Genomic DNA, 72,089 nt, shown 5'->3' with positions numbered 1-72,089 from the left:
ACGTTTTAAATGTCATTTTTCTTTAAAAAAGAAAAGTAAATGGAATAGACAGAAAAGCAACAAAATAAACAGACAATAAATCACTTCAAAACACTACATACCAACATATTTCCTGAAAGCCTTTCTTTACCATTTGGGCCTTGTTTGGATAAATTTTAGTGATGGGTAATTAATGTAGGACAATGACAGTGATTTGATGGCAATGACATAGGATGAGAATGACAAAATTTTTTTATGTTTGAATGATTGTATATTAATATATAATGACAGCTATTTTGTTGAATGATAGGATAATATGATTTTATTTTCGCTCAAATTACTAATTTATCCATGTTTTATTATATGTAATAGTAAATGGTATATAATAAGTATGTAACGAAAAAATAAATAAATTATATAAAAATATAATTAAATTTGTATTTAAATAAATAATTATTACACATAATCAAATTAAATTTTTATATTTGATAAAATGAATAATTATTATTTATATTATTACATTAATTTAATTTTAATAAAAATAAAATTATTTATATATTAGAAACAAATTGTTGTAATTATATATTATTATATTAAATCTAAAATTATTTCAAGAAATAGGGTATAACATGAATGAAGCAAGGACCCAATGTTTGTTTAGGAGGGTATAATGAGAATTAAGCATATTTTCTTAGGGTATAATGGAAAAAAAATTATATGTCTGTCACATATCATTGATGGTTTTTAAAATTCATCCCATATTTGCTAGTCGGATACTGTTTGTTACTATCTCATCAAGTTGGAAGCTGAAACAAATAAGATTTTATCATACTCATTGAGTACTATACATTAATTTATACCATTTACCACCAAACAAACAGGACCTTGGTGATAATAAACCCTAGAAAAAAAAAACAAAAGTAATTAGGTCTAGTAGCAATAGGAGATAAGTGAAATGCAAGAAAGAAGAAAGAGATTTGAGTTCAAATAATACTATGTTTAGACTTTTAACCAAGTAATCGACGTGCAAAAGTTCTCATAGTATCAAACTTGTTCAAGCATCCTTAAGTAATCAACGCGCATGAGTTCTCTAAACATTTTTGTTCAAGCATCCTTCTTTCATATAACAACATTCTAAACATTCTGAAGAAAAATCTTAGATGCTTTATCATATTCCTATCGGAAAAGATGTACCAAAGAAGGTCAAACAAACGATTAAGATAAAAAAGATTAAATAAAGAACTAAAAGACTGGTTATGGGCATTAAAAACTGATTAACGAACGATCTCAAGAGCAAAATATTGTTCATATTTCTCTTATAAATTACGATCTCTCCCTTTTAACTAGCCCTCTTTACAACACTCTTCTTACATAGAAACCCTCAAAGAACACCTTTCTTGTTATTTGCTCCAATCAAAGAGGATGAAATCCCCTTTAATCCTAGGCTTTCTTCTTTTTATTTCCCTTACGTAGAAATCCTAAAGCCCGACGAATCCCAAAATCGAATGAAAAAAAAGCTCCCCCCATAAATAACTCTCGATTTTCTTTTAATGTGCTGCCCCGAAACGCCTTCCCTTCTTTCTTTTTCCATGCAACGCAAAAATAGAAGAGATTGTCTCCATCTGTCTGCTTGTAGCGAAATTCTAAAGAACCTCCCCTTGCTGATCATCGGAAACCCATAATAAGGTTCCTTGGAATCGCACCCTTTGGAAATTTGAAACCATGACCTTCTGTTTTTACGGGCCAAAAAAGGCTCTCTTTAGACGGAGAGGATTGCGAACCTGGTTGGGTTGTGTTTTTTGTCAGTTTTAAGGTAATGAATTTTATCGGCTTTAAAAGAAAGGTTTGAGAATGGGTCTGAGTTTAAATTAGGCACTACGGATGGATCTTAACATATTAAAAGAAATTAAAATTGGCTTGGTTGATTTTTTTTTAATATAATTTTAGATAGTTTAAGTAATTATTTATATTAATAATTGTGTTTTGGCATGCTGTTTTCCCTTTCTTTTATTGCTAAGGAACTGTGTTATTGGAATTTTTTAAGTTGGTTTATGCCTTGTAGTAGGAATTTTAAAATTCTCATTTACTTTATTTATTATGGCTTTTTACCAGAGAAAACTTTGTTCAAGGATCTGTTATAAAAAGTTTTTTTTTTTTTCTAAATCCACATAACTGTTGTAAATATGAGAAAGTGAATGATTTAATTGAATTGGCTAGTTATATATGTTTCCTAATTCATGTTGGGCTTTTCTGTGCATCTTAACAGTATTTTGTATGTTAAGTGGGGCTAACACAATCAATTTACTAATAAATAAATAAGTAAGAGTACAATCCAATTCGAATTTACATTCCCATAAGAAAAATAAAATACTAATTATTTGATAAAAGAATTTAGTAATTTTATAATTTTTAAATATTGCGAAGTACTCTCTGAACTATTTTTAGGTGAGGGTGAGAAATTTTTACAATTAAGAAAAAAAAATTTAGAAATTTAGTTTTTTTTTTTTTGTTATGATGAGTAATGAAAGGATTTTTCTTTTTTTTCTCAAATGATATATGAACAATTAATTAAGCAATTATAAACTAAGTCTTTTTCTACTAGATTGAAAAATAGTAATAGAAACTGACTAATAATAAATTTTGATTTGATTTTATCACCCTATAAATTAAAATTCATTTCAATCAATCACGTGCAATGCTTATAATTTTACATTAATAAAAATATATAAAGTTATTTTATGTATATCTAAGAATTTTTATTTCTTTACTAATATTTGTCGCATAATCTAAATAAGATTTTATTCAACTTAATTTTTTATTAAGAAAATTTAAATGATATTTTTCAAACTTTTGAAATATGAAAAGTAGTGATTTGATATTTCAAATGCAAATTAAGGCATAATAATGCCAGACATAGAAATAGATTACGAGTGCATAATATGCAGCGAAACAAATTATTACAAATCTTTTACAAAATATGAGTTCTAATTACACAAATAATTGAGATTAGAAGTGACAACAAAATACAAAATATCAAAATACAAAAAGGGTTACTTCTTTACTATGTGAACGGACTCATCAAAGTGTGAGACAAGTCATGCACGTAAGGTTTGTGGATCCACGGGATTCTTATAGACTTCAAGTGGTAGGTCGGCAATCGGTTCTTCATTTTCTTCCTCATTTGGAGAGGGACATAGAAATGAGTGAGTTCCATATACTCACTAAGAAAAATAATATTTAAGTAATATTATAAGATTTTAAAGGTGAATAATTACGCCATCAACACTTACCATCAGGAGTTACGTCAAGGTCCTTTCTCAATTTATGAAAATAATTTGTTTATTAAAGAAAACATCATATCCATCATATCATTGTCATATCAATCAAATCAATCATACTGATAATAAAGAAAATCAAATAAATCATGATATGCATAAAATTTCGTGTCATGCTTCGTGAAGTCATTCCGACTTCCATCTACTTATGGCAGATATAGATTTTCGACTACCCATGTGGAATGACAAAATCAGATATAACAACAATTTGTGGCTCAATAAACCAACAGTACATTTGCACCTTCCCAAACTATGACACGATTTATGACCACGACCGTACTTCACCAAAGGTGACCCCTACAAAAATATTGCATCACCGCTCTCGTCAGAGGATATTCCGTCATCCATAGGGAGCGATCTTCTCACATCTTTTATACTAAATGGGGGAGAAATAAAAATCTCTCAAAGATAAAAAGGCTAATGAAACACTTGATGCATTATGTTTGTCAATACAGATACATATTTTTCATATCATTTCATGTTTAAACACCTTTTCACATTTCAGTTATTGATCATAAAAATTATATCATTTAAATTACATGCAAATTATCGTATTCACATATATCATGAAACATGCATTATGAAGTAAAATTTACTTTCTTTAGACACTTAAACATAATCATACAAAATTCAACTTCATAATTTTGCTCTACAAATGCTCATTATGATGTTTAAGGTAAATATTAAATTTTTTACCAAATCTTGAAGTTTTCTTAAACCTTTTCTTCATCTTCTCCTCTCTTTCTCTCTCTAGATCACTCCCTCTCTCTCTAAACTCTTAAATGATAGAAGAATGAAATGCAAGTAATGAGGAGATGGTGAAAGGAGGGTCCCTATTTATAGAAAATAGGAACTGTCATATTTGTGCCAAGTGGCTAAATCTGGGGAGGAGAAAGAAAGTTTATGGGAAAAGAATGATGTAATGACTAACAGATGGATGATGCAACGTGACGACAGTGTGAAAAATAGAGGCACGCAACCCAAATGACGGCGACACGTCACCAGAGCGATGGCAGCACGTCGCCAGAAAAATGACGACACACCGCCCAAGACGGTAGCGACTTGGTGCCCAACTGATGGAGCACGCCACCCAAGGCGACGCATACTGCCTGAGGCAGCAGCACACTGCCCCAGCTGACTGTGCGCAAGCGCACCGCACAAGCCTACTGTGCAGATGATAAGCACATAGGGTGCACGGAACCGCGTCAGTCTGTGCGCGATTGGACGCGTGTGGACTACGCAGACACACGCGTGGAGGGGATGTGCATACAGTGCGCACATTCTGTGCTAGCCATGCGTATGCACACGTGCATGACATGTGATGCCTGCACAGGCGGTCCTTTCCTGCAGGCATTTTCTTGTGGGATTTCTGCCTTTTCTCTGTCTTTTTTCCTAAAAATTTATTTTTAAATAAAAAATAACAAAAATAAAATTCCTATGACAAAATAATAAAAAATATAAATTTTAAAAATAAATTAAAAATATGAATTTAATTTATGAAATATGATATTTAATTAAAATCAAAACTACAAAATAATTTAAAGAGTTTAAGCAGTCTTAGGACCCGAATAAATAGGGGTTCAAAATTAAAAATTAAGCGTGAACATTTTGCTGGGTGTTACATTGCCCCTACCTTAGAAAATTTGGTCCCTGAAATTTGTCATGAACAAGTCTAGGATCTTCTCTCTCATCTTCTCTCCAACTCTCACGTTACCTCTTCTAGAGTGTTGTGCTGCCACTGCACTTTCACCATGGGGATCCTTTTTTCGTTTAAAACCTTGTCAGTCCAACCAAGGATTTTCGTGGGGATTCTCGTACGTTATATCAGCTTGCACCTGCATCTCTTCATGAGGAATGATATGAGAAGGGTCATGGTGATACCTTTTAAGCATGGAGACATAGAAAACAATCTGTTTACAAGTAAACTCTTGGGGTAAAGTAAGGCAGTACACCTCAGAATCAATATGTTCCAAGGTCCCAAAAGGTCCCACGTAACGGGAGCTCAACTTTCTCCTTTTTCGAACTGTATTTTTCCCTTATATGAGAAAATTTTGAGGAAGACTTGGTCACCAACGACAAATTTTAAGCGTTTCTACAGTTATCTGTGTAACTTTCCTAGTGATTCTGGGCGGTGACCAAGTTCCTACAAATGATAGCAACCTTCTCAATATTCTCCTAGATGAAATCAGATCCCAAACGATGCTGATTTCTAACTTCGCTCTAGTAGGTAGGAGAACGGCAGGGCCTACCGCACAGGACTTCATACAGAGTCATGCCAATACTGGAATTATAACTGTTATTATAACCAAATTCACATAGGAGAAGATACTCATACCAGTTATCGCCAAAGTCGATAACACAAGCATGCAACATGTCTTCCAATGTCTAAATAGTGCGTTTATACTGACAATCAGTCTATGGATAATAAGTAGTGTTGAAGTACAATCCAGACTCAAGCATTTCTTGTCCTAAAAGTGAGAGGTGAATCGAGGATCTCGGTCGGACATAATGGATGAGGGAATGTCATAGAGTTGAACAATTTCATCAACGTACAACTGGACTAATCTACTGGTGGAGTCAGTGGTTCTGATGGGTAAGAAGTGGGCAATCTTGGTTAATCTATCAATGATGACCCATATGACAATACGACCAGAACAAGTCCTAGGCAGACCGGTGATAAAGTCCATGGTTACGTGCTCTTATTTCCATTCCAAAATCGGGGGCCTTGTAATAAACCACCGAGTCTCTAGTGTTTTGCCTTAACTCGTTGAAAAGTAAGGGATCAGGAGACATAATTGACAATGTCCTTCTTCATTCTGGTCCACCAATATTGACACTTCAGGTCCCGATACATCTTGGTACTCCCAGGGTGGATCGACAATTTGGATACTTATTCTTTATTGTCACCCGATTGAGTTCTCTGTAATCTATGCATAGTATGAGGAAGCTGTCCTTTTTCTTCATGAAAAACACCGGGGCACCCCAAGGGGAATGACTAAGCGGATGAATTTTTGACCAAGAAGTTCAAAAAGCTAGTTTTCTAATTTTGCAAGCTCAATACGACTCATATGATAGGCAAGTTTTGAGATTTGTTGTGTTTTAGGAAACTGATGGATAAAAAACCCTATCTCCCATAAGGGAGGTAGACCAAGTAGTTCTTCTGAAAAGACTTCTAGAAAGTCGCAAACAATAGGAATGGGTACACAGCAAGATCAACATCCATAATCCTATTTATTCAATAATTAAAAAATAACAAAAGTAAATTTTTATTTCATTTTTGGGGATCGCAAGAATACAACTTTACTTTCACAGCTAATAATTACCCTATATTTCTAAAACAATGTTGAACCCTAAGAGATCTAAAAGTATTAGATCTACTAATAATTCTACTTTTGAAGTTTTTATTTTACAATTTTTATACATACAGTGAGCTTTTAATAATCTCCTAGAGGGAGTTTCTACAGCTAGTACTTCTCCTAAAGGTTTAGGCCTAATATCTAATTTACAAGCAAATGCACAAGAGATAAAAGAGTGGCTAGCACCTGTATCGATCAAAGCTCTGGTAGAAGCGTCATGGATCGAAAACATATCATGAATAAGGACATGAGTGGGGAAGGCACCGAGTTCATCAAGGTGATACACACGACCCTGGGTTACAGATCCGGACATGATCTTCAACCGTTGAGGGTAGTCTTTCATAAGGTGTTAAGTGCTTTTGTACCTATAGCAGGCGTGATTAAAACACCGACAGGGTAGATCACCATGCGAGTGACTACAATGCTAGCATGGCTGGGAAGGTCGGGCAGATTGTCCAACAGATGGAGGTAGAATAAGGGGAGGGGCAACTTGGGGTCATTTATTAGGGTGACTACTTACTGGGTTGTGCAGTCTTCTTCTCAGTTGTTGGAGTTGATGTTGTTGTTATTGGGTACAAACTTGGGCAATGCATTTGTGTCAGGCCGAGATAAGGTCTTCAGCCAACTAGGCATGTTCTAGCACCTCAGCATACGAGCTGGATCTCAGTATCGCAACTCGGTCATAGATATCGGCACAAAGGCCTTTCAATAACTTCCTAACTTTATGACTTTCGAGAGTGACCATTAGTGGGACAAACCTAGACAGTTTGACGAATAAGGTTGCATATTGGGCAATCGTTAAATTTCCCTGACGGCTGAAATTCCTCCCCATTCTACTCTCAAACATATACTAAAAAGAAGTTATCAAAGAATGCGTTCATGAAAACTTCTAAAGTGGGAGGGATAGATAAGACTTTCTTTCTGAGTCGCCATCAGTGTTCGGCTTCACCAGTTAACATAAAGGCTACTAGGGGGACTTTCTGTTCATCGGTTAGGTCTAAGATAGAGAAAAGTTTCTCTACCTGCGTGATTCAGACTTTAACTACTAAGGGGTCAGAGCCACCTTCAAAGTGAGGTGGGTTAAGCTTCCTAAACTCCACTACGTTGTGAGAGATAGACCTTTCAGCTCACCGATATTCTGAAGTAGGATGTTGGCAATGGTTGGCTTGGTTTTGTCCTACGGCTATGGTCAGTCCCTGGATATCTTAGAAGAGTTTGGTAAACTCGACCTTGGTCGGATGATCCGAGGCCTTAGGTCTTTCAGTACATTTTACGAAAGGTCTCCCTCGTATCATTTCTATAAAAGAAAAGGAAGACACGAGTTGGTGGTATAGTTTTCGGAAAAATGAGTCATTTTCCTAAATATCCTAAAAGGTTTTCTATCTACAGCCTCAGTTATAAGGGATTTGGTCCATATAACTGCTATGATACCATCTGTGACATCCCAAATACAAATTAAGGCATAAGGGTATCAGATACAAAAATAGACTACGAGTGCGTAGTAGTTAATAGTATGCAACAGAGCAAATTATTACAAATTCCTTACAAAATATATGAGTTCTAATTACACATATAACTGATGCCAGATGTGGCAACAAAATATAAAATATCAAAATACAAAAAGAGTCACTTCTTTCAATATGTGAATGGACTCATCAAAAAGCGGGACAAGTCATGCACTCAAGGTTTATGGATGTACGGAATCCTCATAAACTTCAAGGGGTAGGTCAGCGATCAGTTCCTCACTATCTTTGTAAAGGCCCGGAACTTAAAAGGAAATAAAATCATAAATTGAATGCGGAAATAAAATAATAGAATTAGGGTTTACGTTCCTTACCTAATAGTTCAAAATACCCAATAGGGTTGCGGAAATGTCCCTTCTAAAAGAACAAGCGAAAATTAAAAAAATAAATGAAAAGTAAACAGCTGAGCATCCTAAGACGATCTTCACTAGCTTTTGAAGGGAGTCTGGGTGGTGAACTATTCACAACCCCCTTATTGATCGGGATCTAGATCTTGTTCCTCTTGATCTGAAATAGTTAATGAAAGGGTGAGCTACACTAGCCCAGTAAGAATATCACACTACTCACCGATACAGAAATTGAATGTTGGTAAAAATTATAAAAATAACCAATGGAGCTCTTAATTTAAGTAAATTCATTTATCATAAGTAAAACCATTTATTACAAACTTACCGTTGCGAGATTTTCAAAACTGACCTATAGAGACAATAACTCAAACAACATCATAATCTCATATTCAAATGAATAAGAATAAAAATTTTTCTTTTTTATTTGCTTACTAATATCTCTGGAGGTCTATAGGGATGTCCCACTACGCGTGAACCAATATCAAACTTTGTCAAATAACCAGCCATCCCCATACCCCGTCCGGTATGAGCACCAAAAATATCATCCATCAATACTCCGTCCGGTATGAGGGTGAATTGGGCCGTCTCCATACCCCGTCCGATATGAGTGCCAAAATACCATTTCTCAATACCCTATCCGATATAAGGGTAAATCGGGACGTCCCCATACTCTATCTGGCATGAGAACCATAAATACCATTCCTCGATACCTCGTCCGGCATGAGGCAACATTCACAATAGGATTCCCTATGTATCCGGTCCGTCCACCATCTCTCAGGATATCCAGTAAGACAATCATTTCATTAATACACTTAACCAAGTAATTTTCCATTGATATTTTTTATTTTTAATTTCACAAATTAACTGTAATCATGTAAGACAAGCAATAGATGCATCAAGGAAGCACAACCGAATCATTTAACCATTTCAGTATATTATCATGCATTTAAAGCTGTAAAATCAATCATCAATTAAACAAGACAAATAATAAATAACTAACATGTTTCAGCTCCATCAGTAACCTATAATTCCCAAAAAATTTTAAATTACACAAAATACCGTCTTATTGATAATTAAATTTCAATTTCATAACAGAGAACAAGGTGATGGATTCTTACCCGAATCGGTGTCCGAAATACCAAACTTTTTATTACGCCTACTGGCGGTCTCCTGATTTTTTGAATTTTCCTGCAGAGATTAAAACGCACTTCATGTACATAAAAATACTCTAAAAATCCAAAATCGGTGTTAAAATCCTTTTTCGGCAAATTTCGGGGTTCCGACACGGCAGCACTGCCAAGCTACAACGACGAAACTGCCGCCCACAATAGTGATTTGCCTTAGCCTGGCCATTTTCGATCAGTTTTGGTCAGTTTCAACCGGTTTTATACCCATCCCTGCGAGAAAATACATTAAGGAGACTCGGTTGGCCGAAAAAAATCAAAAAACAGAAACCTACCGACGGTAGAATTTTTCGGTGTGGTGGCTCTGCTGGCTCACCTTCGCGACTGGACATTTTTCTTCGGTCAACCAATAGAAAACATAACGATGATCACCACGGTAGAAAAATCGCACAAAACAGGAAATGGGAAGGGGCTCATCAGAGGCGGTTACAGATTTTGCACGCAGTTTTCGGCTCACCCGCCGTTTATTTTGCTCTGATATGGCCACACGGGTGCTTGGAATCGAATTCTGAGTGGGTGGGAGAAATCTTACATTTTTTTGCGGTCGGAGGTGGCTCCGGCGCGGCGGCAGGTGGCGGTCGGCTCCCTTCTCTAGTGGCTGGTTCTTCTTCTCTAGCGAGAGGCTGGCGGCTAGGGTTCGAGTTCTGTGTGATGTGAAATATTTATACCCATCTCACGTTAATCTGGACCGTTCATCGCATTTAATCTCGACCGTTCGACACACCTAAAGAGAAAATAAATATGGACTGTTCATCGCATTTGATCGTGACCATCCGATCACGCCTGAGGAGGGAATGGATTAGAACCATCCACACGCGTGGGAAGACTTCTAGGCTGTCAGATCACGATCTGCGCGAATCGTCATTGTGGCCTCCTGCGTGGCACCGAGTCAGTGTGCCTTGCAAGCGCCGCGCTCTGGTTCGTCGAGGCTGCTGATTGGGCTATCCTACGTAGTAAAATTTTTTAAAATTGCGTTATGACCTCTAGTTTTTATTTTTCTTTCAAAACCACTCTCCAAACCCAAATTTTCACTCATTTTTTCTAAAATTATTTTCAATTTCATCCCTAATCTATTTTTTTCATAATTCCACATTAAATTAAAATTTATTAATTTCAAAAAATAGATTTTTATATATTTTAGAATGTAAAAATTAATTCTAGACCAAATTCCAAACCTATGTATTACAATCTTTCATATCTAAAGGGGGCATAGAAAGGAATAAGTTTTATATACTCAGTAAAGAAAACAGTATTTAAGTAACATCATGAGATTTTAAAGGTGAATAATTACGTCATCAAAATTTATCATCAAGAGTCACATCAAGGTCCTTTATCAATTTATGAAAATAATTTATTTATTAAAGAAAACGTCATATTCATCATGTCATATTCATCATGTCATATTCATATCAATCAAATCAATCATGCTGATAATAGAGAAAATCAAATAAATCATTATATACACAGATTTTCTTGTTATGCTTCATGAAGTCATTCCGACTTTTATCTACTGATAGTATATACGGATTTCTGACTATCCATATGGAATGACCAGATAAGATATAACAACAATTTGCGGTTTGCTAAATCGACAGTACATTTGCGGCTTACCAAACCATGACACAATCTATGACCATGGCCATGTCAACTACGGTGGTCCTATTAGATAGTCTATAGCTACGGCCATACTTCGCCAAAGGTGATCTTACAGAAATATCGTGTCATCACTCTCTTCAGAGGGTACATCGTCATCTACAGGGAGCAGTCATCTCACGTCTTTTCAGATCAAATAGGGGAGAAACAAAAACCCCTCTGAGATACAAAGCCTAATGAAATATTTGATGCATTATGCATATCAATACATATATATATTTTATACCATTTCGTGCTTAAACACCTTTTAATATTTCAGTAATTGATCATAAGAATTATATCATTTAAATCACATGCAAATTATCAGGTTCACATACGATCATGAAACATGCATTATCAAATAAAATTTACTTTTTTTTAGACATTTAAACATAATCATGCAAATCATAAATTCAACTTCATAATTTTACTATAGAAATGTTCTTTATGATGTTTAAGGTAAATACTAAATTTCTTACCGAAACCTCAAAGTTTTCCTACACTTTTTATTCTTCTTTTCATCTCCTTCTCTCTCTAGATCACTCATACTCTCTTTAAGCTCTTGGAGAATGGAAGAATGAAATGGAAGTGATGAGGAATTGGTGAAGGGAGGGTTCCTATTTATAAAAAATGGGAATCGTCAGATTTGCATCAAGTGAAAAAATCTGGTGAGAAGAGAGAAAGTCAATGGAAAAGGTGTGATGTGATGATTAATGAATGTGATCGACAAACGGATAACGCAACGTGATGGTGGTGCGAAAAATGGAGGCACGCCACCCAAACGACGGCGGCACATTGCCCAAGACAACGGTGGCTCGCCGCCCAACTGGTCGTGCACGTTGCCCCAGCTGGCTGCGCGCTGTAGGCCTAGCTTGCAGGTGCGCCGGTGTAGCTTGTCGTGCGCGTAGGACCTACAAAATGCAAGGCGCTGCATGCAGGCCCATACACGTAGGCCTACTGCGCGGATGACGCGCATGGAGCTGCGCCAGTCTGTTCGCTATGGGATGCACGCAGACTGCGCCCGTCTACTCGCACAAATTGGCCTCGCGCTTCGCACGAATGGGACGTGCGCATAGTGTGCACATCCTGTGCTGGCCACGTGCACGCACGCACGTGCAGCGTGCAATGCCCGCATGTAACACCCATTAATTTTGTCATTTATTATTATTATTTTTAATTAATTTTTGAATTTATTTTATTTAGTTTATTTTAACATTTTTGAATTTTAATTCATTTATTTAATTTAATTTAATTTAATTTAATAAGAATAAAAATAATAATAATGATAAAATTGGGTAAAAATATTATTTGAATTTAATTGAAATTGATTTTGGAAAAAAGGGGTGAAAATTAGGATTCTGGTGGTATTTTTGAAAAGAAAATTGAAAACCGGGGGTTAAAACGCAATTTAGAAAAATTATGCCCCGTCAGCAGCCATGTCAGCGGCCCAGTCAGCAGCCCTGGCCAACCAGGACCTGCCGCGTGGCAAGACCACGTCGACCCGGGAACGGGCCACGTGAGCGATTCGCGTGCGCGCGATCGGACTGCCCAGATGCGTCCCCGCGCGCACGGACGGCCCAGATTAAGCGTGCGCACGGACGGCCCAGATTTAATCAAAATGGACGGCTGTGATCAAAAGGCAAAAGGGTATAAATAGAACCCCCACACCTGACCACAAAAACCCTAGCCGTCTGCCCTCGCCGGAGAAGACGAACCAGACGCCGGAGGAACCGGCTGCCGCCACGAGTTTTTTGACCGCCGATCGAGGTAAATTTCATACCTCCAGCTCGTTTTTCCACGCTGAGTTCCCCTGTGGCCAAATCAGAGCCAAAATCCCGGCTAAACGGCCGAAACCCAGCGGCGCCGCCGCGCCCCTCCTCAGTTTTTGCCTCCGATGAGGCCCTTCCCGGCCTCTGTTTGATACAATTTTTATATCATTGTGATCATCATTCTTTTCTCTACATGTTGATCGGAGCCAAATCACCAAAACACGAACCTCGCCGAAGAGCCGCCGCACCCGATAGCACCGCCGCCGGTAAGCTTCAGTTTTTTGTAATTTTTTGGCCCCCCGATGGCCCTAGGGTTGTTTTATCGCAGGGACCGATGCAAGTGTGGCCGAATTCGGCCGAAAACGGCCAACCCGAGGCGAATCACCGCCGCAAGCGGCGGCGCCGTCGCCGAAGCACGGCGGAGCCGCCGTGCCGGAATTACGATATTGGCCGAAAGGGACCCAGGGTCTAATTTGGGATTTTTTGGGACACGTGCAGGTACCAGTAGTGCGTTTCAGTTCCCCGGGAAGAATTCAGAAAAAATTAGGGACAGCCTGTAGGCGCACTGTAGAGCCGTATTCGGACCCCGAAATAAGTAAGGACCCCTCACCCTATTTTCTATCACGGTATTAAAGCTAAATAAATAATTAAACGGTATTTTGAGACTTTATAGATGTATAATTGATTGAGGTCGCTAATGGAGACCGAGTCTGGTGTATTTGTCGGTCAGTTGTTGTTTGTTCTATTTTACAGTTTTAAATGCAGTATGATGTCTGATGTTCTCATTTCATAGTTTCGTGTGCATAAATCACTGTTTTATTGATGATGGGTTGAATGACTGAGAACCCGATGTTGTATGTTGGCTTGTTTGGCATGAATTATTGGTTACCTGTTTGTGTGTGATTTGATGATGCTGACTGAGGAAAAAGGGGAATGAAAGATTATGTAAATTGATAATTGTATAATATGGTCAGCCTGACTAGATATCCTGGGAGATGGTGGACGGACCGAGTCCGTAGGAAACCCTACTGGGATTGTGGTCTCTCATACCGGACGGGGTATGGAGACCTTATGTGTTTTGGCACCCATATCAGACGGGGTATGGGGACGGCCCATTTCACCCTCATACCGGACAGGGTATTGAGGTTTATAGTTTTGGTGCCCATACCGGACAGAGTTTGGGGACAGCCCTGGAATCTGATTACAAGTGTTAAAGGTTCACGGGTAGCGGGACCCCTATGGATCCCCATGGATACTAGTAGGCTGGTAAATAAGGAGAAATATGTTGTGTCATAATTGAGATGCAAAAGGCGTGATAAGTATTATGTTATACAGTTCCTATGATTTCATGATGATGATAATGTTATTACTTTCGTATATTGTTTTATGAATTTTACCGAGGTAAGTGGATAGCGAGGATTTTATTATTGATAAAAGAATTTGTTGTAAACTATGCTCCATTGGTCTTTTGTGTTTTCTACCCACCTTTACCTCCGTGACGGTGAGATAGTGTGATGTCTTTACTGGGCTGGTGTAGCTCATTCCTTATTTAATCATTTCAGATCAGGAAGATATTGTTCCCGAGCCCGTTCCGCAGGAAGACGGCGAAGGGGACGCCTGAAGACTCCGTAGTCATATTTATAGCTTTTATTTTCAAGTTTCTCTTTTAGTTAGTTTGTTCTTTTATACTTTGAGCACGTTTTTGGTTTTAGTGTAAATGATGTTTAATCAAAATTTTTATTTCGCTTCCGCATTTGACCTTTTTAATAAACATGTTTCATTTCAAATTTCTGGGGCCGTTACACCGCACGTGCAGGTCCTCTCCCGCGGGCGTTTTCCTGTGGGATTTTTACCTTTTCTCCGTCTTTTTCTCTTGAAAATTTATGTTAAATAACAAAAATAAAATTTCTATGATAAAATAATAAAAAAATATAAATTTTGAGAATAAATTAAAATTACAAATTTAATTTACAAAATATGATATTTAGTTAAAATTAAAACAACAAAATAATTTAAAGAGTTTAAGCAGCCTTAGGGCCCTAATAAATAAAGGTTCACAATTATAAATTAAGCGCAAAGGGTTTGCGGAGTGTTACAAGTGATCTAACTATTTTAATAGAAGGTAAAAAAAATTCATTAATTAAATACATATTGGATTACTCTTATATCTAAAAATAATAATATATGCAGTAATAAATTTGTTTTTCTCAAATTTTTAGATCAAGTAATGAAGTAATACATATGATCTTTTGATTAAAGTTTAAAATAAGTTAATACATTTATAAAACCTATAAAAATTACTTATAACAGTCATTCATATTTCAGTATTTTTTAACTAATATTTGGAATGAATTAATGACATTTATAAAATCTGTGGAAATTATTTATAATAATTAATTCATATTTCAGCATTTATTTATTACATGATTTAGAGATAACATAAAATATATTATTGAGTTCATTAATTTTTTCAAAAAGCAGAAATTTAGAATAATATTGAGTTCTCAATAGAGTTTAGAGTAAAAAGTGTGACTCTCACCCAACTTTCTTTCTCCCACAAACTAAAGTCATACACTTCTCCCTAAACCAAATAACTTTTCAAGTTTCAACGAAATGCAAAATAATTTCCTCTCGTATTTCTTGTAATTTATTTCTCTATGGCTGCTCTATCATGGAGGCAACACATGGATATTTTGCTTTCTTAAATATAGCACTTTATGTATAATAGGGGTTAATTAGATTGAAGGGCATTAAAGGAAAATGTATTTTTGTTTTGTAATTAATTATGACTTTTTTTTTTATTCTTAAAACTTGTATATATGAGCATGTTATTATTCATTGAGAACGCAACTCAAATTTTCATAACATAGTATCATAGCAAAATCCAATACTCTTTTATAAATTATATTCCATCTTTATTGTCAAAAAAAAAAAAAAAAACTAAAAAGAGCAAGTCTTTATAATCAACCATTACAACAGTCATCCCTGACCTTCATAGTTAGAAAGAAGCCAGTCCATCACCACCAAAACCCACATGCTAGTAAAGTGCAGTCACCAACAGCCGTGCAACTAGTAAGATGCTCCCATACCCCAACCACATCCGGCTCCAACCACACTCTTGTCATACAGTTATATTTATCCAACTGCGATTTGATTATAGCCGCCACAGCCTAGCCATGCCACAGTCATTACCTAGCCGGTAAAAATTTTTTTTTTTTTATTCAATTGGTCTTTATTGCATTAAAACCTAAATTTTATTGGAAGTTACATTTGAGTTATTCATACAAATTTTTATATAGAAAATTCTATACAAGTTAATAGATAATTCTAACTAATCTATACTATCTATCATTTTAATTGAAAAATAAAATTACTTAAATTGATCACAACTTATTCGAATAATTTTAAAAAAAAAATAGAAAATCAGTTACACAGATTGAACCAAAATCGAAAAATCTAATTTTTGATGCATGATGAAGATGATTTGATGATAATGACTTAGCTCTAAAACTCAATAAGATCATAGATAAGCAAGACTTTATGTTTTTACCCAATGCAAAAAAAAAAAAAGAAATTCAGTCAAAGAAACCTACTCCAAAGGTAAAGGATGTTATCATAATATATTATCTTACTTTAAAAACTTAGTTAGTAAAACAAATAAATAAATCAGTCATATAGTATCTTCACTTATTAAAACCTAGTGGCAAAAGTTTGATCAATATCATTACTTTACTATGAAAATTAGTAAATATGTTTCTATCCTAAAAAGAAGGTAAAGAAAGAAAAAGTATATCAATTCATGATAAGACTTAAATAAAGAATACAATCAGGTAAGAATTCAAATCTTGAGAAAAGAATATATATCATTTCTAAATGAGACAATATCACTAGTTAGTGCTAAAGAAAGCAGGAGAGAAGTATGCTACAATCTCGCAATACTGGCAACTCAAAAATAACAAGTAAAGACTCCAAACTACATCAAGAAAGTAAGAATCGAGTAACAATGAGAACTCATAAAACAATAACTATAATTTATGGTGTACCTTCTCTATGAAGGCTCAATACACCATGGGAAGTCCACTACCTTAAGCAAAGAATGAGGTACAAGAATTCTCTGCAGAAACCTTATAGACAGGTTCATATAGTTATGTCTAAGAAGCAAAAAATTCCACTACTATAAGTGAATTCAAGGTTGAAATTGAACGGCTAAGAAATATGTTTGAGAACCTGAAGAAACCCATAAGTAAAAGTTTATTAGCACACTCTTGTTTCTCATTCACATAGTTTTAATATTTCATATTCTTATTTAAGAAATCAAAAATTATAGACTCAAAGGTTATTGATCATATGATCAATTCTGCTAAGCACTTTTAAACATATTTCTCATTCCCAAGTTATATATTTCATCACCACTTTGTGAAAAATTATTAAATATGAATATGTTAAATACATGTGAATCAATTAAAGTGAAATACTATCTCTCTCAAAAAAATATATTTTTTACCACCACATAAAGAAAATATTTTGTTGTGGATGAATGACTTAATTATAACGGAGCTCAGTGTCCAAGCATATCGCCTACCTTGTTGTATAACTCAAGTATTCAAGAAATCCTCCTAATAATAGAGTTAGCAATAGTAGCAACAACATAACGCATGCACCTAATGAGGATCTAGGAGTTGATGGGATGATAAGTGTGATAGGTCATGAGCTAGCAAAAGTGTCTGGGGTGAACATCTAGTATGTCGAGATGAACCCATTTACCCTCTGAGATAGCATATTTGTGTTTGGATGTGTATAGATATGGTGGGAAAGGAGGTTATTGGGTGAAGTGTATAAAGATAGTTGGGGGAATGGGTATAATGAGAATGGAATGAAGGGGAGAAAATTATTTGTTCAATGGGTGTGGAACCTACAGAAAAGAAGATGCTTTAGTCCAATGCTTTGGACTATAAATACGGTGTTTTTGATTTCTAATTCCTTCCACTACTTTCTCTGCTTGAGATATGGAAAAAGGCATGCATGGGAGATTATGAAAGCCATCCACATACTATGCCTTTTGTGTAGAGTTAATTCCTTGGCTTGTCTATTTATACCTACTTTTGTGCATGAAACAATCAAACCAAAAGAGCTAAATTATATTCTGCTCAAATTTAATCCTCCTACTAGTTTCTCCACTTAAATTAAAACATTATTACAAAAATAACTTTCTATTTTATTATTATAAAAATATCTTTACATTAACATTTCAATAGCTTTATACTATATATTTTGACTGTATGCATCATTTGATAACAAGTAAAAAGATATTTTTGTAATAAAAAAAGAAGAGTATATTTGATAAATTATACTTGTACAAAAGAGAATTACATAAAATTACAATTCGTACTGCACCCAACCTAACTTAACAAAAATGCTTGCAAGCTTCTCTCAAAATCAGCTGTGAATCAGTGACACAAGATTGAACCTATTTGAACCCATGCATGTAACAAAATTAACATGCCCACATCGCTAAAACTGTACAATACTCATTACCAGGGCCTGATGTTCGAGTTCCCATGCAAAATTCAATCTCTACAAACTTGAAGCCAGAAATTTCTCTTACTGCAGTCACAAAATTTAAGAACTTCTACTTGCCCAATTTTTGTTCCAACATTGAGGGAGTTGGGTACGTAATCATAACACATCGGAGCATCGGATACATGGGAAGTCAATAAGCTTGGTTGCAAGGCTCAGAGGTTCTGGAGTGAGAGTAGCTGTCAAGTAGTCCCATAAATGAAACGTCAAAGATTCACTCAAAATCTTTTTGAACAAAGCCTCTTGTTGCTCCTCTTCAATCTCTGTTGCCGGTGTTGTAAAATATCTGTTTGATATTCAAATAAATTATGGTGTAAAGAATGAATATCTATATAAGTATTTGAGTATAGCCTTGCCTCTCTGCTTATTAATTTGAGAAACAAAGATTAAGGTTTTGTTTTCATTTTTCAGATATTGTATTCATTTTCAACTAGACATGTTTTGGTTGACAAGATGCATAGGAATTTAGGAAATTAATACTTAACGCAGTTTTTTACAACTAAACAAACCTTAAGAATTTCAAGACAAAATGACCAGCCAAAAAACATAAACAAATGCCAATTATGTAATCCTTAGTTTTTGCCTAAGAAGAAATAGGGCAACTTTTTCCAATTCAACTAAATGCAAATACATAGCCCCACTAAGCAAACCAGTCAATTGAAGCAAGATAGAGAGCAAATCATGTTTACAGCAGTGCTGGGTGAAATTACGGGAAACTTTCACAAGAATCACAAAGATTATTCGAACTGTTGTCACAGAATTTTTCTTATTAGAATAGGTGTTGTTAACTCCACTTCACTCTTATCCACATATGTAATTTTTTTATTCAATATTAAGAGCTCTAGGCAAGTAATAGCATGCAAAACACCACTGCAAACTCACACTCACTGAACCATATAGCCTTGGAAACTGGAGGCTCAAATACAACCAAAGGCTATACAACTCACACTAAGGAAGTGATATTTGAGATCAAGCATGGTCTACTTGCAGTCATAAAATATTTTTCAGTTTATCCAAAACCACAAAAAAAACTAAAGATTATGTTAAATACCAGGGTTAAAAAAATGAATGGGGAAAGATTTAGAAGCCACCCAAATCTGGAATCATACATGGAAAAAGAAACTGAGGATCACCGAATCCCCAAAAGAACAAAACATAACCAATATCTAGCCTCCAAAGTTCTATCGGGTCTATTTGGCTTGGTTTAAATTGCTAAAAGTACTATGAAAATAGCTTTTTAAGTAAAAACAGATTTAAAGTGAAAACAGTATGATATTTGTTAAAATTTGCTATAAAGAAGTACTTCAAATATAAAATGTTATGTTATGATTAATTAATTATGTTATAAATGCTCCAATAATAAAAAATACATAGCAATAAAAAATTTAAGTTATTTTAATTTTTTATTTAATTTATTTATTTTTAGTATTAATACTAATTTAAGTCAATATCATTTGATTCTAAAAAGCTATTTAAATAATTTTTAAAAATACAACATTGAAAAAACTCTTACCATACTTTTATATTAAAATATTAAATTAATAAATTGGTAAAACATAAATTCAATGAAGATACTTACTGAAAATATTAGTCACCTCCTCAATACAAGTCATAACTCAAGAATATCCATTTTCATTATATGATTTTAATTTTACCAAAAGTCAAAGACAAATTCTACTTTTACCTAAAAATGCTTCTGTTTTCCTGTTTCTCTTTTTTCGTGTATTTGGCGGGCTTCTGCACTTTTGTAGCCAAAGCAGAAGAAGAAGCCCAACCAGACAGACATTCTATCTCCTATAACTTCTCAAATGGACATACAGTGATAAAACAGAATTACATATAAATCAAGCCAAACCACAGTTGACAAATTATTGATCTTGAAGTCCACTCAAAAACTCATAAAAGCTAATATTAGATCTTTTCAATGAACTAAACACCCCCCAAGCCCCCGGCAAGAAAGAAAAACAAATAAAATTAGGTTAAGCACTGGTGGTGCGTTGTTCAACTTCAATCAAAAGCTACATCTACAACAAAGGAACCCGCTATAAATTCATTACAACAAAGAACTGTTTCCCCTCTGAACGTTTGACAATACCAATAATATATTGCTATTATTCATACAATTCTAAGGTAATAAATTGCTAGATTTATCAGTTCAAAGCATACCATGACGAGGCCATTAGAGACTATTCAGCTAAGTTTTTAACTTCTGCTTTCACTGTGAAAAAAGCAAAATTTTAATCAAACGCCTAAAGTAGAAGCTTTTAGTTAAAAATAAACTTATCCTTGCATTTTAATAAATGTTATTGAAAGCTAAAAATAGATATTCGTGAGATATTAGAGACCAAATAGGCGAATATTTTTCATAAAGGTGTAATAGTAATTCGCTATTGATAGTTTGAAATTTTATAATCAAATATTTAAATATTTGTAAATTCAAAATCAAATAATTATGAACAATAATTTATATTTACATTAAATAAAAAATTAATTTAATTTAAATTAATTTAAAATTTTAAAAACAATTTAAAATATGAGAAGTGTTAGAAAATTTTATAATAAATTTAACTATTTGTAAGATATTATTTTATTGTTATGCCCCCTTTGATCATTTTAGCATCTATTACTTTATATCATGATTAATCATTTCGGAAAAAACATTTCACAGTAACAAATCTTTCGATGACAAATTTTACCCTTCTCTATACAACTTTGATCTCAGAATTACATTTCCTAAAAGCTATTTCCAAAATAGTTTCAATCACAATAGAACAAGTACAAGCACCACCAAGACCAAACAAGGATTAAAAGACTCAAGAATAACACCTTCTTGCAGACAGGTCTTCAGTCAATCAAGAGCTGCAGATCAGATTTTAAAAAGTATATTTTGTATTCAATCTGGTAACCTGAATAAATTAAACTGGCAGCCTTCCATGTCTTAGCTTGCAAAAACTATAAGGAAATAACCTAATAAGCATGATTGCACCAAATGTAAAAGATCAGCATGCATAAGAAGGAATGGAACAGATATAAAAGATTAGCAGCAATAATACCTCACAACATCCCGTGGACTAATAGGGAAGAAAATGAAAGATGGCTGAACATTCAACTGAGACTGTTTGGTAAGCATGTCTTGTTTGTTGAAAAAGTTTCTGGAAACTCTTGTCAAAAGATCGGCCCCATTCCATCTCAAACGAGTATCATCATACGTCATGTAGTACTCTCTCAAGCACTCTAGTATGAAAGGACTGCACAGACAACATGCAAATCTTGCATCAGCAGATAATTAAAAATGCAAATGATAATTAATTAGCACACTTGACTTTTTAGGTTTGGAATGAACTTATAATATTAAATACCAAATGATACAACATGCAAATCAGTCATAGCAATATTAAATACCAGCATACATCTGACACAGATGAAATAAATAGAAGAAGATCAGATATACACCTTCAAATTTGCCTTGCAAACTTGCAGAAACCAGAACCCTAATCCCTTACAGCCTACCTTCAACCCATCCCAAACAGAAATGCACTTTCAACAAACTATTTTCAAGTGCTCAAATTAACAGTAAAGAATGCTGAAAGGAACATATAGAGTTATGCTGAAGTCAGCAACAAATATAACTAAGGTTCACAGCAACTATGGAAAAATATCTAGCATTAAATATGATAAAAATGCGACCTTGCATTAAGGGGGTAAAGGCATAAATGGTCCAAACATTCTTTTAGAAAAATAAACTTCTTCCTAAATCTTGCCTTCCCTGTCAACTTTATATAACAAGTACGAGAATCATTATTCCAAACCTAAAAAGTCTGAGCAAATGAAGTCACGCCGAGAAGGGGGGAAAATATGTAATGCTAGTAATACCTCTATTCTGGTGATTTTATACAGCCACTGATAATTAGAAAGATAATTCTCAGACAGGAAATATGATAGTTAAGGGAGAAAAACAACAGAGACTTCAACAATGTGTTTTAGGAAAATTCCAATCAGAATATCATTTTCTTCCTATAAAAGAATACCAAGTTAAAAATAATATCACCAAAGTAAAGGGAAATTTGCCGAAATACAGAATTACATGCCATTTGTACCTGTGCCTTCTAAATGCCATCACAGCACCATTCAAAGAATCTCCAGCAAGCTGACCCTCCTTTCCAACAGAATTATTGAGTGATGATAATGACCCCAAGACTATAATATCGGAATCAAGATAAATGCCACCATATCTGTACAAATCAACAAATAAGTGCATATTTGAAATTAGCATATGCTGACAACAAGTGTAATAAATATTACTTTTTCGAAATAACAAACATAATAAATATTACAAAGTAAATTGATAATTTAATAGGTCCAAACATAACATGGAGGAGCAATTTATCGGTTTAAAATCTACACAGTGTAGCTAGAAATACTAGGCACCCCAAGCACGATACAAAATTGGATAAGAATGCTGATTTTTTTGCGTACCTTTTAACTCCCTAACCAAATATACAATATGAAGATTAACACTTTTAAAACACATCCTTTTAGTTTATGTATGAGATTCAAAATCATTTCTTGCTTCCGTACTACCTGCTTTCCTCACCCTGCCTATAGGTAAGCACTGTACATGAATCTAGTGTCAACTATTAAATCATGCCTTACTTCTCTAAAGTTCCTATTAGAGAATTATTGTTGGAATGGAGGATAAAGCTGAAAACTTCTCCTGGGAAACTGAACTGGAAGGAAGAATACAGCAGCATAAACAAACTATAATTAATGGCCAGTTCCACCTCAAGCTAAGAGAAAAATTGAAAAGCTAAAAAATCAACAAGCTTAAAGTTTGATCAAAACCTAATTTGCTTCAAAGCTTGTATTGCTGCATTTTCAAGAAACCAAACTGCTGTCAATAACAGTATTTAGCAATGAAAAATCCTCATTTCCATCTCCTCCAAAACCATTATAATGGTCCATAATTATCTTTTCAACCATGCAACACAAAGCATCTTACCTGACTGCTTCAATAATTTACCAACCAGGCATTAAATTTCACAGTAGAAATTACACTGATGTAAGTTTCCATAAACAAGAGTTTGGACATCAAAGTAATTAACAAGCTCGTAGCTTTCACAATCGGTAATAGTTCTTATATACTATTACTTATAGTGTAGGATTTCTAAGCCATTGCAATTTTTTATGGACTCTCGCAGCTACCACTGATTAATATTTATATTCACAAATCTCTCAGAAGTCAGAAGATAACCTCACCAATAAGTTGATGCCATGGTATGAGAATAGCAGGTTAAAAAAGGGGAACTTGAGAAATTCACCAGATTGACCTTTCAATTTCTTCCTTAACCAAAATGCATTCTTCCGATATAACAATTTGTATCACAGAAAAATTAAATAAAGGGTAAAATAACTTCCCCAAGACTACAGATTCACAAGCCTAACATTAAAAAACCAATAATTAAGCAGCAAGCTTACTTGTAGAGAGCAGCAAGTCGGACTAGCTCACTATAGTGAGTAGCATAAAACTTTGCCTTTCTCCATTCAAACCAGACAGAAGCAAATATATGGGCAGGTGTATCCTTAAGCAATTCATCAAGATTGGGCATTGCAACAGCAACTTTGTAACTGTGGAACACAAGCAGTTTTGGTCAATAACAAACTCAGGTAAATGAAAAAATAAACTGATTACAAAACATACTTTGAGCGCTTACCCATCTTTCACAAAACTATCTTTGAAGAAATCAAGCTCCATTGTCTCTGAGAACACTACAACACAAGCACCTCGATGATGGCCAAGCAGACTCTCTAGTCCCCTCTGGTGTCTAACACTATACATCCATGGTGGCGAATTCCACACCATAAAAACTCTCATTTTGCACTTCCCTTTCCTGAAAAACACATCCATAAAATCTGAAAATGACAGCATAGGATCCAAACCAGGAAAGTAACCCCATCTCTTTCCATCTGCATATATATGACCGGAGAACTCATTCCAACTCTCATGAGCTTTAGAATTCACATTTTTCAACCCTCCCATTTCTCCTTTTTCAGCAATAGAAGAATCTTTCCTCATATCATCTTTTCTGCTAAGGCCATTGTTTGCTCTTTTGTTATTCAAGCCAACACCCACATCATTATCTAAAGTTTTGCGCTCGGGTCTCTTGAACCCATCACTTCTAGCCTCCACATTGCCCTCAGTCACCCTTTTCTCAATCCTTGTTCTCCCCACCTTAATGCCAGCGTCATTTTCTCGCAAACTGGCTTCTCGGTTTATCCCGGAAACACTCAAAGGCTTCTTTGCCATGAAGGGGACTCTTTTGAACTCGTTCAGCAGCCATTTTTGCACCGCTCTATCACCTCTTGTCAAGCCAGTAATGCCGATCCCATCTGGGTCCTGCAGCAAAGGATTATTCATCGGATTCAGCACCTCCAAATTGGACTTAAACATCCGATCCCTCCTCAGGAAATCGCCCTTTCTATCAAACCAATCTCCCCACCCTTGTCTCAACGGCGACACCTTCTTCCCAATTTTAAGCAACAGAGCGTCCTCGATCCCGGAAACATCGCTCATCTTCCCCCGAACCTCTTCATCCACAGGAATATCATCGGAACCAAACGCCGTCTTGCTCTTATAGTCGAAATCCTCGCCACCCAATCCTACATTAAACCCTGCATAATCATAATCCCATTCCTCAATCGATCGCTTGCTAAAAGTCCGCCTGATTACCCCATTGAAGTGATCAAAATAATACCCAGAAGAGGGAAACTTGCCGCCCCGATCACTTTCTGTCTCTTGCTCCTGATCGACTTCTTGATTCTCTTCCTCTTCATTAAAGGCAGAATTGACGGCGGCATCGTTTTGATCCTCTTCGGGGGTGTCATCATGCTCATCGATCTTGTCGTCCTTAGATGAAGAATTGGATGAGTCTTCTTCGGAGTCGGAGACAAGGGAGTTATGAAAAAGAAGTGCGTCGTCGCCTTGGGAATCGGAGCTTGTCCGGAGATGGTGGTGAGAGTGAGAGTGAGAATGAGAGGAGAAGAGAGAGAGACGCGTGTAGAGGAGAGAGACGGAGACGAGGAGGAGAAGAGCGGAGAAAAGAGCGCACGCCTGTGCCCCGTAATTGGGGCGTCTCCGAGACCTTAGCATGTCTTTTGCTGCTGATGGCAACCCTATCAGTGTTTGTTTAGAGTACAAGCATGCTGTACAGAGATAAACGGGAAAGGTAGAAGATGAAGAATAGAGCAACTTTGAAAATGAAGGAAAGAATAATGTCATCCAGATTCTGAATTTAAGACCAGAGGATCATGCTGTGATCTGATTCGTCATTGTTGTTTACCACGACGGTGTTCACATCGTCACTGTTTTTCAATTTTTCTTTGTCCAAGCTTATAGAGAAAATAACCGAACGAATTTTGAAGAAGCAATTTAAGAGAAAATAACCAAAAAATAAATAAATAAGCTTATAGAGAAATTAGGTGGTGATGGATAAAGAAATAAGAAGGAAATAAACAAGGGATTTTTTATTTTAAAACAATTTTTTTGTTTGAAGCAATAATTTGAAATCAAAATCAATTAATTGATTTAATTAAATTATTCGTTGCCAATTTAATACAATTGATAAAATACAAGTGATTTTTTAATAATGTCCGTACAAAATTTTGCTATTGATTAAAAAATTTTATTTTTTACAGAATAAACTAATATTTTGTATGAAAATATGAATAAAAAACATGTCATTTATCTATTAATAATATACTTTGAAGTAAAATGAAAATAATTAGATAATACTTACTCTTATTAATTAAAATATTCTTATAAATTATAATTTAAATTTTTAATAAAAATTCATATATTTTATTAATTAAATAAATACTTAAAAAATTAATGATAATACAACTCTCATAAAAATAATAAAAGTATTTATTAGCAAGCACGGTAGATATAAATTGCTCAATACAAATCGAAGAAAATGAATCAAAGATAAATAATTTGGTTTAATTGGGTTGTTGACCATTTAAAAAATAATTTTGAATTGGAGAATCAAACCAAAATACAGTTGCATATATAATTAAAAAATAATATAAATATATATATATTAAATTATCAAGTAACTAAAAATATACAATATCCTACTATTATTATTATTGTTATTATTAGTTCATCTATTAATATATTATAAATTAATAAATATATTTAAAAGAATGAGTATTCATTATTTTGTTTTATTTTGCTAAATTGAATGTAGAACTTGTTTATTTTATAAAAAAATTATAGTTTTAAGATATATAGTTTTGAATGTAAGTTAATAATATACAATGAAATTTATGTAATTTGAATTAGAAATTCAATTTAAACAAAATCAACCTGAATTAATTTGGTTTAATTCAGTATCTTAAAAATTAAATTTAATGATTTAGTTCCAGTATAGCCTATAAACTAAACTAATCTGATGAATTTACACTTCCAACTAAAACATTGATATCGAAATTACGGGATGGCTAAATTGTAATATCGCGCTCTTTGGGGCCCTTTTTAAAAATAAAAGTCCAAGCTAGATATTTTAATTATCTTTTCGCTCGTTTTATTATCCTCACTGGGAAGTGCATTATCCTTTGAATAGCTAGATAAATCTTTATACGTCCTCTGTATAGCATACTGTTCAATTAATATTCAACTCGAAGCTCCTTCTATGTCCATTCATGTAAGTTTCAGTTTTTCTCTTCTTTTCATTAATGCAACAAATGCTGCTTCTCATTTCTCTCGTATGCTATTTCTATTTCTCATTTATTTTGGGCGGGACTTTTTGCTCTGTTTTGGGAGATGATTTTGATAGAATTTCATTAACTTCGTAGAATTTCGTTTCTGTCATTACGCAGTAGTGAGTAATGGACAGGAAAGCAGAAAGAGGTTTTGGAAGTTATTTTAAGCTTCATTTCATACATTGAGGACAACGTGTTTGATTATTGGTATTGGAAATGAACTGATGTGTTTTGGATAAATAACGAAGTGGAAATTTTAGTACGGCATGCTTATATGTGTAATGATTAATTTCGGTTCATTTCGGATTGGGCTTTCTGTAGGTTGATTGTTGGAAACACTACTCTGAACTATATGTTTATAGAACCAAGAAGTTGTAAAGAAAGTTTCAGGTGGAGATCAGCCAAAGAGTCGAGCGGTGCCCTTGTTGAGACCTGTAAAAGAGAGGGCTTTTTCATTGACAAACGTGGCAAATTGAGAAGCTTTAATCGCAAAAAACTCTCCAGAAAAAGATGTATGTGGCTCATGATCTCATGCTTCTGTTTTATGTAGTTTACGTATCACACTATGTTCTGATAATGGTCTTCATTTTAGGTGGTTCTTTAAGAGGACAAGGATGGAAATATGGATCTGGATTTGTTGATGGAATTTTCCCTGTTTTGAGCCCTACTGCTCAGCAGATTCTTAATTTTGTGCGGAACCACGTGGATCCCAGTAGAATTGAGGCTGCTCTCAATAGTCTTCCTCTCACACATGCCTCATGGGATGATATTATTAATGTGGCTGTTCAACTTCGTCTAAATAAAAAATGGGATCCGATTATACTGGTGAGAAACAATTTTTTCTAATTTGTTTCCTTCCTTTCTAATGTTGTTTTTGTTTTCAGAAGGTAATATATACTGTGAACTAGTGATGGAATCCATGTGAATCATAAATTTTTCTGAAATTCTTTATTTCAGAACTGGGATAGAGAGGCCAAATGTCTGTCTTATTTCATTGAGGTTAAATTCTACAATTATTTAAGTCATAGACTTTGAGTTGTTGATACTTGTATTAGTAATCAGCTACTTGGTCTTGGTAATCTTAGATACCACCAAAGGGAAAGTGATCCTATCATCTAAGGTACAAAATCTGTAGCAGATTGAAAGCAAGCAAGTTCCAACTGATTTTAATTGCAGAACAATAGTTAAAAAGGAATTCTTGCAGTTGATTTGACAAGCTACTGATTCTTCAGATGAACTTATTCATAAAGATTAAGAAAGCAGCAGCTTTTTAGTGGCTGCATGGCAACCTCTTCTTCTCGAACCCTGATTTTAACAATCCCTTAAAAAGTTTCAACTGCATGTGTGCACTGGTTTCTTGCTCCGTTTTCTTGAATTCACAATCTGTGAATTAAATATAGGATAAATAGTTATTTTTATTGCAATGAGACTGGACATTAGCGGCTGTCTAACTTCTCAAAGTACTTTCAAGACAAAATGGTATCTAGTTAATAATACAAGTAAAATGCTAGAGATTCTTAAGGAAGAGGATTAGATGACTCTGATAGAGTCTGCAATACTTGGGATAGTTTTTTATAAGAAGCATTTGCTTTAGTGAATGAATCTGTTTCTACAGTTGACCACTGCCTATATGTGCATATGAATTTGAATCTGTTTACAGTTAAATTTGTTTTCTAATTTATATTGATTTGACAGTGTTTGATTTTCCTGCTATTTCCTTGAGTGTAACACTATAATTGCATACAGATATGTGAGTGGATATTGGACAGGAGCTCCTTTCAGCCTGATGTCATCTGCTTCAATTTGCTTATAGACGCTTATGGGCAGAAATGTCTGTGCAAGAAAGCAGAATCAACATATTTACAACTTCTTGAAGCCCGATGTGTGCCTACAGAAGATACTTATGCCCTTCTGCTAAAGGCCTATTGCACATCTGGGTCCATAGAGAAGGCTGAAGCTGTCTTTGCTGAGATGCGAAAGTATGGACTTCCGCCAAGTATGTTTATGACCACCTTTTTACATATTCCTTGTGTTTCAAGAGGGAAAGTTTTCTTGTCGGGTAGAATTTCACGAATGACTATCACATTTTTCTTTCTGTCTATAGAGTATTAGAATTAAGGACTAGGTTCCCAATGGCGGTGAGGATAGAATTTCAAAGACCTTATAAATTTTCTTTCTAATTAATAATGTATTTTATATACTAATCAGTTGACATATACCTTTTTTGATAAACAAAATGTTGCTTAATAACTAGATTGTTCTTAGCTCCATATTTTACCCTACTTTCCAATTTATTTGGACTAGCATAAGGTAATTGGGAATTCATCAGGAGCTCTGGTCTTTCACTGGCAAGGTTATAACGATCTCGAAAATTCAAAAGAAAATATATAATAACTTAAATGTGGAAGCGAAATAAAAGGTTAAGATTTACATTTTTTATACAATAATTTAAAAGTATTAAACAGCATTATGGAATTAATTTTTTAAAAGAAACACGAGAAATAAAGAAACAAATGAAAAATATAAAATATTTAGTATCTGCTCGCAATCTTCTTGCGGATTGGACTTTGGAACCTGGTTCTCTTGATCTGAAATGATTAAATAAATGATGAGTTACACTAACCCAATAAGAATATCACACTATATCACCGGCACAGAAACAAAAATTGATATAAAATCGAAAACCACTAATATAGCATTAAATTTAGTAAATTCATTTATCAATCATAAAATCATTTCTCGTTCACTTATTATAGTAGAATTTATGAAAACAACCTATAAAAACAATAATACCATACAGATTATAATTTTATGAACAATCAGCAACATAAAACATATTATAAATCCATATCCATTAACAATAAACCAAACCATAACTGTTTCTCTTTCACCAGCCTACTAGTATTCATGAGGTTTTATAGGGATGTCCCGCCACACGTGAACCTTTTCCTTTAACAATCTCAATTACAGGGCCGTCCCCATACCCCGCCTGGTATGAGTGTCAAATCATTAAACTTCAATACCCCATTCGGTATGAGGGTGAAGCGGGCCGTCCCCATACCCCTTCCGGTATGAGCGCCAAATTATTCAGTTTACATACTCCATCCGGTATGAGACAACGTTCACAGTAGGGTTCCCTATGTACCCGGTCCGTCCATCATCTCCTAGGATATCTGGTAAGGCTGTTGTTTCATCTGTTTATTTAATCACACCACTTTTCCATTTTCCTTTAGTCTCCATTTCCAAATCAAACATAATTACATAAGCAAATAAACATGTATCAGGTAATGCAATCATGTCTCAAATCCCAAATTAAACAGTAGTCACGTAAGGTATCAACTCATGCATTTAAACCATAAAATAAATCGATAAGACACTATCATACTTTTAGACTGTAAAATACATCAATAGAGATTAACAGAGAATAATTTCCAATTCGGACTCCATTAGCAATTAGTAATTAATTATGCATGTTTACTAAAATTGCACAAAATACCACATTATTATTTATTTAAACTTCAATTCTATGATAGGGAATAGGGTGAGGGATCTTTATTCGATTTGACACCGAAAAGCTAAACGGTTTACTGTGCTTACAGGCGGTCCCTGGATTCCTTGAATTTTTCTCCGGGAATTGAAACACGCTTATAGTACCTACAAATGTTTCAAATAAATCCAATCAGTCTCAGGGCTCACTCGGCCAATTTCGTAAATCTGGCACAGCAGCTCCGCCGTGCTCTAGCGACGGTGCCCACCGCCCACGACGGTGCCCACCGCCCACGACGGCGGTCCGCCTCAGGTTGGTTGTTTTCGGCCGAATTCAGCCGATTTTGCATCAATCCCTGCGAGAAAACACATTTAGGGGCCTCGGTTGGCCACAAAAACACAAAAATCCGAAATTCATCGACGGCGGGGCGCTCCGGTGCGTCGGCTCCTCCGGCTCACATTGCGATTGGGTATTTTGCTGCGGTCAACCTGTAGATAAAAGAACGATGATCAAAAGGGTGGAAAAATTACAGCGAACGGGAATCGGGAAGGGCCTCATCGGAAGCATTTTGTGAAATGCCCCGCGGCGGCGCTGCTAGGCTTCGCCGGTGTTTTCCGACCAATTGGCAGATTCTTTCACTCCGATTTAGCCATGGGTGAGCTTAAAATTGAATTTCGTGCAAAAAGGAAAGTTTTTACCTTTTTTGAAGGTCGGAAAGGGTTCCAGTGTGGTGGCAAGTGGCGGTGGTCGGCTCTCCGACGGCTAATTTGTCTTTTCCAGCGAGGGGTTTTGGCGGCTAGGGTTAGGGTTTGGTGCGGATTGGGGTTATTTATATCCATCCACTTTGATCTAGGCCGTCCATCACATTTGATCTGTACTGTCCGATCGCGATTAAATAGAGAGTGAATCTGGGTCGTTCATCGCGATCCAATCTGGGCAGTCTATTGTGATTCACTCTGATCCGTCTGATCACGTTTGAATTTGGCCGTTCGATCACGTTTGGGAGGGAGCACATCCAGGCCGTTCATGCGCGCGGGAACGGACCTCAGCCGTTCAATCACGGGCACGCGGATCGCCCGTGTGGCCCCCCGCGTGGCCTCCTGCGTCAACGTCTCTGCCACTTGGCGCGTCCTGATTGGTCAGGGCTGCTAACCCGGCGTCTGACGTGGTGAAACTTCCCAAAATTGCATTTTGGCTCTTGTTTTTCGATTTTTCTTTCAAAAATATTCCCAAAACCCAAATTTTCACCATTTTTTCCCAAAATTGTTTTCAATTTAATCATCCATCAATTTTACTCTATTTTTCATTAAATTAAAATTAAAAAAAAACTACAAAAATTGTATCTACAATTAAATTCAATATTTTGATAAATTTTGGTGTTACAAAAAGATTGCGAGTAAATACTAGATATTTTTTATTTTCTATTTGTTTCCTTATTTCTCGTGTTTCTTTCAAAAAATTAATTTCGTAATATTGTTTAGTACTTTTAAGTTATTGTGTAAGGAATTTAAAGTTTAATCTTTTATTTCACTTCCGCACTTAAGTTATTATATATTTCTTTTTGCATTTCCGGGATCGTTACAGTTGGTATCAGAGTCGCGTTTCTCATACTCATTCCTTATACAATAATCCTTAGGAAAACACCAAAATAATGAATTATCATTCAATCATTCCTTGTGAAATGTATTTACAGAGAGATGAGAAGAGGAAAACCCCCACTAAACCGAGCAACTCGGGATGGTTCGCTTAGGTAAGATGTTGACCGAATATTTAAGATGCTGGAGAGACTCATTGCTGCCCGGCAAGGACGAGAGGAGAGGAGGGAGCTACCTGACCCTCCCCTGCTGCCACAGGTTGAGCCAGCCCTGCAGCGAGAGGATCCCAAGCCACCCCGGTACGACCCTGCTCCTCCACAGTACCACCCGGCACAACCACAGTATAATTCGGTACCACAGCCACAGTACCACCTGGCACTGCCACAGTACAATCTGGTGCTCTCACCGTATCAGCAAGTACCACCGCAGGGCCCCCCAATCTATCCTCAGCATGGCCCAGTCCCTCTTCTACGGGACTCAGTTCCTCCCATGATTGACCCAGACTAAATAAAGAGGTACAAGAGACTAAAGCCATCTACTTTTACAGGGAGATTCTCTTTTAAAGATGGCGAGTACTGGTTAGTAGAGACAGAGAAGGCCTTCAAGACCCTGGGAGTGACTCTCGAATAGAAAGTCATCCTTGCTACCTACATGCTAGTGGGAGAAGCAAACCGCTGGTAGGAGTTCAAACAGACCACATTGCCTGTTCCAGTTACTTGGGAACAGTTCCTACCAGCCTTTCATGCAGAGTACCTTCTAGAGCACCTCCGACATCTGAAGGAAATGGAGTTTGTACAGTTAGTCCAGGGGAACATGATTGTGTCAGAATATGCCCGCAAGTTCCTGGAGTTGGGCCGATACTCCCCTGAGACGTTGTTGGATAAAGGCAGGAAGGTTAGGAGGTTCGAGTGGGGTCTCTGCCCAGAGATCAGACAGCATTTGTTTGTGCTGGAGCTCAGGACTTAATCGGCCGTTCTGGCCAAGGCACAGCTAGTGGAGAAAAGCTTCCGCACCCTCTCTCAGACAGCAGGAAACCTCAAACCCTTAGCTCCATCCTGCAAACCAACACTTACTGCGCCTATTCAACAGAACAAGAGGCCCAGGCCGATGATCCAGACTTCCCCTCAAGCTCCAGTGGCAGGACGCGGTAAGATTTGTTAGCATTATGGTAGGAATCATGGGGACCGACCCTGCTACCGCCTCAATAACACCTGTGGCATATGTGGTAGTGTCCAACATTATGCGGGAGAGTGTCCAAAAAATCAGAATCAGGGTAGACCTCCTATCCAGGACAGAGCTTACAATCTCACCCAGCATGATGCAGAAGATAACCCGAACGTGGTACAGGGCTTGTGTCGTAGATATAGCAGATAGGAAATTGAGTGTGGACCTGATAGAATTAGACACGAGGAATTTTGATGTAATTTTAGGAATGAATTGGCTAGCAGCGTATCACACCACCGTAGATTGTTTTAGTAAGAAAGTTGTATTCAATCCTGCTAATGAGGAGTCATTTACAAATTAATAAAATAATTTAGCATTTATTCCTTCATAGCAAATTTTCTTATTCGTCGAGTACTTTAACCTTGTTGTTTTCTCTAACTAGGAAATCCAAGAAATATATTTGTATTCAAGAGATTCCGGTAGTCCGAGACTTTACAAATGTGTTTTCGGATGAACTACCCGGACTGCCAGTGGACAGGGAAGTCGAATTCACCATAAACCTCCAACTAGGCACCCAGCCTATTTCGGTTGCTCCTTACCGCATGAGCCGTGTTGAGATGGAGGAACTAAGGAAACAGATCACTGAATTGCAGAACAATGGTTTTATCCAACATAGTGTGTCCTCTTGGGGTGCCGGAGTTACCTTTGCCAAAAAGGGAGATAGGATGTTGATGTTATGTATTGATTATAGAGGGTTGAACAGAGTCACAATCAAGAACAAGTATCCCGTTCCCAGGATTGATGATCTCTTCGATCAGTTGCAGGGTGCACGGGTATTCTCCAAAATAGACCTGCGTTCAGGTTACCATCAGGTGAAAATCAGAACAGAAGACATCCTCAAGACAGCCTTTCGAATCAGGTACGGACACTATGAGTTCTTGGTCATGCCATTTGAACTAACCAACGCCCCAGTCATCTTCATTAACTTGATGAACAGGGTCTTCAGACAATTCTTGGATCAGTTTGTTATTGTGTTCATCGATGACATACTGTTTATTCAAAAAGTAAAGAGGAACATGCTCACCATTTAGCTCAAGTTTTGCAGGTTCTCAGAGACAAAAAACTGTATGCAAAGTTGAATAAGTGTGGATTTTAGCTTGAGCAGACCACCTTCTTAAGATACATCATATCAAAAGATGGAGTGTCAGTGAACCCTTAAAAGGTTGAAGCAGTACTCGGTTAGAAAAAATTGACATCAATTAAGGAGATTCGTAGCTTTCTGGGGATGGCGGGTTATTACCGCAGGTTTGTGGAAAGGTTTTTTAGTCTAGCTACTCTCCTGACTCGGCTCACAAAGAAAAATGTCAAGTTTGAGTGAAATGAGGACTGTGAAAGAAGTTTTTCAAAGCTAAAGAAACGGCTGACTATTGCACCTGTGTTGGTTTTGCCGAGTGGATCGGGGGATATACAGTTTACGGTAATGCCTCTTATTTAGACTTGGGTTGTGTTTTAATGCAGCATGAGAATGTCATAGCCCATGGGTCCAGACAGTTGAAAAGTCATGAGAAATACTATCCCACCCATGACTTAGAGCTTGCCACAATTATACACGCCTTGAAGATTTGACGTCATTATTTGTATGGAGAGACCTTTTAGATCTACACTGATCACAAGAGTTTAAAACACATATTCACTCAAAAAGATCTCAACATGCGTCAGAGAAGGTAGATAGAACTTCTTAAGGATTATGATTGCAATATCTTGTATCACCCGGGAAATGGTAACTTAGTAGCCGATACACTCAGCAGAAAAAGTGCAGGTACATTAGCCTATTTGATGGTTTCAGAATGCAGGCAGATTAGGATCACACAACAAGTACGGCTTTAGGACTTGAGGAGAGTCACATGTTTGGGTCACCTGACTGTTCAGCCTGTATTAATCCAGAGAATAAGGGAAGCTCAGTCCGCCAATTCCACTCTAATAGCCCTCAAGAGAGATGCAGAACAGAGAGTTAGCTCAGAATTTCGAATATCCGCCGGTGGGTTGCTCAGATTTCAAGACAGGGTATGTGTTCCAGATGACAGTGAGTTAAAGAGGAATATCATGACAAAGGCTCATATCTCAAAGTTTGTCATGCATCCCGAAGTACTAAAATGTACCAAAATATGCAATTCCGATTTTGGTGGAACAGGATGAAAAGAGATATAGCTGACTTTATTTCTAAGTATTAGGTATGTCAGCAGGTCAAGGCAGAGCATCAACGCTCAGGCAAGCTATTTCAGCCATTATCGATCCCGGAATGGAAGTGGGAACATATCACCGTATACTTCGTGACAGGATTACCTAAGACACGCTCAAGACATGATGTCATCTGGGTAATTGTTGATCGGCTTACCAAGTTTTTCCACTTCTTGGCCATCAGAATGATAGATCCCTTGAACAAGTTAGTAAGAATGTATATCCGAGAAATAATCAGATTACATGGAGTGCCACTGATAGTAGTGTCCGATAGGGACCCCAGATTCACTTCTCGGTTTTGGAATAGCTTTCAGCAAGTCATGGGAACGAAGTTGTCTCTTAGTACTGTATTCTACCCTCAGATTGATGGACAGTCAGAGAGAACAATCCGTACACTTGAGGATATGCTTCGAACTTATAACCTTGACTCTGGGGGCCATTGGGATGACCATATACTCCTAATAGAGTTCACCTACAACAACAGTTATCAAACGAGTATTTGCATGGCTCCGTATGAGGTATTATATGGGTGCCCATGCAAATCACCGATTTGTTGGAAAAAAATAGGTGATAGAAAACTGTTTAGTCCATATCTGGTAGAGGAGACTACATCCAAAATAGTTAAGATTAGGAAAAACATTCAGACGGCTCAGAGCAAGCAGAAGAGTTATGTAAACATCCGGAGAAGAGATTTGGAATTTGAGAAAGGCGATCGGGTGTTCCTTAAGATCACTCATTTCAAGAGAATCAGTAGGTTCGGCAGGAGGGAGAAACTGAACCCCCCGATTTATTGGACCATTTGAAATCTTAGATAGAATTAGTACCGCCGCTTATAGACTAACACTGCCTCCAGAACTTTTCAAGGTCCACAATGTGTTTCATGTATCCATGGTCCGCAAGTACAACCCGGACCCCCCTCATATCTTGGTCCACGAGTCTTTCCCACTCCAAAAGGATTTATCCTACGAGGAAGTACCGGTCGGCATTGTGGATTGAAATAGTAGATTATTCCGCAACCGGAAAATTTATTTTGTAAAGGTCATATGGCAGAATCACACAATGAGAGAGGTTACATGGGAGTTAGAATCAGACTTCAGAGTCCAATATCCCCAACTGTTTGATTGAGAGGGAAAGACAAATTTGAGAGACCAAATTTCTTTAAGGATGGGAGAGTTGTAACACCCAAATTTATTCAAATATTGAATTAAATTGTAAATAAAATTTTTGTAACTTTTTTAATTTTAATTTAATGAAAAAATTAAGTAAAATTTATGGAAGATTAAATTGAAAACAATTTTGGGAAAAATGGATGAAAATTTTGGTTCTGGGGTATTTTAAAAGAAAAATCAGAAAACAGTGGCTAAAATGCAATTTTGAAAAGTTTCGCCACGTCAGACGTCGGGTCAGCAGCTCTGACCAACCAGGACGCGCCAAGTGGCAAAGATACTGACGCGAGAGGCCACGCGGGGGGGCTATGTGGGCGATCTGCATGCCCGCGATCGAACAGCTGAGGTTCGTTCTCGCGCGCACGGACGACCTGGATGCGCTCCCTCCCAAACGCAATCGAACGGCCAGATTCAAACGCGATTGGACGGTTCAGAGTGAATCGCGATGGAGGCCTAGATTGGATCGTGATGAATGGCCTAAATTCACTCCCTATTTAATCGCGATCAGACGGTATAGATCAAACGCGATGAACGACCCAAAACAAAAGCGGATGGATATAAATAATCTCAATTCGCACCCAACCCTAATTCTAGCCGCCAGAACCCCTTGCCGGAGAAGACAACTCAACCACCGGGGAGCAGATCGTCGCCACCCACCGCCGCACCGGAACTCTTTCCGACCGCTAAAAGGGTAAAAATTTTTCATTTTGCACAAAATTCAATTTTAAGCTCATCCATGGTCAAATCGGAGTGAAAGGACTGGCCAAAAAATACCGACAAAGCCCGCCGCCGCCGTCGCTGTGGAGAATTTCACAAAACGCCTCCGATGAGACCCTTTCCAATTCCTGTTCGGTGTAATTTTTTCACCATTGTGATCACCATTCTTTTCTCTACAAGTTGACCGCAGCAAAACACCCAACTGCAACTTGAGCCGGAGGAGCTGCCGCACCGGAGGGCCTCGTCGTCGGTGAGTTTTCGGGTTTTTGTGTTTTTTTTGCCAACCGAGACCCGTAAGTATGTTTTCTCGCAGGGATTGATGCAAAATCGGCTGAATTTGGCCGAAAACAGCTAATGTGAGGGGACCGCCGCCGTGGGCAGCGGCGCCGTCATCTGAGCACGGCGGAGCCACCGTGTCGAATTTTCGAAATTGACCGAATGGGCCTTGGGACTGATTTTGGGTTTATTTGGAATATTTGTAGGTACTATAAGTGCGTTTCAGTTCCCGGAGAAAAATTCAGGGAACTTAGGGACTGGAAGCGCAGTAAACCATATACCTTTTCGGCGTCAAATCAAGTAAGGATCTCTCACCTTATTCCCTATTATAGAATTGAAGTTTAAATAAAAAATAATGTGGTATTTTGTGCGATTTTAGTAAACATGCATAATTAATTACTGATTGCTAATGGAGCCCGAACCGCAAATTGTTCTCTGTTAATTTTTGTTGATGTATTTTATAGTCTAAAAGTATGATAGTGTCTTATCGATTTATTTTATGATTTAAATACATGAATTGCTGTCTTACGTGACTACTGTTTGATTTGGAATTTGAGACATGATTGCATTATTTGATACATGTTTATTTGCTTATGTAATTATGTTTGATTTGAAAATGGAGATTAGAGGAAAACGAAAAAGTGGTGTGATTAAATAAACAGATGGAACGGCAGCCTTATCAGATATCCTGGGAGATGGTGGACGGATCGGATACATAGGGAACCATACCGTGAACGTTGTCTCATACCTGATGGGGTATGAAGACTAAATAATTTGGCGTTCATACCGGACAGGGTATGGGGACGGCCCGCTTCACCCTTATACCGGACGGGGTATTGAGGTTTAATGATTTGACCCTCATATTGGACGGGGTATGGGGACCGCCATGTAATTAAGATTGTTAAAGAAAATGGTTCACGTGTAACGAAGACATCCCTATGAACCCCCATCGATACTAGTAGGCTGGTGAAAAGAAAAATAATTATAGTTTGATTTATTGTTAATGGATATAGATTTATAATATGTTATATGTTGATGATTGTTCATAAAATTATGATCTATATGGTATTATTATTTTTATAGGTTGTTTTTATAAATTCCACTATGGTAAGTGAACGAAAAATGATTTTATGATTGATAAATGAATTTACTAAATTTAATGCTCAATTAGTGGTTTTCAATTTTATATCAACCTTTCTTTCTATGCCGATAATATAGTGTGATATTTTTACTGGGTTAGTGTAACTCATTCTTTATTAACCATTTCAGATCAAAAGAACTAGGTTTCAGAGCGCAATCCGCAAGAAGATTGCGAGTATATGCTAAATATTTTCAATTTTCCATTTGTTTCCTTATTTCTCGTATTTCTTTCAAAAAATTAATTTCGTAATGTTGTTTATTACTTTTAATTTATTGTGTAAGAAATGTAAATTTTAATATTTTATTTCGTTTTCGCACTTGAATTATTATGTATTTCCTTTTAGATTTTCGGGGTCATTACAAGGGCAGTCCTAAAGGGGGATATATATGCATATTTCTTCAAATTTTTGGGATAGGTCAACTGTGATGTCTGGTGTATGCATTGGCACAACAACAAACCTTTTGTATACTCTTATTTTTTTCTCATTTGTAGTTCTCCTCATTTCATGCATAACTTCATTGGTGCCAGAGCGTTTTGCATTCAGACATTACCCAATGACATCCTTGATGTTTACTTGTACCTTCAACAAATTCTCTTGAATTGTTATGCTTCCATATAGAACATTAAATTAATATTTTTTTCAGATGCAACTGTATATAATGCTTACATTAATGGGCTAATGAAGGGAGGAAACCCTGAAGATGCTGTAAATATCTTCCAGAGGATGAAGAGAGATCACTGTGAAGCAACAGCTGAGACTTATACTTTGATGATTAACTTATATGGGAAGGTGAAATCTTGTATGCCTAATATATATTTTTATGCAAATTTTTTGGCTTTTAAGATAATTAGGCATTTTATGCAACTTAGAAAATTAAAATGTATTGAGCATTACAGCTATTTGGAGCTTAACATTAAATTTTAGTATTTAAAACTCAGTGGTGACTGTCCTAAGGAATAGTAACGTTTCACTCTTAGAGGGTAGCAGTAATAATCAGAACTTTAAGCAGGTGACAGATATTTTGATTGAAGTGGGGAGTTGTTGGGCGGATAATGGATATTATCCAAGAGGTGAAGCAAGTTGTAGCCAATTGAATTGGAAACAAGTTGTAGATGATTGAAGCAAAGAGGAAATAAGAAGACTATAGAGTGTCAATGATTAATTAAATATTGTTAATGAGGGGGGAGATTTTACTTATACTCGATCATATATCCTTGATTTCTGGATTCATTTCCATGTTGGATCTTCTGGAATTCCCCTCGAAAATATCCTGTGATCAGTAGGTCCAATCATTCTCTTCTATATACTGCGAAATCATATTTAACTTCATAGTTTCTTTTTCCTTGTGATTTTCTGCTGATAAAAATTATTTTCTTTCTGATTATTGTGTACATTTTGTACCAAGCAGGCTAGTAAATCTTACATGGCTTTAAAGTTGTTTAATGAAATGAGAAGTCAAAAATGTAAACCAAATATCTGTACGTACACTGCTCTAGTGAATGCATTTGCTAGAGAAGGACTTTGTGAGAAAGCTGAAGAAATTTTTGAGCAGCTTCAAGAAGCTGGGCATGAGCCTGATGTATACACTTACAATGCACTCATGGAGGCTTACAGGTTAATCAACTTTCCGGTTCTTTTGTTTTCTGATTGATACGCACATGCATTTATACGAGGAAGGTTTATAATCGGATTCAGGCAATTAACTCTCTATTTCTAACAGTCGTGCAGGTTATCCCTTTGGGGCATCAGAAATATTCTCACTCATGCAGCACATGGGGTGTGAACCAGATAGAGCATCATATAATATAATGGTAGATGCATATGGTAGAGCTGGCCTTCATGAGGGTAATTGTTTCTGCTGGAGAACTCATTTTGTTTGGTTCTGATTAATACATAAAAATGCAATGAACTATAACATATTAAGGTATGGTGTTTGGCTTTGAATTTGATATAGATGTTGCGTTTTTGTTTCTATGCATTTCAGAGGCAGAAGCTGTGTTTGAAGAGATGAAGAGGTTAGGTATAGCTCCAACAATGAAATCCCACATGCTACTTTTGTCTGCCTACTCAAAAACTGGGAATGTATCAAAATGTGAAGACATTGTGAAGAAAATGAACGAATCTGGGTTAAAACCAGATACATTTGTTCTTAATAGCATGCTGAACCTGTATGGGCGGTTAGGCCAGTTTGACAAGATGGAGGAGGTTTTGGTTGCCATGGAAAAGGGCCCATATGTAGCAGACATAAGCACATACAACATCTTGATCAATGTGTATGGGCGGGCAGGATTTTGGGAAAGAATGGAAGAGTTATTCACTTCCCTTGCCGCCAAAAATTTGAAAGCTGATGTGGTAACATGGACATCTCGTCTTGGTGCTTATTCCAGAAAGAAGCTATACAACAAGTGCTTAGAGATCTTTGAAGAAATGATTGATGCTGGTTGTTACCCGGATGGAGGAACGGCCAAAGTATTGCTCTCTGCGTGTTCTAGTGAAGATCAATTACAGCAGGTTACCACTGTAATCAGAACAATGCACAAAGACATGGGGATTCTAGATCTCCTGTAAATAAATGAATATTTTTTCTTGTTCTTTCAATTATGTATATGACAATAAGTCCTGCAAAATGATTGCTAGCATTATATATGACAAGTTGGTTGGGTTTTTGTCTTAGTCTGCCATCTACTATCTGGTCTGCACAAGACTTTTTTGGCTGGAGCAAGAGACAGATTTAGATGTAAATTTTATGATTCCTGTTTTGTATTTGGTTTAACATTAGATTTAAAAGTATATACATAGATTCAAGAGCAAACATAGTAAGAATTAGAGCACATATCTTTTTGCTTTGGTTATTTTAATAAAGTTTATTGTTTCTTCTCCCCTACTGAATGCACTGGTATGCTGATTCATGTCAAGCTTTGGTTACTTTGCTATGGCTTCTTATTTGTTCTTGCTATTGCATAAATCTATTAAATGTTGCAACTGTTTGATTTTGTTTGTTTTTTATTTTGATTTTTTTTAAATCTTTTTTTCAAATCGGACTTGGGTTTAATAATTTGAATCCAAGTTCAAAACTAAAGTTATATTCAAGCTTTTGGTTTTATTCAAACTTGATAATTTTCAAACAAACTAAGCTCAAATATTCGTATATTTGACTTGGTTTAGTTTGTTTAGAATAAAATTATATTTTAATTATTTTATAAATTTAATATTTAATAATTGTATTTGGTGTAATTAACTATTTATTTTTATTTTCATAAATTAAAATATAAACTAAGTTCTCATTTCTTTTTCTGAGAACTGAAGTAAAGAACAAATTTAAAATAAACATAATTTTACTAAAATAATATGAAATTTTAAGTATTGCAATTGGTCAGTTGCAATTTCCTGTTAATTTTTAATGAAAAATATTCTGCCAAAACAATATATTATGGAGAAAAGAAAAAGAAAACTAAAAAAAGAAAGAGAAAATGACAAATTATTCTTGTTTTGTTTTCTTAGAGTAAGACCATGGTCTTCTATCTTGTATATAAATAATTGTATTTATCAAACCAAAATCATCACGTGACGTGGCCCAGCCCAGACTCTCACCAACTTTCTTGCTGGGTTCTGTATTTCTAATTTGTTGGCACGTGACCCACCACCATACATCTCAATTCCACGTTATTTTCGATTATAGTTCAATATTTTATTTTGTTTTATTTGATAATGAAGATTTTTAATGTTATTTACTTTTAAATTTCTAGAGGGAGACATGTCTTTATATTTAAAAATTTTACTTTCTATATGGTTGGTGTTGAACTCAAGACCCATTGACATTTTTACTCAGCACATGAAATATATATTATATTTCTAGCTATTATATAATTATTTATAAACTAATCTGTCAATAGATAATTACTAATTATATTCTATGTGCTGGGGAAAGATGTCAGTCGGTCTTGAATTGAATTGATCTGGACCAAAGCAAAAGTTAAATTAAAAAAAAAGTCCTACAGATCGTTTTATTTCGTTTCGCATAATGGATTAAATTATTATTATATTTTTAAAATATATTTAATTAAAAAATTAAAATGTTTATTAAAAATAAATAATATGAATTTTTTATGGTTTAATATAAACCGAAAATTGACATAATTTTTTGATCTCTTTACATCTAAATTGAAAATCCGAAATAAATACTCATGAATTGAGAGTCATTACCTGTACATCTATTATAAGACAAATAATAAAAAGTAATGTTAAATTTAAAATTTTAATAAATTATTAGTAAAAATGTTTAAATTAATTTTTTATTTATAGAAAATAATTTCACCTTTTTTTTCAGTATTATTTTCGTTTATAATTTTTAAATATTAAAAAATAAATGAAAGGGAAAAGGGCTTTCACCAACAACCCACCAAACTTGCACTGAGAATTTCGTATACCCATCACTGAAGCAGCCTCCTCCGCCATCTCCTTTTTCTTTTCTGGTCGAACATTGTAACTTCGATCGCGCACATCCAGGCAGTTACAGACTACTGCTGATATTGTTGCAGCAGCCGTTTTCCTCACCAAAAATCAACAAAAGCAAAAATGGCTTCAAGATCGCTGTGGTCGTCAAGGGCTGCTTCATACCTCAGAATCTCTGTGTTCCAAAGAGGGTTTACTTCAGGTAAATCTGTCGCACTTCTGATCGTTGGTATACTTTATTGCTTTTTTTAATCTGTTCTTCTCTTATATACATATTTCGATGTCAGTGTTGATGTGGATTTTCGCAACTATGCCTGATCTATGATTCTTTTGGGCAAACTCCTCATGTTTTTGTTCCTGAGTTCTATTTAATTTTGTCATTTGTTTGATTTAATCTTTGTTTGGTTGTGTTTACTCTCTTTCCCTTCTGCCAGTTTTTTGGTGGATTAGGACTTGGGATATTTTGTTTTGTTACTTTTGTTGTGTTCTCTTCTTTTTTCTTTTTCTTTTTAATAAACGTTGTCTCTCCCTTTCTATCTGGTTTGTATTACTGATGTTGTTGGAGATTCTTGATTCAATTTCTGCTATCTTGGTAGTCATTTTCACCAGACACTTATGTACGGACTGTATATTTTTCTCAAACTAGTAAATTACTTCTATTTCCTTTCAGGTAGAATACTAGGGAAAGTAGTTTTTGTTTTTCCTGCCTTCTATCCTGTTTCTGAAAACCTTTAGGAAGATATTTACTTGCTTATCTCCTGTACTTTAGAACTGGTAAAATTTCTTACCTGCAAAAACTAAACAATGATTATTGGTGGTAGTGATGTTGTCTGATCCTATATCCGTTTTACCTTGCACAGTCTATACTCTATTTTAAAAAGATACTGCATATTTAATGGGAATTTGTGACTGATCAATTACTATAGGCTGTATTAACATGCAAATATAACATGAGGTATCATTATGACATATATTTCAACATAAACAAATCAAATAAATGAATAGAAAAAAGTAAAATCCTTTTTATATTTATTAATTATTTGTAAATTCATAAATTATTTTTTTAATCCGATCAAAATAGAAGAAAGGCGTGAGATGGAATTTTATATTGCTGTGTGAAGGAAGTTAATTATATATTTATTTCAAGGAGAGACTATTTTTTTACAATAATATCCAATTTTCATGTGTTTATTTATTTTTTTTCAATTTACTTACAGTTCTGAAGGATCTGAAGTATGCTGACACTCATGAGTGGGTGAAGGTTGATGGTAATGCTGCTACTATTGGTATCACTGATCATGCACAAGATCATTTAGGCGATGTTGTGTATGTTGAATTACCAGAAGTGGGAACTGCTGTCAAACAAGGTGGCAGTTTTGGTGCCGTAGAGAGTGTCAAGGCTACTAGTGATGTGAATTCTCCAATTTCTGGAAAGGTGGTTGAAGTTAATGAAGAACTGAACGGCTCTCCTGGTCTGGTGAGTTAATTTGTTTGTTGCCCCATTTTTTTTTTTTTTGAAAGTAAAGTGTTTGTTGCCCCATTTCACATGTTACTACCATCTACATTTTGAAATTGCTCATTTTTACTGTAAAAATTGTCGTTGAAGTTTTTGCTTATTAGATCTATTTCCAAAATCACTGTTCTGAACTTGGTAAAGGATGGAAAAGTTTTAGTCTTACAGATGAAGTGCACCCACTTAGTTACATGATTACTTTTTCTTTTCACAGTAACCTGCATCTGATTCTTTTGTTTAAATTTCTGTACAAAGATTCATCGAGACAAAAATCTGCCTTGATCATTTTTCAGTTAGTCCTAAACTGAGGGCTTGTTTGGCTGCTTTTGGCTGCGATTTTTACGTTTCAAAGGCAGCTTCGCAATTAAACGGGTAAAATGTTAAGGTTTTTAATAACAAGCAAATCCAAAATCTGCTTTGATAGGTTTAAAACCAATAACTATAATATGTAGCTTTTAGAAAATTGGTTTAGCTTTTGCTAAAATTTATATTTAAAATCTTGAAATTACCCTCATTCAAAATGTATACTTACATACATACCCCATGTATATCCACAAATCCTTCTTTTGCCATACTTTCTCAAACTACCTGCCCACCTTCTCTGCCTCCCCGCATGTGAATAGCCACCTCCAACTACTAGCCTCCGTGATTTGCAGTCTACGCACCACCAGCAACCTCTGTAAATCATTGATCTTCCCTTACAAGTTGCTGTTATCCCATAAATTTGGCCCTGAGTTCTTGCATGACATCCTCACCACCTACATGGGAGTATGAGTTGACGTAGCTGCTTAATTAGTGTGTCTCGTAATATCTTTTGCTCGCAGTGCAATCAAAGATCCTGCCAATGCCAAAATTGAGCTGCTAGGGTTGGTCTTAGACATCAAAGTCGTCACCGATGATGATAATGACCTGTGAGGATGTAATAAAAACTAAATTTGTTTCTACGAAAATTTTAAGGTGGCAGTTGAGGGGCTGGAAAGAGTGAGAATAGAATAGTTATGCGTAGAGCAATGCATAATTTGCCTAGAGGAGTTGGTAATTGGAATGGAGGTTGTGCATTTGCCTTGCAGTCATATTCTTCATGGGGATTGTATCGTGAGTTGGCTCGAGACAGTCACTTGTGTCCTCTCTTTCGCTACTCAATGCCATCTCTTGATGATCCAAGAACTTGATCTTAATTAGAAAGTACTTTAGGTTATTACGGAATTTTAGGGTTTATAGTGAATTGAGTGATCTGTTTGAGCAAATACTTAAGTGAATTATGGGCAATGAGTTATCATTCATATATGTTAGTATAAATTTTGAAAAATGTGCAATGTAATTGTAAAGTTAAATTGAAATTCTTCTTGATTCTTCTGTTGTTCAAGCAAAGAACCTTCATGTGATACCTTATTCATTCAATTTTTTAAAATTTTTATTGAACTTTCATCAATTTCTAAAAAATACAAAAAATAAAGAGGAGATTTTAAACAACAATTCGAACAAAAATTGTTTTTGCAGAAAATACAACACGATAAAAGATCACAGCGAAAAGCTGAGTGCAAAAGTTGATGAAGGTGAATAAATAAGGCATTAGATTTGGGTGTGGATGTTGTATTGTTATAATCAATGCTGGTAAGTTTTTAAAATATAATTAGTATATTTTTCTTAGTTTTTTATAGTAATAAAAATGTTATACAAATAGATGTTATTATTTTTGTACAATATTATATTTAATTGTATAAATTTTTAAAATGAATAATGTGTATAATTAATAATTTAAATTATATCATATTTATTAATATTAATCTATAAATTAATAATTTGAATTAAATTTTTAATTAATTTTTAAATTATTTCAGTTTCTACAGCTCTTTTAACCAATCATGGAACTTATGTTTTTCTCTTATTCTCTTATGGATTTTTTGGTAATTTCAGTATCAACAATCATTTTCATCAAATATACAGTTTCAGCTGTTTTAAAATGACAATACTTTTTATAGTTATTTTTACCAAACATAAAAAAGTTTTCCATTAAAAGTGTTTTTACTTAACAACTATTTAAAAAACACTTTTAAAACTCACAGCACGAGTTGCAGTTGTCTTCCAAACACCCAGTCATTATCTCTTATCATTGATCTCTGCCAGTAGATTAGAGATTTAACCATACAAATCTTAAACATCTTTATGTCATGCACCTTCTGGTTGAAATACTAGCAAGCTTTTTACTTGAGTTTATTGTTTATCAAAGTCCTTACGGAATTTACTGTCATACTGTATTCAAGTTGGGTTGGTTGTTACTTATCTATCTGCTCCTCCTCTTGTCATATTTCTATCCTCTAGATCATAGCTGGTTTCTTTTCATTTCCTATCTGCTTGGAACTGTAGCGCATATGTAGCCCCTCTTCACTATAAAATGCCAGTTGGGTATGAATTGGTTTAATAGAATTAAATAAAAGAAACTTGTGATATTAAGTCTCTCTTGATCCCAGATACTAGTGATTTTGTTGAAATTCATTGTTTAAAAAAAATTTACTAGCCTCTTTAGTTTCCTGTTCTCTCTTCATTGAAGAAAACTGGTTGGACTTGAATGTGTAGACACTACCACGATCATGTTTTCCCTCACGCAGGATTCATTTGTATGATAATCAGATAACTGAAAAGCTTTTGGTTTATGGTTATGTTTCTTTGCTTGTGGTATATTAGGTCAACTCAAGCCCTTATGACAATGGGTGGGTCATAAAGGTTGAGGTGAGCAACTCGGAGGAATTGAATAAGTTGATGGACTCTGATCAATACACCAAGTTCTGTGAAGAAGAAGACTCCAAGCACTGAGATTGGATTCTGGGGCATGTTGCTCTTTTGCATTACTTATACAGAAAGGTCTGATTTCAGGCTCAGTATGAGAAATGGTCAACAAGGATGATCGAGGAAATGATAATTTTTTTCTTGATGTTTTTATGCAACAAAAAGAAAAAGAAAAAATTCTCATACTCTTTTCTTTTGGCGATAAGTTTGCTTCATAATAATCATTTCAGAACTGCAAGTGATTTATCTAAGTTGAAGATTTGATTTGCAAATTTTATCTTTGGAGTTGATTTGGTAAGTTGCAGCTACAGATTTATTTTTTCTTCACTGTAACTTTCTTCTGGGTGGTGATTTTTTAAGGGAGTTCATAACGCAATCACCCTCTATGCTCGTGCTCATTGTCATGTGCTAATTTCTTAACTGACAACAGAATGGTATATTGATGAAATGATTTTGTCGAATAATGTTGCAGGAAAATTTGATTGGTTAATGTTATCATTGATTTTTTTTTTTTCTTCGAAGCAAGCTATCATAGTTTATTGGACTCTTATATTGCACCTAAATTTGGTCATAAGTAATGAGTTTGACAAGGCCTCCACAATCCATTAAGTGGACTATCACTTCTTGTTTCAGTATGATCTAATTCTTCAACGAGAGAAATTAAGATCAAAAGAAAAGGTAGTTATAGTTAAACTTTTGTATTTTTATATTTTCTACCAAATTGATTTGCTAACTTTTAATATCATCTATTTTCTATTAAAACAGTATTGAATATTTTATTTGTATTGTGATTATGTCAATTTAGTAATATATAAAAGTACTTAAGTCAGTCACTTTATGTAAAATTAAATTTGCAGTCCGTTTATGTATGGATTATAGAATTAGTTATATTGATATCTAATTGTAATATTCTATTTTTTCATATAATTATTTACATTAATATTTAATTTTAATTGTAGTAAAATTTTTAATTAAATAGTTAGTGTAATTTTTAGTTTAAAAATATTTAATTATACAATTAATGCAAATACAATATATTAATAAAGTGTCATTGTTATAAAATAAAGGGAAGCAAATATGATTAGTAGTATTCCATGAATCACTCTTTCATCATCATAAATATATATAATTTTTTTAAAAAATAAAGTACAAACAGTCAAATTATACTATTTAAGAATATAAAAAAATAAAAAATTAAAAAAATCTGAACATATTACATTTTTTATAAATAATCCAAATTTATAGTTGATAAGTGAGATAAAAAGTAAATCTTTATGAAACATCCGAAAGTTTCATTATATTAATGTGTTAAAAACTCATACCTAATGCTACCTATATACTTTTTTTATACGAATGCTTGAACTTTTGCAAATTTAATAGAAGATTAAAAATTTACGAGTTTTTATATGTCTACTTAATGAAATCATTAAGTGATAATTTGGGTATTCTGCTTGTTTTACAATGCACCACATCTTACATTACATGGTATATTCTACTATATTACAATACTTCATTCCTAATTTCTTATTAATAACTCTTCAACTTTTATCTCGTTTTATATATACTGCCTCATTTGTTGGCCAAACATGACAAAACACTGTGACTAGAAAAAAATGTTAAGTTTACCTATATTACAAACAACTCTGCAAGTGAGTGATGGAGAAAAGAAAGAAGGGATGGATGGAGAAAGTGAGTGAGCTCAGCACTTTATGCAATATCAAAGCCTGTGCAATCATTTATGGCCCTAATAAACTATAACTAGAGGTTTGACCTTCCCATCTTGGAGCCAATGCATGTTGGCTGACTTCAAAAGGATGCCCGAGATAAAGAAAACAAGAAAATGGTGAATCAAGAGAGCTTCCTGCATCACAGGATCACCAAAGCAACCGACCAACTAAAAAAACAGCATAAGGACAATTGAGAGAAGAAGATCATGCAGATCTTGTTCTAAAGCCTTATAGAGAAACCTTTTCATTAACTCAGTATCATTGATCTCTACAATCTAGGATGATTCATCATACAACATCTTAAGGAAATCTAAAAAATTGATGGAAACACTAAGCAAATTGCCTCTTCGCTCCTCCATTTGTAGCCCTTTGGGTTAGGGTGACTTACTGAGTGTTTTCATCCTTTTTTCATATTTTCTTGAATTTTAGTTCGATGAGCCAACCCAAATCGTTGAGATCAATGAGATTCAGTTAGTGGAGGGGCTTCCCAATAAGGCTTTGGAACATGTCCTACGTGATCTCCTGCTCCCTATTGTCCTTGCATGACTTTTTTAGTTGGTCGGTTCCTTGGTGATCCTCTGGTATAATAAGCTCTCTTGATTCACCATCTTCTTGCTCTGTTCCATCTTAGGAATCTTTTTAAAGTCGGGTAGCACACGTTGGGCTCTAAGAAGGGAAGGTCAAACCTTTGGTTGTCAGTTGTAGGGGCTATAAATTATTGCACATGCTTTGACTTCATAGAGAATGCTGAGTTCATTCACTTTCTTCATTAGCCCCTTCTTCCTTTTCTTGAAAGTGACTTTTCTAGTAGAGTCGTTAGTGATATAGGCGAGCTTAACATTTTGTACAGTCATGGTGTTTGGTTATGTCTGGCCAAGGAACAAGAAGGTGTATATATAGAATAAGACAATGATTGAAGAGTTATTAGAAAGGGATAGGGAATGGAACATTGAATATACTAATGTAAGGTTAGATTAAAATTTCAAGTGAAGTGCCCAGATAATCTCTAGAAATGTGTTTTTAATAGGAGATATGAAAAAAATCTTGTGATTAAAGGTAATATAATTCATAAAATTTAATTAATGAGTTGTTGCAACACTGTACTTAAATAAAATCATTCAATCTTGACGGTCTCTTTTAATTAAAAGGTAATGCTTCATTATAATGCATGTATATATCTACTATATCTTATATGTGTAAGTGTGTTAAAAAAATAAACTGGACGGGGAGATTGCTAGAATATTTAATTAATTTTCACTGTATGTAGAGGGTTACTTTAAAAAAAGAGAGAAAAAAAAAAGAAATTTAAAATTAATTGTCTTAAGATGGTAAAACATGGCAGTGAAATGGAAGATTGATATTGCCTATAATTAGGTGGTTAGAATTGCACATAATTGGGCCACACATCCTTTGTACTAAGCATCCTGTTTTTATCATATAAAATATTGATATTGTTTTTGGTAAATTTTCAATATATTCTTCCAGTTAATATAGTTTGCATTTCAATCATAAAAACTTGTAGTCTTTGTTTTAGTCCCAACAATATGTGCACTTTTAATTTTTTTTTTCTTTTCTTTTTAGTGCATATATAGCCAAAAGAATATAGAAAATGTTGGGGCTTATGGACATGCAATCACAACATAAAGCTTGCTCCACTTCTCACAATCTATAAGTTGTTTTATGATCACACCTACACATATAAGAACTTATTTTAGCTGTGTAATGTAGTGTTTAGACTATGTAATAGTTGTTTATACCATTTTTTATATGATGTTCTTATTTTATACTTTAAGGTCTCATGTATTTTAGATGATGCTAGTGGTTGGATTGACATATACGCATACCTTATGGTTAGTTTTGCAAATCTACTTGTTATTGATAAAAGTTACCTTACTTTTTAAAAACAATATTAATTCTAAAAAATAAAAATAAAATTTAGACTTTAAATATTTTTAGTGACAATTTATACATTCAGTTAATTGACATGATCTCCTAAAGATAATATATGAGAATACACAATGTGAATCCAAAATCTCTTATAAAGAGAGGAATACTAATCATATTGTTAAGGAATAATTATTATGATTTAATTTTAAAAATATAATAATAAAAATAATATATACGAATACTTTTGTATTGATTTTTGTAATAGCAAACAAATTCTTAAAGAAATCAAAGATATATTTCTTGCCAATTTTATGCAATAATATATAAAAGGTGTTGTCTCTCTTCCAATAAAAAAATAATACTAGTTTGGTACTAACATATATACATTTTTCTTGACACTCCATATTAGCTTTTAAGATAAATATTTTTTTAAATGAATAGAATTTATCAATAGTAATTAACCATTACAAGCACAATGAGAAGTACCGTCAAACAATACATCCGACAACTGTAATGTAGATTGAGAAAAAAAGAAGTAGGCATTGCCATGTCAAAAACCAATTAGAAGGAAACAATCTATCATCCATTATTGATTCCAACCCTTAAGAAAATTATGATATATTATAAACTGCATGCTGTTGTACATATAAGTAACTAAAACCATAAAGATTATATATGTAGTATCCCGATGTTTCTAAGCAGTATTTAATTTATTAAAACTAAAAGAATAAATTAGAAATGAAAAATAAATTAAAAAGAAACTAAAAATATTAAAATATATAAAAATAGAAATAAACCCGATAAAAATATAAAAATAAAGTTTAAGCTCTTTAAAAGAATATAAAATAAATCTTTAGGGACCTAAATGAAAGAAAATTAAAATTTTAGGGCCTTTTTGTAATTAAAAAGGACCAAAATGAATTCGATATTCAAAACAATGGGGCCTAAGTAGAATTTTAAGAAGTCCTGGACACCTCAGCAAGTGAGGTGTCAAGACGGGCCAGGCCATTTGGCTACGCGTGCGGACAGAAGGCAGGGTCTAGGGATGAACGACCCAGATCTTGCTTTGCAGATCCGATGGTTCCCTGAAGCTCATATAAATGCTTCATTTTTCAGCTCCTTGAGAGGGAAGGAGAACCCTAGCCGCAAGGGGAACCCAAGTGGCATCGGAGCCGAGAGAGGGAAGAGAGAGATACGACAGAAGAGAAAGAGGAGGAGCCTTGGCGCGTGAGGAGTGAGCGTCTGTCGGGAAGAGAAGGGTTGCGCAGTGCTGCGCGACTCGTTGGTCGCGAAGGAGGGAAAAAGACCTGTTGGTCGTGCGACGCAATCGAGGTGCTGCCCGCGATGCGGGAAGTGCCAGCCGCGGTATCGAGCTTGTTTTTGCCGGAGGAAGGGCGACGCCCTCTGATCTGAGTGAGCTTTTTTTCTGTTTGAACTTCCGGTAAGATTTATTTACTCTTTTAACCCATATCTATGATTGGGACGCTTAGAACTTAAATCTAGAAGAGATTTATTTCGCTAAAATCAGAATTAGTTTAAGATTTAACCAAATACCTTCGGTTTTAGCAAAATATGAAATTTCCAATGCTGTATGTATGATTTCTGCACTAAATTTGGTCTGTAGTTGAACTTATTAGCATCCTCGTTAAAGTCTAGTAAATTATTAGACCTAGGAGAGTGATGGGTAGCTGAACCAGATGGGAAATTGAAAAAAAAAATTAAGAGAAAAGCTTGCTTGGGTTTTCAGTTACCTTCCTGTAGTAGGCAAAGCCAATTTAAGAAATGGACCCTCGGCCCTCATTGAGGATCACAGTAAAAATAATAATCCTGATCAGTATATAGGCGCACTGATCAGTGTAGCTAAGCATAGAAACTGGTTTTGGAGGTCTGGGAATGGCTTAGAAATTTAAGGGACTGTATAAAACCTAAATGAAATGTACTATGAATATGGATAAAAATCCTGGAAATTGCATAACAGAAAAATTAAGGGATGGGTACTGATCAGTGAATTAGCGTTGAACTCCAAATTTAGGAGAAAGGAAATTCGTAAAGGGGAAGGGAAAACTAACTGATGGGAAATCACAGAAAACAAAAGTAAAGTAAAACATGATTGAATGACAAGAAAATGGTACATGCGGTTAGGGAGGTTGTAGAATAGGACTACAATAGAAGAAATAGATGCTGGGACAGAACTGAACAAATTAGAAATATTAGGAATATTCGGAAATTGAACGGTAAATGCATACTTAGTCAAATAGAGAAGTGAAGGGAGGTGTACACCTCAGTACATAGGAGCTAAACCCAGAAATTAGGAACGTGGAAAAATCTATTAGAGGAAATGCACAGATTGTATTTTAAATTGGGCTAAATAAGAGATATTTAGTGGGCCGTTGATCCAAAGGCCATTAGAAACAGATTACCCATTTGAGGAATGGAAAATAAATGGGTTGGGAAAATGAAGGTTAGGATTAAGGCTAGTTCAAGCAATTAGTTAGTTAATTAAAGAAAAATATTATTAAGTACAGAGATAATTAAATGTATGAATGACAGTGGTACTAATAATAGATAACAAATGTAATACATCAAAATAAAAAGATGGGAATATATTAAAAAATAGCGATTAAGAAGTTAGAATAAAATATTTATGTAATAGTAGAAGGGAGTTTAACTTGGGTTAATGGGTTAAACTTAAAATAATAAATATTATTAAGTAAAGGGATAATTAAATGTATGGATGATAGTGGTTCTAATAATAGATAATAAATGTAATACATCGAAATAAAAAAGACGATAATATATTAAGAAATAGCGAATAAGGAGTTAGAATAAAATATTTACGTAATAGTAGAAGAAAGTTTAACCAGGGTTAATGGGTTAAATTAAGAATGATACCATGGGCTTTAGCCCAAAAGGCTTATAACAGAACCCAAATTGTGCAGGTAAGCATTTTAGTTTTTCTAAGATTTGATTCCGGTAATAGGTACTGATGATTAGTTCTAAATTTTTATAGGTAGAACGGAATTAGGTAATACGGTTGAGGCTAGATCTTTAGATTTAATATGATGTCGCGCCATGGTTGATGTAAGGATTGCAGTACTTGATAACTTTTAAAGATTGTTCTATATGCATCTAGAAGGTGTAATTTGAATGAAAATAGAAAACAATGTGATTTCAAATGAACGTGTGGGGGTGTGTGTGTGTTCATGAGATTTTAAGTAAAATAAAGTGATGTTTTCTTATGTGGTTTCTATTATTGGATGCCCATTGATATATCTAGGTATTATGAAAGGTTAGATCATTATAAAAGGAAGTTATAAAATAAATAGGGAAGATTATGGAGGAAGAGGTTTGGGAATAAAAATATGAAAATTATAAATAATAAATTAGGAACTAATTTGTTATTTATCAGAATAAATTATAAATAATTAATTAAGTAAATAGTTCGGTAAATAATTCTAAAAATAAGAGATAAATAAAAATTAATAAAATTAGAAAAATAAATAAGAAGAGAAAACAAAAATGTAATTAGGTAGGTAGACAAATACAATTAGGAAATCAAAATAGGAAATTAGAATAGAAAATAGATAAGTTAAAAATATAATAATATGGACATAAAATAAATAGATTAAGGTCACCTAGAAGAATCTAGGCTTAGTTGAAAAAGAATGTTTGTTATTTCTATTTATTTTATGTGTGTTATATTTATTTGGTTTATTGATTGATTGAATCAGAAATGTTATTATTATTAAGGGAATTAAGATGGATTGTATTGCAGTGCATGAATTGTAAAAAGAAAAAAATGGTAGAAGGGTTAGGTTGTGATTCGGGGAAAGACCAGTAAGGGTGGAAAGAACAAAAGAAGGGAAATGAGGAGAAATAAAGTAGAGTTAGGCTGACTATGTATGAGATAATTTAGGGGTTGTGTCTAAAAAGGAAGATGAGTCACGAGTCTAATAAAACTTAAATCCACTAAGTAGTTTGATAAAATCCAATTCGCCTAAATTCTTTGGAGGGCCTAATTGCATTGTATTGATTGTTTTGAGATTTGATTAGAATGTGGGTGCTGGTATTTGGGTTTCAAGTTGGAATCGGTGTTCAATGTTTCTGAGATGGAGAACTGAACCATTAGATTCATGTATTGCGATTGGAGAGATTGAGTGATTGCATTCATTATTTGATTAACGTCCCTACTCGTGGCTTTGGTCAATGTCCAGATTGCCTCCTTTGAAATATGTGCGAATGACCATGCATATGGGTTTGGCAATGGGCACTTAATTAAAGATTATAAATAAACGTAAAAGACTTAATAAAGAAGAAGAATCAGAGTTAGTCATTATGTCAGTGTCAGTTCAAGTGTGTGTGTAGAGTTTGCATGTGATTGATAGTATGTGTGTTTGCATTGGGTTTTAGGGATTGGAAGACGGGAATTGGTATGACATTGGGGATTGTACGGTATTGATGGTAGAGTAGAGATTGTAGGATAGGGATTGATTGATGGATTGTTATTGCTTATTGAATAAAATAATTTTCATAAAAGATCACATTGTATTTTGTAAAGAGTCTTTCCTGAAATGCATTAAAAAAGTTTTAAAACATTATTGTGGTATGTTAGTACTGCATTTCGTATTGAGTTGCTTGGAACTCATCCCAATCTAGGTTGTCTTTTTAGGTTAGGGAACTCGGATATGGTCAGCCATTAACAAAGTGAGAAGAGTCTCCTATCTTTGGGTCTAAATTATTTGGTAGGAGTTATTATAAATTTATGTATTTAAAGTTGTGTAGTTTAACTGTCACATGTAATAAAATTTTATATTTAAAATTTTAATTTAAATAATGTTTATTTTTATGTAATTCGCTGCATGTGTACCAATCCAACCTAAGAATCTCCAAATTTCAAAATTTCAAGTAAATTAAAATTTTAAAATAAATTGGAATATAATTTAAAAAGAATTAAAAACAGTTTATTTAGAAAATATTAAAATTCATAAATTAATAAAGATTAAAATATCTAGGTAATTAAAACATTATTCATAAATAAATAAAAATAATTTATTAAGAAAATCAGGAAATTTGAAAATAATTTTTGAAAGAAATAAAAAATTAATTAAATTGAATATTGTAAAGTAAATATTTTAATAATTTAAAAGTAATATTTAAATTTAATATTAAATTAAATAAGAATTTAGAAACTTACGTTAATCGCTATTAGGTGTTGGAACTACTCCAACAATTACGGATTTAAGAATTCGACTAGCTATTTGCTACTTCTGTGTATATATATAGAGGTGCAGAAAAATAAATAAATACTAAAATTTAAATAAAATATAAATTAAATCAATTATATTATATAAATATATTACTGGAGTTCACTAAATCTCAATTAGAAAAAGAGAAAATAAATCAGCCATTCATGGTAAACTTTTTAACATAAATGATTTCTTGGAGAGTAAAAGGAAAGAAGAAAAATGAAGAGAAAAATGAGGAACCATCTGTTGACCTATCCATTGAAGTCTATGAGGATCTCGTAGATCCGCAAGCCTTGAGTGCATGATTGTTCTCGCACTTTGATGAGTCCAATAGCACAATGATATAAGTGACCTTTTTTGTATTTTGATATTTTGTATTGTGTTGCCACTTCTGGCCTCAGTTATATATATGTATAATTGAAACTAATATATCTTGTAAGATATTTGTAATAATTTGCTCTGCTACATACAAATTTTGTCATGTACTCGTAATTTATTTATGTATCTGACGCCCTCATGCCTTAATTGCCATTTAGGATGTTATAAATGATATCAAAGCAGTTACACAGACAAAATCCCTTACAATTGAGGCTGTAGGTAGAAAGACCTTTAAGATATATAGGAAAATAAGTTATTTTTTCCAAATTAGACCACCAACTCGTGTCTTCCTTTCTTTTGTAGGAATGACACGAGGGAGATCTTCCGTAGAATGTACTGAAAGACTCGAGTCCCAGGACCATCAAATCTGGGCCGAGTTTACTGAACTCTTCCAAGCTATCAAAGGATTGACCGCCGTCGTAGGACAAAATCAAGCCAACCCCTGTTAACATCTTGTCTTGGAGTACCGAACAGCTAAGAGGTCCATCTCTCACAACATAGCGGAGTTTAGGTCTAATGGTCACCTCCAAAAGTCATAAAGGTAGGAAGTTTCTAAAAGGCCTTCGTGACGATATCTATGACCAAGTTGCGATGCTGAGACCCAGCTTGTATGTAGAGGTGTTAGAACATGCCTAGTTGGCCGAAGACCTCATCTCGGTCAGGCACTAACGTATTGCTCGAGTTCGTATCTAGTAATAACAACCCCAACAACCTAGAAGAAGATTGCCTGATCTAGTAAGTAACTACCCCATTAAATGAACTCGAGTTGTCCTTCCGCTTGCCCTACCTCCACCTACTGGACAACCTGCCCGACCTTTCCAACTATGTCAGCATTGTGGTCGCTTGCATGGTGATGTACCCTGTCAGCGTATCAATCATGCCTGCTATCGGTGCGGAAGCACCCAACATCTTATAAAGGATTGCCCTCACTGTCGAAAGACATGGCCAGAGCATTATACTAGGGTCGTGTGTACTACATAGATGAACCCGGTGCCCTCCCCACTCCTCTCTTTATCCAAGGTATGCTTTCTGTTCATAATACTTCTGCCAAAGCTTTGATTTATACAGGTGCTATTCACTCTTTTATTTCTTGTGCATTTGCTTGTAAATTTGATATTAGGCCTAAATCTTTTAAAAGATACTAATTGTAGAGACTCATTCTTGGGGATTACTAGAAGTTCACTGTGTATATAAAAACTATAAGATAAAAGCTTTGTAAATAGAAGTATTGATAGACTTAATACTATTAGATTTCTCAAGGTTTGACATTATTATAGGAATGGATTGGTTAGAAAAATATAGAGTAATTATTGATTGTGAAAGTAAAGTTGTATATTGTGATCCCTGAAAAAGAAATAAAAATATATTTTCTATTATTTTCTCCCTAACAATTGAATAAACAGGAATATGGATGTTGATTCTGCTGTGTATTTCATTCCCATTGTTTGCAACTTTTCAGAAGTTTTTCCCGTCAAACTACCTGGTCTACCTCCCCACGAGAGGTAGAATTGTTTATCAAACTGCTACTTGGAATCCAACTAATTTCAAAACTTGCCTATTGCATGAGTCGTGCTGAGCTCGCAGAACTGGAAAACCAACTTTTCGAGCTGCTTGGCCAGAAGTTTATTCGCCTTAATCACTCCCCTTGGGGTGCTTCAGTATTATTTATGAAAAAAAAGGATGACTCTCTTAGACTATGCATGAATTACCGAGAACTCAATTGAGTAACAGTAAAGAGTACGTATCCCGTACGTCGAATCAACAACCTTTTCGACCAATTGCAAAAAGTTATAGTTTTCTCTAAGATCGATCTCAGATAAGGATACTACCACTTGAGAGTCAAGAAAGAAAATATTTTGAAAACTGCCTTTCGGTGTAGGTATAGTCTGTATGAGTTTAAGGTGATATCATTCGGGTTAACCAATGCCCTTGCTGCCTTCATGGATCTTATGAACATGGTTTTTCGGTATACACTGGATCAGTACGTCAATGTGTTCATTGATGACATTTTAGTGTACTCTTAAGTGTCCGGAAGAACGTGCAATCCACCTGTCTGAAGTACTAGGGACACTTCGTAGGAACCAGCTGTTTGTTAAATTTAGCAAATGCTCATTCTAGTTGGATCGAATTTCATTTCTCTGTCATATGATTTTGAGTGAAGGAGTTTCTGTAGATCCAGCTAATGTTGAAATAGTGATCAACTGGAATCCGCCCACAATGTGGCTGAGGTACGTAGTTTCCTTGGCTTGACAAGTTACTATCGGTGATTCATCGACGGATTTTTTAAGATTGCTGCTCTGTTGACTCGGCTCACTCGAAAGGGGTTACCGTTTGTTTGGAATTACGAATGTGGTGAAAGCTTTATGGAATTAAAGCATCGTCTTACCTCTACTTCGGTGTTAATCCTTCCTGACAATACTGGAAGATTTCAGGTCTACTGCAATGCATCTCATATTGGCTTGGGATGTGTTTTGATGAAACATGGTAAAGTGGTCGCTTATGGATCTAGACAGTTGAAATCCCACGACTGGAGCTACCCTACTCACAACCTGGAATTGGCGGTCATTATCTTTACCTTAAAGATATGACGTCATTACCTGTTTGGACAGACCTTTGAGATTTACATTGAACACAAAAGCTTAAAGTACATCTTCTCGCAAAGGCAGTTGAACATGAGACAGAGATGCTGGATAGATATCTTGAAGGAGTACGACTGCAAAATCATCTACCATTCCGATAGAGGAAATGTAGTCACTGATGCACTAAGTCGAAAGGAGTTCGCAGTGTTGGCCCAAACCATAGCCTCTAGTTGGAAGTTAGTAGATGCTATACAGTCGCTCCACCTCAGCTACTATGGCAACGGTACCTATCTTGCTCATTTTCAAGCCTTGCTTGATCTTTTCATAAAGATTTGGGAAGCTTAGTCCACAGACCAGGAATTGAGTAAGTTCCCTGACCAGGAATTGAGTAAGTTCCCTGACCAGGAATTGAGTAAGTTCCCTTCTGACAAGTTTCTTGATTTAGACTCTTAAATGATGGGTTGTTTAGATTTTGGGACTAAATTTGGGTTCCTGTCACTGTCATGACGAATGTTTTTAAGGTTGTTTATGCCTCCAAACTATCCATCAAGCTCGGGAGTACCAAGATGTACCGGGACCTAAAGCACCAATAATGGTGGTCGGGAATGAAAGAAATTGTCGACTACATCTCCCCATGCCTTATTTGGCAGAGGATTGAGGTAAAACACCAAAGACTCGACAGTTTGTTACATGGCCTCTCGATTCCAAAATGGAAGGGGGAGCATGTAACCATGGATTTCGTCACTGGACTACCTAGGACTTATTCTGGTCGTAATGTTATTTGGGTCATCATTGACAGACTAACCAAGACTGTCTATTTCTTACCCATCAGGACCACTGACTCCACCAGCAAATTAGCCTGCCTTTATGTCGATAAAATTGTTCGACTCCATAGTGTTCCCTCATCCATTGTGTCTGATTGAGATCCTCGATTCACCTCCCACTTTTAGGACAACTTTTAAGAAGATCTTAGGTCTCGATTGTTCTTTAGCATTGCTTATCATTCCTAAACTGATGGTTAGTCGGAACGTACAATCCAGACGTTGGAAGACATGTTGCGTGTTTGCGTCATTTACTTTGGCGATAACTGGTATGAGTATCTTCCTCAGTGTGAATTTATATATAATAACAGTTATCATTCCAGCATCGACATGACTCCGTATGAAGCCCTGTACGGTAGGCCTGCCGTTATCTCACTTGTTGGAGCGAAGTTGGAAACCAGTGTCATTTGGGACCAGACTTCGTCTAGAAGACTATTAAGAAGGTTGCGATTATCTATAGGAACTTGGTTGCTGTCCAGAGTCGCCAAAAGAGTTACGTTGGTAATCGTAGGGGACCCCTGGAATTCGCCTTTAGAGACCAAGTCTTCCTTAAGGTTTTTCCCTATAAGAAAAAAATGCGATTTGAAAAAAGAGAAAAGTTGAGCCCCTGTTATGTGGGATCTCTTCGAATCGTGGAGTGTATTGGACCCGTGGCGTACCGTCTTACTCTACCTTGAGAGTTTGCGGGTCTACATGATATTTTCCACATCTCCATGCTCAAAAGGTACCACCCTGACCATTTTCATATCATTCCTCACGATGAGACACAGGTGCAAACCGATATGACCTACGAGGTACTCTCCGTGGAAATTCTTGATTGGATTGATAAACTTTTACGCAACAAGAAGATCCAAGTGGTGAAGGTGTAATGTTAGCACCATACTCCGGAAGAGGCGATGTGGGAGTTGAAAAGCGAGATGAGGGAAACGTTTCCAGATCTATTCGAGACAAATTTGGGGGACCAAATTTTTTAAGGTGGGGGGATGTAACACCCCGCTTACCACCGCACTAAATTGTATTTGGAGAACCCCTAGTTATTCGGGGCCTTAAGGCCTCCTGAATTCATTTAAATTTATTTCACAGCTTTATATCGTAATTTGTAATTTCAATTTTATGCTGATTTTGTTATTTTATTTTGATTTTATTTAATTTTAATTTTTTTATGTTATTATTTTTATTTGATTATTTTATTTTCATTTATTATTATTATTATTATTATTTTAAAATAATTAATTTTTAGAAGGAAACGAAAAAAGGGTGAAAAATCCAGCGAAAAAACACCTGCAGGAGAGGGTCACCCGCGCGGGCACTGCGCATTGTGCGCAATGTCTTTATACGCGGGGTTTGTGGGATCTGGGCGTAAGAGGTGAGGCTGAAGGCCTTTGTATGCGGTGGAGGCGCATGCTGCCGTGGTTGTTGGTGACCGAGTCCGGATTCGTGGGATCCAGAGTTCCTCATGTGTGTGGCGTGCCTCTGCCGCGGGAGGAGATTTCTTGTTGCTAGTTTTAGCGGCTTGGCTGCCAGTTTCGTGCGGCCATGAGGGAGGTTCAACTTAGAGGTCACCGCAATGTCTCCTCTGGCCATCAGCAGTAAGTTTCCATCCTTTTGGTTTTGGATTGATCGGTTTGACCTGTCTGAACCAGCCTTTAATCGATTCTATTTTATGTGCAACCTTTAGATCCAACCCCAAACGTCCCCTATGGTGAATCGCGGTGCATTTCCTTTTAGATTCTAAATCTGGTTCAAGGTAATACTTCAAAATTAGTTTCCAAGTGTCAATTTGTGCAAAATAGATTAGTTTTTTTTAGTTAGTTACAATTAACATAGATAAATTGGTAGATTAATTTGATTTCAAGTTTTAGGAAAATTGTATTTAAAACTTATATAGCTTTCGTAGGCATTTCGGAATTGGAAAAGTGTTATGGAGAATAAATTGAGCCATAGTCTTCCGAATGGAGGTAAACGTATCTAGTAGTTAATCCAAAGCCACACTTGCACGTTTTTTTTTAAACAAAATGCTTTCAAAATCAAAAACTTAAAAGAGTTTGCAGTGAAATTAAGAAGTCAGGAAACAATAATTAATAATTAAATTATGATAAGTGGAAAAATGTTAAAATGGCAATTTCATTCATTATATGTGTTGCGTGACCAATTTTGGCATGTTGTATTGATTGGTTGTAGTAACGATGATGATTATGATGATGAGAATTTCGGATGTTTTTTTGAGTAGATTAAGAAATCAAAGAAATAGTAAAATGTGAGCAAGATGAGATTAAATTGAATAAAATTATAAACAAAAATAACAAATCATAAAATAAAATAAAGCAAGAACTAAAATAAATTAACATTAAATTTATAAATGTCAATATAAAATTTGAACACAAATGAACACAAAATAAACTAACACAAACCAAAATAAATTCATAAACCACAATAAATTAAATAGGTTATTTAAAACATAAACTTTTAAATTAACAACACAAAACAAAGCTAAGTTAATGTGAGATTCATTGAGAATGAAAAGGTAGTAAGCGATGAAATAGAGTATATAATGGCAAAAAGTTATAAAAGAGTGTGTGCAATTAAAAATAGTGTCATAAGTGGTTGAGGATGTGAACAAGCTGATAGGAAATGTAAAGCATAAATAAATATACAAATTAAACTCAAGAAATAAAGCAACTTTACAAACAAGTGAAAAGTAGGAAGAACCTTTCAAACAAAAATCCTTAATATACGTCAGCGGTGGATGAACCCTACCTCAGGTAGATGAAAGTTCTTTTAGACGTGGTTGTGATACATGTTTTATTCTGGGTCACCTGACAACGGACTGTTGTGATCAATTATTGCATGATTTATATATGTGCCTGTCCAACGAGGTAATGGGGAACAAGATCCCAAAATTGTACTTATTTTGTTAGTAACACTGCATTTAGGTATAACAACTGATAGACAGTATTAGAAACTCTCAGAACCACAACTATTATCAAATAAAAGTTTAGGAAAACTTATACTTTAATGTGTGTGTGTTGTGATGAGTTGTGTGTGAATGTGTAGAGATTGGAAGTGGGAAATGTTACTGTGTATTTTGTGATGAGTTGTGTTAAGCTGTGATGAGCTATGTTGAGCTGTGATGAGTTATGTGTGGATGTAATAAGAGGAGAAATTGTGTTGTGGAAACTAGATGGTGAATGAGATTGAGAATGAAAACTTACTGGGCACATTATTTTATTCATTCCATTCAAATTCTATTTTTTTTTATATCAGACCATGGAAGATAGTTTGTAGTGCAAAATTAGAAATTTCATATTCTACTTTACATAAGGTGAGTTGCAGTTTAGTTATTAAAATATAAGAAACAAAAATAGATTATTTTATATATTAGTTAGTTAGAAGCTGAAATAAATCCAACAAAGTGATTAACAATAAATTTATAACTTAATTTAATGCATTTTTTTAGATACACATATACTATTAATATTAATAAAAATATTAATTTTTTTAGATGTTTCGGTTAAATCGGGATTTTTCTTCGAGAAAAATATTATTCCTTAATGCCACTATTTCAAATTTTAAATTCCAAGATTCGAAGAGTGTATCTATATCTATTAAATTCTGTACAAAAATCTCATTTGAAATATAAGCAAATTTAAGTAACTAGCTAGCTTAATCTTTTTCCTAACTAGATTGAATTTTTACATATACTATATATATAATGTTTTTGTCCTTTCTCCATTGTGTACAAAGAAAAAAAAAAGTAAAGAAGAGAAAAGAGCATTATGACAGCTTAAAATTACATTAAACTACATTAAACGTGCAGGAATTTTAACAAATAGCAGTGGGGCCATGTCAAGGTAGGGGAAGAGAGAAATTAAAGAATGAAGAGTAGTACTAGTACATGAGATATAAAATATTAAGGAAAAGATTAATTTAAAGAAAAACATGACGAAAAGAAATCCAAGTACATGTTTGCAACGACATAATGACTGTGACTATGACAATGACAATGATAACTATAGCTATTATGATGACTACAACTATTAAGACGACAATTACGACGACTAAGAAGTTGACAACATATATGTGTGGTGGAATATAATTGTTTGTTTAAAGTACATCTCTAACAACAAACCAAAAAATTCAAAATTAAATATCATAATACTCGATTTATAAGGTAATTAAAGCCACTGGACCATATAAGTCCATTATTCTAGTTGTTCTAATTCATGAATAGCACCATCATCTCCACATATTCCCTATTAGTAGAACCTACATGAGGATATTGTTGTGTTTGTGGGTTCATCCCATCAATTTTACGGCTGCTGCAGCTTTTGTACTGGAGAATCCTCCTTGATCTGAGCGAATGTCTGCTTGGGAACCTTCATCACTCCTCTGTCTGTGGCTCTTTGAGGCTGAGACAAGTTGTAAGGTTTAGGTAGGAGATTGGGGAACTCAACCAAATGGACGGTGGGGATTAGAGTTAGGATGGATAGCTGGGATTGGGAGGAAGTATATATATATAAGATGGTAGTAAATAAAAAAAAGGAAAAAAAATAGAAGAGATAAAGAAAGAAAAATAAAGGGGAAAGGAGAGAGAGATCGGGGGAGAGAAGAAAAGAGATTAAGGAATCGAGAGGGAGATTGAGAGAGGAAGTCGAAGAGAAGCAACTGAGCTAGGAGATGATGGAAGAGGTAAATGAATTCAAAATTTGAACCTTTGTGATGGTAAATCGGTGTGGACTTTATTTGGTTGGTTAAGCATTCCTTTATTGAGTTTGGAAAGAACAGAGAGATAAGGAATGGTGAGGGAAACAAGTGAAATTGAGGTACCGATGCTGGTGTTGGTGGATTTGAGAGATGATGCACTGATATTGGCGACGACTTGGAGTGTATTTGAGGCGCTGATGCTCGTGCTGATGGTAGTGTGTGTGTGTGGCCGAATTAGGGCCGATGTGTGTGTGTATGAGACATATTCACTATTTGTTGGTGGTGTGTGGTTTAAATGCTTGTCGAGTGTGTTTGTGTGGCCAAATTAGGGTCGGTGTGGGTGAGTGTGAGGTGTCTTCTATGCTTGCTGGTGGTGTTGTAGACTGAGTAGCGTTGTTTGCATATGTTGCTGAGATAGGTGTGTGTGTGGCCGAACTAGGGCCAGTTTGTGTGTGTGTGTGAGACTTGTCTCACGAATGATGGTGGTATTGTGGATGAAATGGAACTGTGTATGCTTATTGCGGCTGTGTTGGGAAGGAATGTTGCTATGGGGTGTGTGTGGCCAATTATAGGCTGGTGTGTGTACAAGTTAAATGCAGTTAATGTATTTTTATTGTATTGATGTTGGGGCTGCTGTTGGAAGAGAGTGTTGGGAGTGTGTGAGGGCATGGCTAAGGAAGTGTTGGAAGAGTGTGTTAGGAGTGTGTTAGGAGAGTACATGATGTACTATGTTGATGGTGAACATGGTAGTGCTATTGTTTTGGTTGTTGTGATACGTGTGGATGGATGGATGAGTCAAAATATGTGACCGGGGAGGGTAGTCGTTATTCGGTAGGTGTATAGACGAGCATGTTGAAAGGTTGCGGTAAGGTTGGATAAGGAGACAGGGTGATTGGAGAATTGACTAAGGGGTAGGCGAAATAGTTTGGTGAGGCCTCAAGGGTACAATAGAGGGGGAAGGATAGGAGGAGAATGATTAGGTAAGCATAGGTGGGATACCGGGTTAGAGGTTTATATGTATTTCCATACTTTATTTGAACTCTGAATTTATTTTACTGCGCTATGTTCTCACTATATGTCATTGCAGATGCAGTAGAACGGGAAGTGGAGCTAAAAACTCAGGCAGTGAGATAATACCTGGAGGAAGCGAATTAACAGTATAGTTGTCATACGTTGAGTTACACTAGATGTTCACTCATTTTAATTCTCTATAGTAGTTAGGAATTCTTTCCTTTTGTTCCATTTACTACTTTGGAATAGTGATTTGTAAATTGAAACACTAAAATTGTTTTAGGTAAACTCAATGAGTTGCATGTATACTGAACTTTTGGTCTTGGATGTGTTCATGGATGGAAATGAATAAAGCACAGGTGGAATGATGTTCATGAAACACCTAGGGGTGTTGCACAATTTGCAGAGGGTTTCCATAATTTTCTAGATTTCTTTAAAGTGTTATTTGATGAGCTAACCTAGATCGTTGAGATCAATGAGCTTGAGTTGGTGTACAGGCTTCCTGATAAGACTTTGAAACATGATACGCATAATTTCCTTAATTCACTATCTTCTTGCTCTACTCCATCTCAAACATCCTCTTAAAGTCGGCAAGCACGGGTTGGGTTCCAAGAGGGGAATGCCAAACCTCTGGTTGCGAGTCATAATGGTCGTAAATGATTGCATATGCTTTGACATTGCAGAAAGTACTGAGTTCACTCATTTTCTTCATCAGCCCCTTCTTTTTTTTCTTGAATGTAGCTTTTCTGGCAGAGTCGTTAGTGATATAAGCAAGCTTAACCTTCTTTCTAGTCATGGTATTTTGTTGTGTCCAGCCAGAGAGTGGGAGAGGTGTATATAGAATGAGACAAGAGTTGAATAGTTATTAGTGAGGAATAGGGAGCAGAGCATTTTAATATAGTAAAATATACCATACAAAGTAAGATGTGGTGTATTCTAAAACTGAAAGTAGAATTCCCATATCCTCTATTTAATGTTTCACTCCCCATCCATTACTAATACTTTTCAATCCTTGTCTCATTCTATATACACCCTTTCCCACTCCTTAGCAAAACATGACAAAACACCATGACTAGAAAGAATGTTAAGCTTTCCTATATTATTAACGACTCTGTAAGAAAAGCTACGTTCAAGAAAAGGAAGAAGCGAATAATGAAGTGAGTGAACTCAACACTTTTTATGATGTTAAAGCCTATGCAATCATTTATCCCCTATGACTCGCGATCAGAGGTCTAGCCTTCTCCTCTCGGGGCCCAACACGTGCTTGCAGAATTTAAGAGGATGCCCAAGATGGAGTAGAGAAAGAAAATGATAAATCAATAGATTTTTCTGCGCCTGAGGATCACCAAGGCAACCGACCAACTGAATAAACAGTATAATGATACTTGCAAGAAAGAGATCACGTAGGCCATGTTCCAAAGTGTTATAGGGAAGCCCCTCCACCATCACAACCTCATTGATCTCAGCAATTTTGGTTGATTCATTGGGCAACACCTTAAAGAAATCCAGAAGAGGACATAAACACTCAGCAAGTCACTTTAGCCTCAAGCGACAACAGACGAAGGAATTGTGAAGAGTCCCTAAATATGTCTCCTTAACTCAAGGAGAATTCTCTGGCACAAGAGCTGTACAGCAGCAAGCATGGTTCGTTGACAGGATGAACTCACAAGTGCTACAACAACCTCATGTAGGGTTTGCTAATGGGGAACAAGCGGAGATGATGGTGCCATTCTCGGATAAGAACAAACAGAATAATGGATAAATATGGTCCAACTGCTTTAATTACCCTTAAAAATCAAGTATTAGGATATTTAATTTGAATTTTTTAGAGCGCTGTACTTTAAATAACCAATTACATTCCACCACAAAGATATGCTGTCAGTTTATTAGTCATCATAGTTATTGTCTTAATAGTTGTAGTCATCATAATAGTTGCAGTTGTCATCTTTATAGTCGCAATCATCGGTTCGCATGCACGCATATACTTAGATTGCTTTGCATTATGATTTTCTTCACATTAATCTTCTCCTCAATATTTTATTTATCCTGTACTATTACTATGCTTCATTCTTTAATTTCTCTATTCCCCCGGCTTGACGTGGCTCTATTGCTATTTGTTAAAATATCTACATACTCAATATAATTTTAAGCTATCTGAATGCTCTTTTCTCTTTTTTTTTTTTTTTTCATTTTCTTTGTACACAATAGAGCGATGACAGAAGCATTATTGATATAGTATATGTAAAAGTTCAATCTAGTTAGGAGGAAGATTAAGTTAACTAGCTACATAAATTTGTTCAGATTTCAAATGAGATTTTTGTATAGAATTTAATAGATGGTGGATACACTATTTGGATCTTGGAATTAAAATTTGGGATAGTGGCATTAAGGAATAATATTTTTCTTTAAGAAAACTGATATAATCAGAACATCTAAAATAATTAATATTTTGATTAATATTAATATTATATATCTAGAAAAACATGCTAAATTAAGTTATAGATCTATTGTTTAATCATTTAGTTAGATTTGTTTCGGCTTCTATCTAACTCATCGATATATAGAACAATCTATCTTTATTTCCTATATTTTAAAGAATAAAAAATTACACTCACATATATACTACTAATTCAGAGTGTTGATGAGAAGTGCATGTGTACACTAGCAACTAGCTCTTTTAAGTAGTTTGGATAATATCTTGCAAATTTGCTAAATATGTGATATTATTATGATACAGTTGCAATGTTGTCTAGTAGCAAGTAGAATAAGTATTGCTTTATTTGTATACACATACATATATAATCTTTAATTGGTTTTAGTTATTTGTATGTACACCAACATGCAATCTATAGCATACCATAATTTTCTTAAGGGCTGAAATTAGTAATGGATGATGGATTGTTTCCTTCTAATTGGTTTTTGACATGCAATGCCTTCTATTTCTTTATCAATCTATATAGTGGTTGTCAGATGTATTGTTTAATGGTACTTCTCATTGTGTTTATAGTGGTTAATTGTTATTGATAAAGTTTATTTCCTTTTAAAAAATAATTATCTTAAAGGATAATATGGAGTGTCGAGGAGAAGACATATATTAGTACCAGACTAGTATCATTTTTTTATTAAAAGAGAGACAACATCTTTATATTATTACTACATAAATTGGTAGGAAATATATCTTTAATTTCTTTAAGAATTGTTTGGCTATTAAATAAGTCAATACAAAAGTGTTAATATATTTTACTTTCATTATTACATTTTCAAATCAAATTATACTAATAATTCTTTAACAATATGATTAGTGTTTTCTCTCTTTTTAAGAGATTTTGGATTCGAATGGTGTATTCTCGTATATTATCTTTAGGAGATCGTGTCGCCTAATTAACTAAATATATGAATTGTCTAAAAAGATTTAAATTCTAAATTTTATTTTTGTTTTTTCGAATTAATATTTTTTTTGAGAAGTAAGATAGCTTTTGTCAATAATTAGTAGATTTGCAAACTAGCCATAAGGCATGTGTATATGCAAAATCCAATCACTAGCATCATTTAAAATACATGAAACCTTAGAGTATAAAACAAGAGCATCATATAAAAAGTGGCATAAACAACCATAACGTAATCTAAACACTACATTACACATCTAAAACAAGTTCCTATATGTGTAGGTGTGATGATAAAACAACTTATAGACTCTGAGAATTGGAGCAAGCATTTTGTTGTGATTACATGTCCATAAGCCCCAACATTTTCTACATTCTTTTGGCTATATGTGCACTAAAAAGAAAAAAAAAAAAACTAAAAGTGCACATATTGTTCGGATAAAAAAAAACTAAGAGTTTTTACAATTGGAATGCAAACTATCTTAATTAGAGGAATATATTGGAAATCTACCAAAAGCAATATCAATATTCTATATGATAAAATAGGATGCTGATTACAAAGGATGTGTGGCCCAATTATGTGCAATTCTAACCGCCTAATTATAGAAAATATCAATCTTTCAATGCATTGCCATGTTTTACTACCTTAAGACAATTAATTTCTAGTTTTTTTTTCTCTCTTTTTTTCTTCTAACTAACCCTCCACATACAATGAAAATTAATGAAATATTTTAGAAATCTCCCCATTCAATTCATTTTTTTACATACCTACACATATAAGCGAGAGTAGATATATACATCTATTATAGTGAAACACTAGCTTTTAATTAAAAGGTAAAGACAGGATTGAATGCTTTTATATAGGTGCAGCGTTGCAACAACTCATTAATTAAATTTTACGAATTATATTACCTTTAATCACGAGATGTTTCCATATGTCCTCTTAAAAACATTGCATTTTTGGAGATTATTTGGGTATTTGCCTTATAGTTTTAATCTACCCTCATATGGTATTTGTTCCACTCCCCATCCTTTACTAATAACTTTTTAACCCTTGTCTCATTCTATATATACATCCTTTTGCTCCTTGGCCAGACACTACCAATTGTCGTGACTGTAAAAAAGGTTAAGCATGCTTATATCACTAACGACTCTGCCATAAAAGCTACTTTCAAGAAAAAGAATAAGGGGATGATGCAGAAAATGAGTGAACTCAGCACTCTCTATTAAGTGAAAGCCTTTGCAATCATTTACATCTCCTATGACTGGCAACTAGAGGTTTGACCTTCGCCTTTTGGAACCCAACATGTGCTGGCCGACTTCAAAAATATATATGATATGGAACATAGTAAGAAGATGATGAATCAAGAGAGCTCTTTATACTAGAGGATCACCATGGGAACCGATTAATTGAAGAAGTAGCGCAAAGATAATAGGGAGAAGGAGATCATGCGGGTCATGTTACTAAGCCTTATTGGGAAGCCCCTCTACCAACTTGACCTCATTGATTTCAACGATTTGGATTGGATCATCGAACTAAAACTCGGAGAAATGCAAATACGGACATAAACATTCAGCAAGTCAGCTCAAGGGGCCACAGAGAGAGTAGTGATGAAGGGTCTTGGGTAGATGTCCACTCAGATCAACGAGGATTCTCCAATGTATGGAGTTTTACCCATCTTCTAATTTTCTTACTTTCACCTCTACAACATACCAAGTACTGTAACATATAGAGTTTTACTCATATTAAAACAAATAATGCACTATATGAGAAAGATAAATGATACATTTTTATCAATTTATTTAAAATGTATTGGCTCTAAATAAAGCTTCTTCATAATCTAACTAATTAAATAGAATGTATATGTATATATCAATCATACTTTTCATACCAATTTTGTTTAAATTATAAAATAATAGGCATTTCTTATCAAGTTTATGAATTACGATACATTTCCATTATTCCCCAACTTGATCAAATAAATAAGATTATGATCAAAATTCCTTGCCCACAATATATATCAAAAATGAAATTCATAATAATATCTATGTATATATATTGAACATATAAAACATATATGTTTATTGAGAACTAAAAAAATGTCCTTGAGTTTTGCCATCTATACATGCCTTTCAATATAAAACCATTATAGACTTCCTCATTCTTTTCCCCTTTGAAGATATACATGAAAAAGACTCTTATATACAAGAACGTATGTAGAGAAAATAGTTATGTGATCTCGTGTCTTTATTTATATGAAGTTTATGTTTTAAATGAACATGATGGGTAGGGTCGAATTATAACTAATCGGTCTAATTTGATTTATTTTATTTTATTTTTAAAAAAAAACAAT

General features: G+C 34.9%; 3 protein-coding genes and 1 long non-coding RNA gene across 9 annotated transcripts; 3 read left to right on the top strand and 1 right to left on the bottom strand.

Annotated features, from left to right (window-relative positions):
• Positions 1–18,434: 18,434 nt before the first annotated feature.
• LOC110808752 (alpha 1,4-glycosyltransferase family protein) lies at positions 18,435–26,109 on the bottom strand. 3 transcript variants are annotated; one of them, XM_022034353.2, is made up of 6 exons: positions 24,414–26,109; positions 24,178–24,327; positions 22,800–22,934; positions 21,756–21,950; positions 20,869–20,920; positions 18,848–18,988 (listed from the first exon to the last, which is right to left on the bottom strand). In XM_022034353.2, the coding sequence occupies exons 1-5, from the start codon at positions 25,976–25,978 to the stop codon at positions 20,905–20,907; spliced, it is 2,061 nt and encodes a 686-aa protein (XP_021890045.1). In that variant the 5' UTR covers positions 25,979–26,109; the 3' UTR covers positions 18,848–18,988; positions 20,869–20,904. The 3 variants fall into 3 exon arrangements, with proteins under 3 accessions (XP_021890044.1, XP_021890045.1, XP_088069890.1); XM_022034352.2 differs by lacking the exon at positions 20,869–20,920 and having other exon boundaries at positions 18,435–18,988; positions 24,414–26,107; XM_088213764.1 differs by lacking the exons at positions 18,848–18,988; positions 20,869–20,920 and adding an exon at positions 21,228–21,654.
• Positions 26,110–27,278: 1,169 nt separating this feature from the next.
• LOC110808744 (Tetratricopeptide repeat (TPR)-like superfamily protein) lies at positions 27,279–41,920 on the top strand. Of its 2 annotated transcripts, none has more exons than XM_088213765.1 (8): positions 27,279–27,404; positions 27,784–27,974; positions 28,055–28,287; positions 29,209–29,458; positions 39,891–40,036; positions 40,656–40,861; positions 40,968–41,092; positions 41,232–41,920. In XM_088213765.1, coding segments are annotated over exons 1-8 (1,737 nt in total). In that variant the 5' UTR covers positions 27,279–27,402; the 3' UTR covers positions 41,816–41,920. The 2 variants fall into 2 exon arrangements, with proteins under 2 accessions (XP_088069891.1, XP_088069892.1); XM_088213766.1 differs by lacking the exon at positions 27,279–27,404 and adding an exon at positions 27,444–27,669.
• Positions 41,921–43,625: 1,705 nt separating this feature from the next.
• LOC110808772 (Single hybrid motif superfamily protein) lies at positions 43,626–48,276 on the top strand. The gene is made up of 3 exons (XM_022034378.2): positions 43,626–43,901; positions 44,917–45,176; positions 47,898–48,276. The coding sequence occupies exons 1-3, from the start codon at positions 43,823–43,825 to the stop codon at positions 48,024–48,026; spliced, it is 468 nt and encodes a 155-aa protein (XP_021890070.1). The 5' UTR covers positions 43,626–43,822; the 3' UTR covers positions 48,027–48,276.
• Positions 48,277–52,526: 4,250 nt separating this feature from the next.
• LOC148268924 (uncharacterized) lies at positions 52,527–68,263 on the top strand. Of its 3 annotated transcripts, none has more exons than XR_015817161.1 (2): positions 52,527–53,054; positions 66,429–68,263. It is a non-coding gene; the product is annotated as an uncharacterized LOC148268924 (long non-coding RNA). The 3 variants fall into 3 exon arrangements; XR_015817163.1 differs by having other exon boundaries at positions 61,925–68,263; XR_015817162.1 differs by having other exon boundaries at positions 61,878–68,263.
• Positions 68,264–72,089: the final 3,826 nt, after the last annotated feature.

Source organism: Carica papaya, chromosome 2, assembly GCF_054855325.1.
Source record: "Carica papaya isolate Zhongbai chromosome 2, ASM5485532v1, whole genome shotgun sequence".
In the NCBI taxonomy this organism is placed as follows: domain Eukaryota; kingdom Viridiplantae; phylum Streptophyta; class Magnoliopsida; order Brassicales; family Caricaceae; genus Carica; species Carica papaya.
Note: the sequence above shows the minus strand (reverse complement) of the source record. Positions and strands in the feature narration are given on the sequence as shown.

Bases quoted from the DNA above. Each gene is read 5' to 3' on its own strand.
- LOC110808744 (XM_088213765.1), top strand. The intron at 28,288-29,208 runs GTGAGAAACAAT...AATTGCATACAG, and splicing joins AATGGGATCCGATTATACTG to ATATGTGAGTGGATATTGGA. The intron at 41,093-41,231 runs GTAATTGTTTCT...TATGCATTTCAG, and splicing joins TAGAGCTGGCCTTCATGAGG to AGGCAGAAGCTGTGTTTGAA.
- LOC110808752 (XM_022034352.2), bottom strand. From the start codon at position 25,978: ATGACATTATTCTTTCCTTCATTTTCAAAGTTGCTCTATTCTTCATCT. The intron at 24,328-24,413 runs GTAAGCGCTCAA...TGTGTTCCACAG, and splicing joins GATAGTTTTGTGAAAGATGG to TTACAAAGTTGCTGTTGCAA. The intron at 22,935-24,177 runs GTAAGCTTGCTG...TGATTTGTACAG, and splicing joins CGACTTGCTGCTCTCTACAA to ATATGGTGGCATTTATCTTG.
- LOC110808772 (XM_022034378.2), top strand. From the start codon at position 43,823: ATGGCTTCAAGATCGCTGTGGTCGTCAAGGGCTGCTTCATACCTCAGA. The intron at 43,902-44,916 runs GTAAATCTGTCG...ATTTACTTACAG, and splicing joins CCAAAGAGGGTTTACTTCAG to TTCTGAAGGATCTGAAGTAT. The intron at 45,177-47,897 runs GTGAGTTAATTT...GTGGTATATTAG, and splicing joins TGAACGGCTCTCCTGGTCTG to GTCAACTCAAGCCCTTATGA.